This window comes from Glycine max, chromosome 8 (assembly GCF_000004515.6).
Source record: "Glycine max cultivar Williams 82 chromosome 8, Glycine_max_v4.0, whole genome shotgun sequence".
NCBI lineage: Eukaryota > Viridiplantae > Streptophyta > Magnoliopsida > Fabales > Fabaceae > Glycine > Glycine max.
Genome location: NC_038244.2, coordinates 34772409 through 34844497, shown reverse-complemented (window position 1 = coordinate 34844497; position 72089 = coordinate 34772409). Strand labels below are relative to the sequence as shown.

The 72089-nt window shown below is 33.9% G+C and overlaps 1 protein-coding gene and 1 pseudogene across 1 annotated transcript; one reads left to right on the top strand and one right to left on the bottom strand.

The window, feature by feature from the left end:
* The first annotated feature begins 44526 nt into the window (after positions 1-44526).
* Positions 44527-47093, top strand: LOC100814572 (zinc finger MYM-type protein 1-like; annotated as a pseudogene).
* Positions 47094-47242: 149 nt separating this feature from the next.
* On the bottom strand, positions 47243-50356 carry LOC113002328 (protein TORNADO 2-like). Its single transcript, XM_041018460.1, is given in 3 exon segments — positions 47243-47307; positions 49823-49912; positions 49915-50356. Coding segments are annotated over 3 exon segments (390 nt in total). The 5' UTR covers positions 50150-50356.
* Positions 50357-72089: the final 21733 nt, after the last annotated feature.

Genomic DNA, 72089 nt, shown 5'->3' with positions numbered 1-72089 from the left:
TCTTTCATTTAGTTCAAAAAATATTAATTGATAAGAATGTGACTCAAATTTAGTGATGTGATATAAAATTATTTGTTTAATCTATATCATAATTAATGTTAATCTCTTAATCGTTACACTTTCAGTTTAATAAAAGGAGTAAAATCACAAATTTTACAAAAATGGGAGATTAAATGACTCTATTTTAAAATAAGGGGACTAAAATTACGAATTTAAAAAATAAAAAGACTAAATATCTCTATTTTAAAATAAGGAGACCAAAATTACATTTAAACCTAAAAAATCATTTAATATATGATTTGGTAAATTTTACTGTAATCAACCTATTGTATAAAATAAAATTTCTATAAGCGAATTCTATACCATGTGCACATCCCTTATTAAAAATTACTTTCCTTTAAAAAAATTAAATTACATTGCATTTATAGTTTTTAAAATTGTCATAATTTTATATATTTAAGAAATCAAGGAAGTAAATCAATTAATATATTTTTATTTACGCATCATATTGTCATCTTTATTTTTTGTGTGTGAATATTATATTTTTTTGTTGTTGTTTGGCTCAAAGTAGTTATCGTCGAAAGTGATGATTAATCTTTGTTGAGAATCGCATATACATATAAGATGAATATTTTTCTTTCAACACGATTTATGTCATACCTAATAATTAACAAAAACTCAAATTCTGAATCACTTAATTAAAAAACATATCTGCCATCATTTATGTCAACTATTGTTGGTTATACTATTATGTTATTATACTACCAAAAGAAAATACTTTTGTCATGTTGTATGTCCCAAAATAAGGAAATCAACAACGTTAATAGGGTACGTCTTCGACTGTGCTGGTTCGGGATTATAGGAAGGTCTCTTGTTATTAGGATTCTTTTATGGCAGTGGATCTTATTCACAAACCTCTTGATAGGCTGCATCTTTATAGTAATGAGATTAGTCTGATCAAAGAGGCTTTTGGAGAATGATTGGAATTGCACGGTTGAGCACACTTTGCGAGAGACGAATCAATGATGCTTTGGCTAAGTGGGGAGTAAATTCGGATGGTCATATGGAGGCGTTTCAGGAAATTCCTTCATTTCTTAGTAATAATCTTTTAGCAGATGCAATGGGAACTATGTTCCTACGTGGGAGCTAGTGCGTTTTTTATTTTGTTAGTTTTCCTTTTCTGCTTTTTCTTTTGGTCTTTTTCTCATATGTAACAAAAAGAATAATCAATAATATTAATAAAACCCAGGTTATATTTGAAAAATTTAACTAAAAATTAACTGAAAACTGAAAACGTAATTTGTATGGAAAGCTGAAAAATTATCTCTTAATGAATCATAAGTGTTGGATAAAATTATATGTTAATATAAAATTATATAAAAGATAAAAATAATAAAATTTCATCTTAAATAAAAAAAATTAAAAATAAAATTTAATAATTATTACTAACAAAATGTCTAGTATGACTGTACTAAAAAAAAAAGATACCAAATTATAGATTAACATTCATCATTCATAATATTATCAAAATAAAAATTTCAAAAGAACAAATTAACAAATTAATTAGGTCTTTAAAAAAACATAATAGAAGAAATGATATCTTATTTATCATAACCTAATCATCTAAAGTATCAAGTTGTTTCTATAAATCATTTGGAAGGAGGTTGAAGATGTTGGAAACACACTGGTGGAATGTAATTCATAAAATTTGGTTGATTTATTCTTGGTGGAGATGATCCATTAAGAAAGGAAACTCTAATCACATAGCTACATGACGGATTGGAAGTGTGGTCTAAATGCAAGTGTGATTGGTACAAATGTTGAGACATTTACAACTTCAACATGAGGGGTAGTTTGTGGTGAAATTAGAACTGTATCTGGTTCAATGACTGGTGGCACTTTGAGAGCAAACAATTTTCTCCTATAGTGAATGAATGAAATTAATATAAATTAACAGATAACAACATTTTAAATAAACATTAGATAATATATTGTTGTGTGAGTAATTGTTGCTTGTACGTTTGTAATTCAAGAAAGTGTTGCTAACTATTTTGTTATTAAGTTATATATGTTGGAGGACATAAGTGTCATTATGTAACTTCTCAAAATAACCATTAGGTTTGAAACTAGAAAAATAAACATTTGTTTTTAAAATTTTTTATTGACAATTCAGTTCAAAACATTATTGGCTGATATAGAACATCTCCTACACACGTTGCTTTGTCATGTCGACCTTCATATTCATATGTCATGTATGTACTCAACGTAAATGAAAATAAAAATAAGTTAACGATTGGACTAAATTGTCGATACATTTATATATCTGTAAACTAAATTGTTTATTTTCATAATATAAGAGCAAAATTATCTTCAAGTAGAAACTACAAACACAAAATTAGTCATTTACCCCAAAAATCCTTTCGAAACCTCTCATGTCGAAACTTGTCCTAATATTTTGTAATGACTAAATTACACATACAAACTTTGATTATAATTTTTAGTATATTAATTTTTGATATTTTTATATTTAAAATTTATTTGTACTTCAGTCAAAGTTTTCTAAAATTATTTATTGAAATGATTCATACAACCTTTCTTCTTAGTGTGAGAAACTATTTAGTTAAAAATAAATGTGACAACATATTTATCATCAATAATGTAAAAATATTAAATAATTATGAATTATTAAATACATTTAAATCAAATAAATTTTGGGTATAAAAAAATCAAATTAATTTTATTTATTGAAAAAGATAATTCAATTCAGATTAATTCAAAATAGGCTAATTGCAACTTTTTACCCCCAAATTTTAATTTTTGACAAATTTTACTACCAATAAATTAATTTACCCTTTATCATTTAACAAAAATTCCGCTCAACTTTTTTATTTTTGACAAATTTTATCCTCAATTTTTATATGCTTATTAATAAATAAATGACGAAAGACAATTTTCAAGGGAATAAAGTGTGCTAAATTAATTTGTTAAAGATAAAATTCTTTAAAATTAAAAAGTTAAGAATAAAAAATGTAATTAAACCCTTAAAATAACCAATTGACTGTTGGATATAACTCATAAAATAATCATTTAATATATGTCCTAATTAACTTTGACGCGTTAAAAATTAATTAAATAAAACATACAATAAAGTACTAGTATAAAACAGTCAACTTTTTTATTCAGAAAAATGCTTTGAAAATTCTCAAAACACGTTATAAAAATAGTGCATATTGAGGATACACATCGACTCACGCCTCGTCCCATTCTTCAACTCCAGAAGAAATTCTTAGGAAATCATGTATGAGAAATATTAGCAACATATATTTTAATATTTTATTTTAAATGATTATAAATTATAATTTTGATCTTACATTTTATTTAATATGTTCACTCATTATTTTGTAGATTTTAATAGATATTAATCAGATAATGAAATAGAAAAAATATGTTAAAGAATCTATTATTTGCGCTCTTCATTATATAGTGATAGTTCCAAACAGCAGTGATATTAAAAGAGGTTCGTGGCTGAGATTGAGGGGAAGAGGTTAGGATTTTAATTAATTTATAATTTTTTAATGAATTTTTTAATCATAATTATTTGTTAATAACTAAAATCCTGATTTTTCAAAATCAAGGACTAAATATCTCAATTAAATTTAAAGAAACTGAAAATCGTAAATTTATAAAATTAGGGAAACCAAAATTATATTTTAACCTTTAATAAATCTAAACTAAATTTTGTTTTGTAAGTGAAAAAAATTCAATCAAATTCATTTCTGAATAGTTTGCATTGTAAAGTAATTAACGTATAATTTTTTTTTGTTTTCTTAATAATCTTATATGCATATAACTTGTTATTTGAAAGTTTAATACGTACAAAATTTGAGTATTAATTGAAATTAATTAAATTGATGCAAAATGAAAAATAGACATTGTTATAAAAATGAAAGAACATAAAATCATTTCTATTATATTATTGACTTATTGTTTAAACACTTGACATTATTATTACTAGTGGAGAGAGACACTCAGTGTCTCTTTACTTATTTTAACTAAAAATAAAAGAAAAAACTTTGAAGTTAAAAAAAAAAAAAACTAACAACATAAGAGGTTGGTAATTATTAGAAGAGAAGTAATAAAAATTTAAGAAATTAAAAAAATGATCTAGTGAAATATGTACATCAAATGGAAGTATTTTCTTTATTATTAACATAAATTATTATTATCTATTAGAGACAATGCTAGTCGATCGATGAGATAGAATAATTATGGATGATAAAGTTCTCTCGAGTATTAAATGTAGATCCATACCCGCAACTCAAACTTGAGATAATTGATTTAACTAAAATAATTTCAAGGTAATTGATCTACATGTCTGATATATAGTTATTATTTTTGTAGTTTTAATATTCTAAAAATAATAATTGTATTCAATATTTCATTTTAATTTATGGTTTATGTTTCCTCAGTTCATAGGTTTAATTTTTAATTATTTTTCTTTTCATATTAAAATTTCGTTTTCATTTCATATTTCATTAATTACTTGCGCTCTTAAGTTGTTTTTTTCTTCTTTTAAAATCTACTTCTCCCCCTAAATATTAGTGTTATATATTTTTAATTATTTATTTAAATTAATTATATATATTTGTCTGAATTTTAATTTTTCTTTTATTTATATTCTCACTCAAAAAAAATACTTGTATTTTACATAGAATCCTCGTTAGTTGTGTGTATTCTTAATAATTAATTAATTGCTAAAGAATTGATTATGACTCGCATTAACTAAGCAGTTGACCCTTGAAAGTAAGTTATTTCAACTCCATGTTCATCCATATTAAAATCTTACAAGTAAACTAACCCTACTTAATGTCTCTTCGTTTGTTTGCCATTGTTACAAATCTATGCCACAACATGTGAAATAAAGTATGAGAGTGAGAGATAACCAAACACCGCGTGTTGTTGTAGTTGCGAGTCCAACAAGGCCATGCTACTAGGACAGTTTTCCAACTATCACAAATCAGTTCACACTTTTCCTGCATGTGTGTGTGTATATATATATATATATATATATATATATATATATATATATATATATATATATATATATATAATCTTTTAAAGAAGGTGCTTAAAAAAAAAGAGAAAAGAATATCAACTTAGGAATAAGTCTCTTACTCATAAGTGTTGCTTTATTCATATAATCACATAATTTAGAGGCCGAACCTCTAAAGACCCAATTTACTAGTTACTTGTGTCATGCCTATGCCTTGTGGGATTAATGGAAGAAAAATCTTACATACTTGACTTCCCACGTAAATAATAGATACATAAGTTTCTAGTGTGTGACAGAAACATCGATAGTGTTTGACATATCATCCTCGATAGGCACATAGATGTATATGGTTACTCTTCTTTGTGTCTATAGCTCGTTAGATATCATAGCTTATAATGGAAAGTTGCTACTCTCTTGCCAATTTCAACTGTTTAAGTTTTGCTTAAATATCTTTTTTAGTTGTAATTTAGGTTTTTTTTTTACTTTTTTTTTTATAATTTTTTTAGTTTTTTAAATTATGTCAGTTTTATTTTTTGTTCTTATAGTACTTTAGATAATATTTTTTCCATTGTTTAAGACATTATCTAAAGTGTTGTAATGATTAAAAACAAAACAAACATAATTTGTAAAAATTAAAAATAAAAAATAATTTTACAAGAACGAAAAATAAAGAAAAAAGTTAAATTGCAAAGATTAAAAAAATATTTAAACCTTTAAGTTTTATAGGATTTTGCATGGTTGTACTTGAATTACTACTACTAGTACAAAAAAAAGGAATAGATTGTGTACTTGTACAAGGGTAGACAAGTAACTTCCTTATTTCTTCTCCTCAAGGGCATTCTCCCTTCACTACCTAGTACTCAACAATCCAAAGGGTGAGATACCTACAAAAGACACTCCAACGTTTGAGAAATGTCTCGGCCGAAAGCAATAAAGAAGAGTACTAAATGAGCACGAACAATGTCTTACCTCAATATTCTCATAACTATTTATACATACCTTAGCGGACCTTAGACTAATGGGCCTTTGTGCAGAGTTACCTCTTTAGGTAATACACCTTTAATCATCATTCACTACTAAAAAATGGATTTTTTATGATGTGTATTTAAAGACGGTTGTCAAAAAACCATCGTCGTTTGGCTAGCGGTGACAATTTTGTAAATACTGTTAACATTTGAAAGACGGTTTTTGCAAAATCATCTTTGAAACCTCAAAACGACGATGATTTTCAAGAAAACCGTTGTAATTGAACGTTAGTACCAAGATGGTTTTGTAAAACTGTCTTTGGATGGTACTTATCATTATCGCATGTTCTTACCGACCGGGCAACATAAGGCCAAATGACATAAACTCCTTATCCTCTCTTTCTCTCTCTCTCTCTCTCCCTCTTCGTCTTTCTTCCACACACATCACACAAACACATCTCGTAGTCTCGCTTGGTGTTAATGGCTCTCAGATCTAACAGTCAAAGCAATCTCTAAAAAAAAACTCAACACCAAAAAAGAAAATGAGCAAAAATCTATACTGAGAGGTGCATCGAACTCCTCAAAGCTGTTAAGAAGAAGGTCATTGCGTTGATTCTCACACTTCTTCATCTCTAGAAACAATGTGAATTCCTCCTCCTTCTCCTTCATCATGGAAGCCCTCAAACCCCTAAATTGTTGCTCCCTCTGCTTTAAAGCAGCGTGCATTTGTGATTCCTAAGCCTTGAAAATTTGATTCATTTCCAAAACCCAAACCATGTGAACCCTAAATTCCTCAAAACCCCAAACCAAAAAACCTAATCGAGTTTTTTCTCGTTCACATCATAGCAGAGCCAATAATTGAGTTTGTTTCCTACACAGTGAACTCTCCAAGAAGAGCCATAGAGAGAAGAAGGCACTGAATCTCTCGCGAAGTTAAAATCTTAGCGTGGAATACAGAGTGTGTTTTAGAAAACACAAAATCACATGGGGAAGGTGGGAGTGAGAGGCATGTGGGAGAAAAGGGATCGGAAAATGGGAAGAGTGGGAGATGCGATTCGACGATGGCGAGTGAGAGAGAGTTAATTGGCGGCACATGACGGTGGGGGCGTGGTTCGCGACATTGAGGTAGAGGTTGTTGAGGTCAATGTCGCAGTAGTCGTTGAGAATGAAGCAACGAGAGAAGTTGCGATGGAAAACATTTTGGTGAACAATAAGTAACCCTAACAGAGACCATATTTGTTATAATATCTCTATTTCTGTGTGTTTTAGTGTTTTGGTTTGATTGAGAATTTGTTTGTGGAAATTGGAATTGAAGGGTTTGGCTTTTTAGGGTTCTTATATGGTGCGAAAAGGGAGGAACATGGTTCTGATACAAAACAAAAAAAGCATTGGGTTGGGCATATGGTAGAGTAGGAAAAAGTTAAAGGTAAAGATGTAAAACATGTTGTTCTCGTATGTTTTTTTGTATCCTATCTCATTCAAGGTGTTATTTGGATTCAAGTTCCTCCTGGTGCAGTTGAACCCTTGTTCTTTCCCATAATTCGTGGCAAACTTCAGAGTCATGCTAGCCTAAACACCAATGGACCTTTTGTTTTCAATGTAAATTCTTTTGGTGTCGTTGGGGATGGTGTCTCTGATGATACGAAAGCATTTAACTTGGCCTAGGATGCAACATGTCATGCCGAATTCTTATTGTTCCAAATGTTCATGTCTTTATGATACACTCTACTATATTCATAGGGCCTTGTATTTCTAACTGATGTGCCATCATTTTCTTCTATTTTCTAAACCCTTTTTGCACCATTTTAATTACTGATTGGTCTTAATTGTCAATTAATTAGGCAGTTTTATTATTTGGGCTCATTTAGCTAATTTGATGTTTTTAATCTAATTTCAGGAATTAATGAAACATTGGGCTTAATCCGGATTTTGGTTGTGGACTTGAAGAGGGCAAATAAAGCAGCGCTTACCTTAATTAATTTTTAATTAGGAAATTTCGCAATTTTATTTTATGTGGATCAATGTTTATTTCGTTTTGGGCCAGAGTATTGTAATAGGGCCCAGTGACTTTGAGTGACTCTTTTTAAATAGTAGCCTTGGGATTCGTGAAGGCAATTCTGTTATGCCATTCATTATTCAGAGCTTTGTTTAGGTTTTACGTTTTTCTGCTTGGATGCTACTGTTCACGTAATGCAATTTTCCATTTCCTGCTTCTAATTACAATTTCGTTCTTGTTTCTTCTTCTACTTTCATTTACGTTTCTGTTTTCATTTTCGTTTCTGTCTCATTTACGTTTTTGTTTATTTACGTTTCTGCTTCATGTTTCATTTAGTTTTTCTGTTTGAATCTATGGAAGGCTAAATATTCTGGTGTTGTTTCCTTTTGAGGACGAAGCCCAACTCTCTTTGAGGTTTCGTTTATAATGTGGTTCTCTGACAGTTTTTCCTTCACCAGTTAACCCAAATTCGTGAACATTAATCAGTGCACGCTTCGTGTTCGATTAATTGTCTCTGAGCCTAACTTGCGTTCATGCTTAATGGACGAAGGGCTAACTGGTGTATGTGGTGCCTAATCACGTATTGACAACCCTAAGTTGATTTTCGCTTAGTAAATTGAAATAGGATTGGATTAAGTGGTTAATTGTTAGGGACAAATTCTCCATAACCCAGGATAAGAGAATGACTTCTGAATCAGAGGAAACAACCCATTTTTAATATTATTAGTTTCGTATTCTAGTTTACTTGTTCTGCTCCTTAAATCACAAATCAAACAACCCCCCCAGTCGTTACTGTTACTGCAAGTATATTATGAACGTTTGATTTATCATTGCTCGTTGGGAAACGACCTAGGATCACTTCCTAGTTACTGCATTTTCATGTTTATTTGATTCGGGTACGACCTCGATCACTAACCTTACTTTTAAGGTAATGTTGCTAGCTACTATGTGCCATTGCAGTAAATAATATTATGTATGTATGTATGTATGCATGCATGTAAGTTGATTTGTTCTTGTTTTCTTGTTGGACTTACTGAAAGGTTAATGGTACTATTTGGTCCCTGGATGGACCAAATTCATGGTCATTGAGTAGCAGAAAAAACAATGGCTGACATTCTATAGAATAAATGAAATGTTGATGTAGGGAAGTGGTCTTATTGATGGAAGATGAGACAAATGATGGAATCACTATTGAAACTCACACAGAGTAAACATTTTCTTATGTCTCTTACTTTTTTATGCCACTCCACCAATTACTTATATTTAGATTTAACAGGGAACTAATGGGCCAAAACAGCTTGGACCATGTGATCGTCCAGTGGTAAGTCACATGTATATTGAATTGATCTAATCACTTATATATCTTAGACAATGATTTCTTTGTTTTGGTCTACTTGTGAAAATTTCATTTCTAAATGATTTGTCACAGTTTGTCTATGTGCATGCTTATACTTGTATGCTCACCCCTTTATGAACATGAGTGAAAATGAAGGTTGACATATCCTTCAAAAGAACTTCCCCTTTGAAAAACCAGTTTTTATAGTATTCTTTTGATGGTATTTTTTTGAGTGTTAGACCTGTGTTTCAGCATTCCAATTCTGGTTCCTATCACATTTTAGACTTGGTTACATTGCTTGATGTTTCAACATTAAGGCTCGCTTGCCATTTTTACCATTGTTGGCCCTAAGGAAGGAGACACTGTAGACAGAGCAAAATACAACCAAGTATGTCTATTAGCTCTATTAAAACAATAGAAATTTGATTTTTCTTATGCAGTAATCCATGCTTATCTATCACCGATAAATGGTCATGTTAATGTTGACTTATATCAACCTATTTCTTATCTTAATTGTTTTTGTTACATGATTGTTTGTTGAAGGCTTCATTTTTTTTTCTCTAACAGAGTGAAATTATTTATGTGTAGGGAATTAAGTTCTTTGAGTCAGAGGTAGCTTATTGATTCTTCTTTTGTCAAGATTATCTTCAGAGTCAAAATTGTTCGTCAATTTAATTTGGAAATCCAGTTGGTCTGCAAGCTCATTTGGGAAATTCTTAAAGCTTTTTTATTGTTTGTTGAAAACAGATAAAAGGTGACTCGCCAGAAAAGGTAGAGTAGATAGGAATGAGAAATTTGATCAAGGCCAATTTCATTTGGAAGTCCAATTTAACTTAGGTGCATGACAATAAAAAGGAAACTTGTAGAAGTTGAATTGATTTTTATTTTCTTTCTTGGGGGAGTTCATGCATAAATAAGTGTATTAGATAGCTGATGACTTTTGAAGACATGTTCCACTAGGCTAATAGTAGGAAGAAAACTTAAAAGGATGACATACTGGATTGAGCTTTGAACTTAGAACATTAAGTTGCATGACTAATTGCAACAATCTTTTGAATTAGCAGAAGATTGTCTCCATTGCATGGATTGTGCTTGCAACATGCTATAGTGTATATAATTACTGTTGGTTTGTACTTTGTATTGAAAGAACAAGTGTTTTTAGTTTTACTACTGTGTGTCCTGTGAATATAATTTGTTTTCTATTTTGCTTGGAGGCAATAATTACTGGCAACTTCCTCGAGGTGCTTTAAATGATGTGCTAATAGGTGGAGTTAGTGAAAGTACATTTCAAATTGACCCAAGTGAGGGTGAAAATGGTGGACCAACTGGGATTTTTAAAGGTATGAGTCAAATTCTTGCAAATGCATGTGATTGCACTTTGGGGTAATTTGTAGCCTCCGTTTTATTGCTCTAAATAATACAAATGTGTGTCTAGTTTAGGTGTTGTTTCTACAACAAACAATGGTGGCTTTACAAGTATTAGAAGTAAGGTAATATGAAATTATTTATATCAACTTTTCAATGAGGCCAGACAAATGGCAATGACAATTAATATTGTTTGAACCAACTCTAACATAATCTTTATTTTTCTAAATCTTGAAAATGACCTCAATACTTAGTTCATTCTGTTTAATAAAAAAAAAATCCTATTCCTATGTCTTTATTCCTAAATCTCTTTTAAATTTTGATGGATGGGCATAAACATTGACTTGCAATGGTGGTTCAATTATAGCTTTAGATAACTGTTCTCATACTACCTTCTAATGTGGTTTTAAATTGTAAATCGCCCTTTAGCTATTTTTTTAGCAATTCAATAGTTCAATGCTTGTTAAATGTATATAATAAAGAATCATTTTTTTTAAGCAAGAAAAACATTTATTTATTAGGTTAGTAAGAAATGAATACATTTTTTTCCTTTGAAAAAAACATTTAACTAAAAGTATGAAATGGAGGAATAGAACATATCAACATTTAAAATATTTTGCATTCATTATTTTTTCAAGAACTATTTTTTTTCCGGTTAGTTGAATTATTAAAGTTAAATTGTATGACTGTAATTATTTCTTAGTTTCAGGTGTTTCTACCTGCCTATAATTAAATGATATTTTTAATTTTTTTAAAGAAATACATTCTAAGACAATTATTTGAAAAACCGTCTTAGAACGTCTACATTCTAAGATGATTTTTGAGAAAACCGTCTTAGAATCTTGAGTTTTATTTTTTAAAAAAAAGGCTTTTTCAGATAATTTTTCAAAAATCGTCTTAGAAAGTCTATATTCTAAGACGATTTTTGGGAAAACCTTCTTATAATTGTCAATTTTTTTTTTAAAATACATTTGAAGATGGTTCTCTAGAAAACCGTTTTAGAATATCTACTTTCTAAGACGGTTTTTCCTAGAAACCGTCTTAGAAACACTTTTTTATTTATTTATAGAAAACAATTTTTAAGATAGTTCTTGACAAAATTATCTTAGAAATTGGACCTCCTACGGTGATTTGAGAATCATCGTGGAAAGTCTTAACTTTCCATGACAACAACTTCAAAAATGGTTGAAAATCGTTGTAAAAATTCTCTCAAAACCGTCGTAAAAACATTTTTTTAGTAGTGATTGGGAGTTTTAAGATACTCCCTAAAGATTTTACTTATTAGGATTGACTAGTGATTAACATGAAAAACAAGTAATATTTGAATATTTGGCCTAGTCAAATACCTGAATATTTGTTAAGGGAACATCCAAAGATGCAAGAAAATTGAGGACTCAAGTACTCGGCTTGGCCGAATGCTCGCGTACCTTTCTTGAATGAGCATCTTGGCATGCTTGGAGTTTGAGTGTACTTTGGTAACTGATATGACCGAATACTTGAGTACCTCTTCTGAAGGGACATCTAGGTATTTAGATGTTGTTGACACTTAGGTGTTCAATTAGGCCGAAAATCCGAGTACCCCTTGTAAAGGGATCTCTAGGTATTCTTGATGGTATTTCAACATCTTAAAGGTAATGAGGGATATATTTGGATATTCGATTAGCCCAAATACCAATCGAATACCCATTCCACATAGATTGGAATGCTTCAATTGGAATTATAAGCCATTTGTAAGAGACCAAGCATTGAAAAACTAAATTAAAGCACATGCCAAACTGCTTTATCTTATTGCCCTTTTTATCATAATAACTCTACTTGCGAAGTTATATTCAATTGGCACATATATTCACCTATTTCTAAAATAACGAACACTGGTTTCTTATATCTTGTCATCCCTTAATTATATGCAGCATGATCATTAATCACTCACATATTTTCAAACTACTCTGCCTTTGCTCTATTAATTATGTTATCAGAACATCAAATATTTAATATAATTCATGATATTGTTTGAGCATACTGTAAAGTGTAAATGCATCAGATCTATACTAACGGTTTAATCTTTATTAAACAAATGCTATATTAATGGAAACGTTTCTAATTCTAACTTTTTTTTGGTTAATATAATAATAATATTTATAGTAAAATTAAGTAGCTTTTAATCAATAAGTTATTGATATAAATGATACTAAATTCGATTTCTTGAAAAAAGTTTTAATTTAAGTTTTGTGAATAGAAAAAATATAACGTATAAAAGAGACTTATTAAAAATGATTAATCAGTTTTTCGATGAATATTAATCATTAAAAGATGATAAATTTTATATATTAATATTATGATGAAAAAAGTAACTTCTAAAAACCTTTATCTAAAAAAGTAAAAGATTTTTCTATTATTCTCTTCCGCAAAACTTCAGCTTTAAGTTTTACCATAAACATCAACACGCAATCATATCTCTTTATGTCATTCCATATCTCGTAAGCGAATGACCAATATATATATATATATATATATATATATATATATATATATATATATATATATATATAGCTAGCACAGTATGGGTATGGCTTATAATTAAGAGAAAGGCTGCTTAGAACTGGAGCTCATTAAAAGTTAAATCTTTCAAAGAAATATTCCTTCAATATTGTGGCTGTGGCCCAAAATACAGAACCTGCAATTAAACGAAATGCATAACATTATGTGCCATCTAAGTGACATATGCTTAGAATAATCTCAACTCGCATTATTTCTTCTTCTTTTCCTACCAAGTATGCGTTGGCAGCCTTGTAGGAACACATTATTGCGAAAGTAGTGGGAGGATCGATATTTAATTTGTATATCTCACTATCCACCTTCTACACTTTGCCTAGTATTATTAGGATCATTATCCAACCTTTTTTCTCATAAAAGTGTTCCCCAACTTTACACAACTTATTTACCACCCTCACCAAACTCTCGAGTCTAAACTCTCCTTTTTTTTGTCCTTTCTCGTTTAGAAAGAAAAATACTTTGAAAGTATGACATGGAATTGCATTTCTCTATCATGGTGTGCTCGTCAAATATACACCCTTCGTTAAAAGATAGAGCCATAATTTTTTTTTCCTTAGTCATAAGAGAAGGTGGGTCCTACTAATGAATCCAAGTTGCTTAAGCCATGATGTCATTGATTTACTAACTCTTAAAATAGGAAGATGCTGATGATGGTGGATAAAGCAAAAGAAAGCCTCTTTCATGCCCACACCATTATCCTACTTCATCATCCTTGTGTGGGTCCTTAGTTTGTGTTTTCTAGCTATGATTGGTGCTTCTTGTTTCAGGTTGCCAACAACACCTACTTTACTATATATATAAATTACTTTCAAAACTGCGTATATATTTGAAAATCCTCGGTGTAGTCATTTTCCATGACACGTTTGTGACATTATTCACGGTTCTATATCATCCTTTCGTTACAAAATTTCTGTGAACTTCTCCACTGATTAATTAAAAGCAATTAAGAAGAACCAAATTAATATTCTATATCCCTGATGCTTATTGTAAACATCAATACGATGCGGACGTTTGATTGAGTGTTTGATAGTTCATTATGATATCCCGCCATATATTATTCTATAGTTAGGCTGTATTTTGTTCCTTCATTAATTTAATTCGATTCAAAATTGGGCTACTGTACCGTTAGACATATTATTGAATTAGTTAATTAATGGTTATGAATTATTTGGGGAATGTTTCTTTAGTCTTTGAAATTAAAAATATTTTTTTGTCTTCACACAATAAATTGACATTTATAATGATTTTTAATATTTTGAGACGATTTTTTAGTATTATGTGAGTTTTAAAATACAAATTTAAGTGGCTAAAAAATAAAACTAATTTATAAAAATTAAAAATTGACACAAAGTATCAATTTATTATACTAGAGACTAAAAAGAGTAATTTGTCAATATTCAAGAATAATTTTTTTAAAAAAATTTAGGGACTAAAAAAAGCACACATCCCAAATTCAGAGATTAAAACATTTATTAAATCTTATTTAAAACTAGTTTTGATATTAAAGACCATTTTTTATACTTATTTTAAAATTTGTTGAAACTAATTTGGAAAGAAAATGAATTGGTTTTTTTAAATTAAGTCATAATGCTGGTTCATTTTGAATTCGTATTTTAAACTATTACAAAGTGTTAAAAAATCATCACAAAGTGCTAAAAACTAACATAAAGTGTAAATTTATTATATTAGGAACTAAAAAAATAATTTGTCAAAATTCAAGGACTAAAAAAAGAATTTTAAATTTTAGGGACAAAAAAATACCCCTTAAGTTCATGAACTAAAAAAATAATTAAATAATTGTTTATTGCCCAAATGTGAAGTAACATTTCACTATTTAGAGTAAACTATAACTATTCTTTTCTCTTGTATTTGTTTTAGCATGCATCTTTTTTTTTTAATGTTAAAATATACATTTTAGTCCATTTAATTTAATAGAGTAAATCACACTCTTTTCTCTTAAAAGATATGAGTATTACATTGCTCTCTTCTCTTATATTAAAATATACAATTTAATCTATTTAACTTGACATAGTTAAAAATATTTTTTAAGTGATTTTAAAACATATTTATCAATTAAAGTATATACTAAAATATTTTTAATATACGAAATTACCCTTCACTTATTCCATGTCCTAAAATTGCTTTTGCCTATGCATCAATGTTGCTTCTCTTAGTAAGTCAAATAATTTAGTAACATATATTTTTGTATAAAATGAAAAAATATATTAATTAATTTTTTGGACAAAAAATATTCAATATAAAATTTTATATTTTTTTATGGAAAATATAAAATAGGTGAAAAGTATGATGCATTTTCATATATTAAAGGAGAAAATTGTATATTTAAAAATAAAAAAGAGAAAAGTATAATATTTAAATCATTCACAGTAGGAGAGTAAAGAGTATTTTAATCATAAAATAATTTTTTTTAAAAAAAAATTAGAGTAAAGTGTTTTTTTTATTAGCTAAAGAAAGAAAATGCAATATACGGTATACAAGGGACACCCATCCTAATTACATAAACTATTAGTAAAAACACAAATGTTTATATGTGTCCTTTTGACACACTCCTAATTACTTCCCTACATACACATTACCCCTGACAGAATGATTAATACTATCCTTTTTCCACATTCCTAATTACTTCCATGTATATACACTACCCCAAAACAGAATAACAATACTAGTTTTTTCAAATACATTGGTGAACCAAAATAATAACCAACTTAGGATACTTTCTATCAACATATACATGTCTCAACTGATAACTTTCTTGTCCAGACCTGTTATGTTGTTAAAGTTGTTTTTGACATAAGTGAGATAACCAAGGTTTTAAATATCAATCGCGATCACATTGCGGTTTTATCGTGGTAAATCATGGACAAAAGCGATTGATTCGGTCCCAATTGCAATTGCATTGTAGTCACAGACAACTAAAAAACCTTGATATTGCGGTCCAAATCATGGTTGTAGATTATTTTTTAACATAACAAAGGTTTCATAAAAAATGAAGCTCCCCTACATTTTAGCTTTTAACCAAGACCAAGATGTGAATTTAATTTTATCCATGACCTTTTCCATATTAATTGTCTCATTGTTGAAGATGACCTTGTTCTTGTGATTCCATATTGACCACATTGTGTAAAAATATACAGGTACTGATCTAAACATGCAAATCAATTTAAATGACATTCAGATCAAACAGCGGAAACTAAATATTACGAGCGTACCTCCAGCCATTGCAGATCGAACGTGAAGCGACGCATTCACCAACCCGAAGACTGTTTTATTCTTCCATATCCTTACTCACTCTGTATAGATGACGTATTTTCTGAATAGAGAAGTGACTTTGGTGATCCAAAACTGAGAGCACCTCATCCTATTTATAGAGTCCGTCCATCACAGAGCTCAACCAATTTGTTATCAGAACGTGGACTTAAGGATAGATACGTGATTTGTTACTGAAGGTGGTTGCAAAGATAAGTGTTGAATGTGGAAGGAAAATGGACCAGATTCAGAAAACAAAATTTCCAAAAAATTTCCAAAAAATTGCAACGGGGAAATAATCAAAACAGAACGTGGAACATGGAGAAAAACATAATGCTTAAACGTGGGTCATTCCATCATTCTCTCACTTGGTCCATTTAACTCAACATCAACCGTAACAAGAAACATAATATATGAGTCATGGCGATAGGTCCTCTGATGATGAATAATATCTTCCATGTACCACAATATATCAAGTCTCTCAGCACTAGCTCTCAACTTAATGAATAAAACATATGCTTATTCTAGATCTAAACCAAATGATTTTTTTTTCTCAAAATAAATAAATATGTGCACAAAACCATATGAGAAAATATCTAACTGAATAAGAGTTTCATTGAAAATAAAAAATGTACGTACAATGAAATTACATCATGGAACCAAGTCCCATTCGTACTATATGATCCTTAAAATTCTTTGGTGGCATGCCTTTAGTTAAAGGATCAACAATCATCAACTCAGTACTGACGTGTTCAATGACCACTTTCTTCTCTTTAACACGTTCTCTTATGGCTAAGTACTTGATGTCAATGTGCTTACTTCGACTTCCACTTTTGTTGTTTTTAGTCATAAACACCGCAACAGAGTTTTCATACTACAACTTTGATGGCCTAGAAATAGAGTCCACAACTCTAAGGCCATACATGAAACTCTTCAACCATACACCATGCGAGGTAGCCTCAAAACAGGAAACAAACTCAGCCTCTATAGTGGAAGTAGCAGTTAAGGTTTGCTTGGCACTTCTCCATGATACAGCTCCACCGGCTACCATAAAAATATAACCAAATGTTGATCTTCGTGAATCAGCGCAACCAGCAAAGTCTGAGTCGAAGTAGCCAATCACTTTCAGACAATCAGTTCGTCTGTACATGAGCATGTAATTCTTTGTTCCTTGACGATACCTCATCACTTTCTTTGCAACTTTCCAGTGGTCAATACCTGGATTACTTTGATATCTTCTCAAGACTCCAACAGCGAACACAATATCAGGTCTAGTGCAAACCTGAGCATACATAAGGCTTCCAACTGCTGAAGCATATGAAATATTTTTCATGTGTTCCCGCTTAAAATCATTTTTGGGGCACTGACTCAAAGCGAGTTTGTCACCCTTCACAATGGGAGCTACACTTGGTGAGCAATCTTTCATGTTAAATCTCTCTAAAACTTTGTTGATATAGGTTTCTTGAGACAAGCCTAAAATGCCTCGAGATCTTTCTCTATGGATCTTTATGCATATGACATAAGATGCCTCTCCCATATCTTTCATATCAAAGTTCTTTGATAGAAATTGTTTCATCTCATATAGCATGCTCTTATCATTAGTCGCAAGCAGAATATCATCTACGTATAATACAAGGAAACAAATCTTACTCCCACTGACCTTCTGGTATATACAGTGATCCATGACATTCTCTTCAAAGCTGAATGAAGAAATAACCTCATGAAATTTTAAATACCACTGGCAGGAGGCTTGTTTCAATCCATAGATGGACTTATTAAGCTTGCAGACTAAGTGCTCACCAACACTAGATAAGAATCCTTCAGGTTGTTTCATGTAAACCTCTTCTTCTAGATCATCATTCAGGAACGTCATTTTCACATCCATTTGATGCAACTCAAGATCAAAATGAGCTAGTAATGCCAAAATTACTCGAAGAGAGTATTTCTTAGATACAGGGGAAAAGGTCTTTATGTAATCGATTCCTTCTCTTTGAGTGAACCCTTTAGTAACAAGTCTTGCCTTATGTCTCTCAATGTTGCCTTCTGAGTCTTTCTTTGAGTTGAAGACCCATCTACATCTGATGGCTTTTACACCAACAGGTAACTCAACGAGATCCCAAACTTGGTGCCATAGAATCCATCTCTTCCCTCATAGCATTATACCACAAATTTGATTCCTTAGAACTCATGGCTTGTGAAAACGTCTCAGGATCATTTTCGGCTCCAATGTTGTAGTCTAATTCTTGTAGGTAAACTACATAATCACTAGGAATTGTTGTCTTTTTTACTCTAGTAGATCTTCTTAATGTTGCTTGGTCATCCTGCTAAGAAACTTGTTCAACCGGTTCTTCACCAGTTTGTTCAACATTATCATGTTGTTCCACACAAACAACTTGATCTACATGATCACTTTCAACAGCTTGTGGAACTTTAATCACTGGTTATCTAACACCCATTTTGACTTGAGGGGTGGGAATGACTACCAATCTATTACTTGTCCCAAAAGGTTCAGCTTCATAGTGATCCCTTTCAGAAGAAATGTCCTGAAATTGATCACTCCCACTAATCAAGTCATTTTCAAGAAACTTTGCATTCCTTGATTCCACAATCCTAGTGTTGTGGGATGGACAATAGAACCTATACCCTTTAGACTTTTCAGCATATCCAATGAAATACCCAGTAATAGTCCTAGGGTCTAGTTTCTTCTCTTGTGGATTATAAATTCTTACTTCAAATGGACATCCCCAAACGCGTATATGTCGCAAACTTGGTTTCCAACCCTTGAATAACTCAAAAGGTGTCTTTGAGACAGCCTTTGTTGGAACTCGATTTAATATATACGCAGCTGTCTTAAGTGCATCAATCCACAAAAATTGAGGAAGCTTTACATTACTTCTCATGCTTCTCACCATGTCTAATAAGATTCAATTTCTTCGTTCTGCCACACCATTCTGATTTGGAGAACCAGGCATAATGTACTAGGCAACAATCCCATGTTTTTGAAGAAATTTTGCAAATGGACCTGGTGCTTGTCCATCCTCTGTGTTTCTACCACAGTACTCCCCACCTCTATCTGATCTCACGATCTTAATATGTTTTCCAAATTGTTTCTCAACTTCAGTCTTAAAAACTTTAAAGGCATCTAAAGCTTCATTCTTAGAATGAAGTAAGTAGAGATACATATATCGTGAATGATCGTCTATATAGGTCATGAAGTATTTTTGGCTATTTGCATCCATGTCTGGACAACATATGTATGTATGTATGATTTCTAATAAATTAGAACTCCTCTTTGCACCCTTTTTAGATTTGTTAGTTTGCTTACCCTTAATGCAATCTACACAAGTCTCAAAATCAGCGAAATCCAAAGCACTAAGTACTCCTTCATTCACTAATCGCTTAATTCTCTCAATAAAGATATGTCATAATCTTCGGTGCCACAACATCAAGGATTCTTCATTCATAATACATCATTTTAACCCAACAGAAATGTGCATAGAATTATAAGTAGCATTGCTTTTCAATTCAATCGAATAAAAACCATCAATCAATTGACCACAACCAATAATTTCAGATTTATTCAGTAAATTAAAACCAAAGTCTGTAAAATTAAAATAGAATCCCAAGGGTGCAAGTTTAGAAATAGAAATTAAGTTTTTACAAAAACTAGGAACATTAAAAACTTTCTCCAAATGTAATTTAAAGCCACTACTTAAAACTGAGACGCACGTTCCAATGGCCTCTACATGCGAGCTCATCCTACTCCCTGAGTAGATGCACTGCTCACTTCCCACTAACTTCCTTAGGCTTTCCATACCCTGCAAGATATTAGAAACATGGATTGTAGAACCAGAGTCAATCCACCATGTATTAGGATTCACATTAATCATATTAGATTCATAACAAATGAAAGTAAATGGTGTACCTTTCTTCTCAAACCAACTTTTAAATTTAGGGCAGTCCTTCTTTATGTGTCCTTTCTTTTTACAGAAGAAACACTTTGACTCTTTTTTAATTGCTGGTTGAATCGGAATCTTTCCTTTATTGGTGCCTACAGACTTCTTCCTATCCTTTCCAAAAGCAGAAGTAGTCAAATTTACCTTCTCACCCTCTTCCATTACCAATCTCTCCTCTTCTTGAACACACATGGTCATCAATTCATTAATAGATCATTTATCCTTCTGTGTGTTATAGGAGATTAAAGGGTGCATATTGTTAAGGTAGGGTTCATAAAATGAAATGTACCAGGAAAGATTCAAACATGGTAACTTCCAGGGTTTTTAATTGAGCCACTATGTCCCTTAAGCGCATGATATGTTCACGCACACCTCTCGTTCCAGTAAGCTTAATGGAAGAGAATTGCATAATGAGTGTGCTAGCAAGCGACTTCTCAGAGGTTGTAAACTATTCATCAATAGCTTTCAACAGATCTCTGAACTTATCATGCTGGTCAACTGAACCCCGGATACTAGCAGATATGTTGGTTTTTATGAACATAACGGAGAGATGATTAGATCTCTCCCACTTTTCATAAAGGTCAACAACATCAGGTTTGCTAGTTTCAGTAATAGTCGGTGGCTCATCCTTCCTTATAGCATAGTCAATATCCATCCAGGCCAAATGAAGGAGAATTCTTTCCTTCTAAACCTTATAATGATCACCTTTCAATATGGGAAGGTCACAATAAATATTCATAGATTGTGAAACTGCAAACAAACACACATGCTCATTAAGCAAATTTGAGACTAAACAAATGCCATGTTTTGTCAATGCAAATCATGTCTCAATATATGAATCTAGTGACACAAAACTTGCTTGTGGGCTAAAGTCCTACTCAATTAGATTCATCATGCAACTTTATGATAAAACTATTAAATCATGCTCTTTTCCTTAATTCCTGTGGGTAAATTAAGAAATATAATCTAATATTTTATCCTAATTAATCATACAAATACAATAAAATTCCTGTGGGTAGATTTCATCACATTACATATGATTAATCACAATTAATATTTCTAACGTGATTATAAATTTAGCATATAGTTTCACTCAATTAAAGATGTTGTGGCCACTCTCTAATTTAATAAAATTATATTAATCACTTAAAAATAATCTTTGTATAACATACTTAATAATGCAAATGTGCTCAATATTAAATCATAAAAATTACATGTATAACAATCATAGCTATTCAAAATAATATTGTATGTATATCCATTCAACATGTAATAAACTTTAAAGGATCAAATCCAATGCATACCAGTATTTAACATAATATTGCATGTTCAGCACAGCTTAGAGACACACAATTTTTTTTTTAAAATAAGTTGAACATAAATGATTTATCATTCAGCGATTATATATATATATATATATATATATATATATATATATATATATATATATGAACTACACATAATAAACAAGTAAAACGCAATAGCTTAGTGGCAAAGGATGTTATTACGTGCTTCAGGGCAAGGTTCAAGACCCGCCTAAGGCGTTTTCATTTATGCGTTCCTTTTATTCATTAAAAAATGAAAACATGTTATTAAAAGGCTACTAATGAGATTCAAACCCGAAACAATGAGGTAATATTAATCGCATCAACCACTAGATCAAGTTACTTGCTTTGTTTAGTATTCTCCGAAAATAATATCTATTAACAATTTCATATCAGTAAACAAAACACGTGAATGTTCGTCTTCAACCTCCAACCGGGTCATAAAGATCTGATTAATACCTGCGAACTCAATTTCGAAAACCCACACCATTATATGCATTTTAGACACCCAAAAACACCTTTTAAATCACATAAAAATTAGAAAAGTCATATCATTCCTAATTTTGATGTTATTTTGAATTAAGGAGGCTTAAAACATAACACCCATATACTCAAAAAATAAACTCCGTAAACGCACAATAGGAACGACCCAACAAGCAAGGCAAAGGTACAAACAAGCTCTGATATCAAATGTAAAAATATATAGGTACTGATCTAAACATGCAAATCAATTTAAATGGCATATTCAGATCAAACAACGGAAACTAAATATTACGAGCATACCTCCAGCCATTGCAGATCGAACGGCAAGCGGCGCATACACGAACCCGAAGACAATTGTTATTCCAAACCCTCACTCACTCTGAATAGATGGTGTATTTTCTGAATAGAGAAGTGGGTTTGATGATCCAAAACTGAGAGCACCCCATCCTATTTATAGAGTATGTCCATCACAGAGCTCAACCAATTTGTTATCAGAATGTGGGCTTGAGGATAGGTATGCGATTTGTTACTGAAGGTGGTTGCAAAGATAAGGGTTGAATGTGGAAGGAAAATATACCAGATTCAGAAAAAAAAAATTCCTAAAAAATTGCAACAGGGAAATAACCAAAACAGAACGTGGAACGCGGAGAAAAACATAATGCTTGAACGTGGGCCATTCCATCATTCTCCCACTTGGTCCATTTAACTTAACATCAACCGTAACAAGAAACATAATATATGAGTCATGGTGATAGGTCCTCTGATGATGAGTAATATCTTCCATGTACCACGCATTGTTGCCACACTGACATTCATGCTTTTCTTACTTTATTCCCTTTGATTTTCCAACCATGTTTCCAAAAATGTTATTTACTTTCCCGGGGCAAGGCTATTTGGATACCAGACCAAGAGTAACACAAATTCCAGACCCCATAAGTGAACTTGCATGAAAATAAGATATGTGTAACAATCTCTTGTGTTGTTTGACAAAATGAACACAAGGCTACGTTGTTGCCAATAACATTCCGTTTTTTTTCATGCAAATTTTGCTTTGTTTGAATTCTATCCAAAAGACATTTCACATGAACCTAACAAACTTTTGATGGTACAGGCCACAGGTATATGAATAGATATTTTCCTCATTGTTTCCATAATTGTGCAATAGTTCATACACTTTTCTGATATGTATTCTTCTTTGTTTCCTCCTCCCCATATCCATGTGTCTGGCTCCCCCTTTTTGGAAGTAATGATTAATCTTTTCCATCAAAGAAGGCATAATAATTTTTTCCTAACAGAACCATGTTCTCTTCCATTTCATATCCAAAATCCAATCCTCCCTTATCCACTTACCCATCTTTGATACTCTGTAGTTTTGTTGAGAGGAATTTCTATACAATCTACTGAACGTATTCCAGAAAGCTCTATGTTCTGTCCATTTATGCTACCAAAATTTTATTTTAGCTTCCTCTCCAAGCTTTCTTTGCATATTGTTTTGGAACCATGATTATGCTTCATTTGCACCCCAAGTCTTTTGTAAATCCCACAATTAAATTGATCCTGATATTGTTTGAGTTGTTGTTGGTTGCATATTGTCTACCTCATATTTTTCTTCCAACACCTTCACTCATAATGGTTCTCATTCCTTCACAATCTCCACATCCATTTTGCTACCAAAATTTCTGTATTTCTAATTCTTAACCTTCCTTTGCCTCTCGATGAACAAACAATCTCCCTCCTAACCCAAGCCATCCTTATCTCGTACTCCTTAGCTGCTTACAAAAAGGTTTTTTTGTATTCTTTTTATTTTCCCTAGAACAACTTGAGGGCATTTGAGAAAAGAAAGGTAGTATAGAGGAATTTATGATGGTACTTGTTGAGAAAAAGTCCCTCAAGAAGTTAGAGTTTTAATGATGACAAACCATCAAGAAGAAAACCTTAAACATTCTGAACTTAACTATTAATGGTTGTTTTGAGTGTTCTTAAATAGACAAGACTAAATTTACAAGCATGGAGAATGTGTGAAATACATGCCTACAAGGGAAGCTTTTCAGACATAGATTCCACATAATCAAAAGCAAAACTAACAGAAGTAGAGCTATTTAGAAGCTAGAAAGGCAGTCATGTTTTTTGAATCAAAGTGTAGCTATAAGAAGTTATGTATGATCATGAGCATGGCGTTGGGGATAGCTTTAGTTAAAGGATAGATATCAAAAGCTACACTTGACTAAGGGATCATAAGAAGTTGCACTATAGACGTGGTTTGTGAAGACAAACATGTCTACACCGCCAGAAGCACACGCCAGGTTGAAGACATGCATTAGTATTTGGAGGCACTTGTTTTGAATCTGGGAGTTCTTCACAATGCTTGAATATTTTCAAAAGAAGGAACTAAAGTAGAGAAAAAATTTATAGTCAAGGAATAAGCAACCGGTAGAGTGAAGATTGAAGCACATTAGACTGTAGTTACAATCACATCTATAGAAGACATGTTGCAGACCAATCTTTAGAAGACTTTCCATGGTTCAAATTCAAAAACCATAAGGAATCACTAAGATCAACAACTAGTGCTCAACATATACATTTCAAATTTGAAACATGCAAGTTGTCATAATAGTGGAAAAGAGTAAAGATTAAGAAGACAACTCAAGAAGAGTTGTAGAAGACATGGAAAATGAATCTCGTGTAGAATGACTAGCTATAGGAACATGGATAACTCATGCAACAATTTGAAGTTTGAGTTCAACCTCCAACAACCATTGGGATTTTCTATATTACTAGACAATCAGTATTTTTCATTATATAATTACTGTATATTCGAGTTGGGTTGGGTCCAGAAGTCCAAAACCGTTACCCAATCCAACCTACAAAAATGTAATTGTGTTGGGGCGGGTTTGCGGGTTAGGTGCAACCTGCTTACACCCTTAGTCTTTTTCCTAGTTTTACCCCTAAATAAAACCCTTTCTTCACCGCTTCTGTCATCAAATCACTCAACCCTTTAGCCACCACTAAAAACAAAAAAAAAAAAGAGCCAGCAAATCACCATGTCTTAGTTCCCTTCGTAATTTGAACTCATCAGTTGGGCTTCCATTTACTAGCACATACATTGATGCAAACTCAAAGCCTGTTTTGATCCAGTAAATCCATTTCCCATAAAACCCAGCCTATGTAACTTGTAATAAAGAAACTCCCATCTAACTGAATTATGCGCCTTTTATAAACCTGCCTTAAAAATCAAACAGTGCATTTTCCCCCACTTTTGCCTCATCAACAACTACATTTGTAAATAAATTTCTATCCAACATATTCCTACCTCCAAGGAACACAAATTGGTTCTCATATGTGATACAATGCAACATTGTTTTGATCCTTTTTGAAAGCAACTTCATAATAATTTTATATAAGAATCCCACAAGTGAAAGTGACTTGTATTCCTAATGCCTTGAGGATTGTCCTTTTTTATCAATGCAATCAGTGATAAAATTTGCTCCCCTAGGCATTTGATAATTGCTTCTCACACCATTTTTTAAGCAATTATCTTAGTTTTTCTAGGATTTTTAGGAATAAAGTGTTGCTTTTGTGAATAAACTTGTATAAAATCATTTCAAAAAATAAAAAGATAGGTTTTTTTTATGTTTTTGTGTTAAATTTTGATGCTACGAGGGAAATTTAGAATTAAAAGGATTGATGAGTTGTAGAGTCAAGCTCGCCACAACGAGATGATCCATCGTCATTGCAAAAGAAGATCAATTATCAAGTGAAATGATGTGAAGATTTGCCACATCGAAGTTGCACATTGCCACAATGAATTTGAATGTCAAAGGCCAAGAGTTAAGCAAGAACTCCCCATAGCGAGAGTGGATTAGAGGCATAAAGATTCAAGTGAAGTGTACCTTGCGAAAGATGAACATTCACCGTAGCGAGAAGTGTCCCTGCTACAATGAAAGTCTAACGTGACAAATAAAATATATGATTCGGCTCTCATTAAAAGAGCTTATAACATAAATTTCAGAACATTTCTTCATTTTTAGGATTCAGAATATAGATTTTGCAAAAAAAAATTATCTCTCTCTCACTATTTCTTTTCTCTCTTCATCTTCCTTTGTAATCTTCATTTTTGCATGTTGTTTTGGATCAATCATGATCCATAGGAGCTAAATTCGTGGTTGCTGATTATATGATGTAATAATAAGTATGCGATTCTTCATTTCTGATTATTTTCTTAGTTATGTGATTCTACTCAATTTCATTGCTTAGATGCATGCTTAGACTTGATTAACCTAGATTTTAGGGATTTCATTGTGTAGAAACAAGTTTAATCCTAAATTTGAATTGAAATTGTGTAAGAACTTGATTTTAGGAATAAAATCTGTTGTGTCTTCTCGATGGTTAATCCTCCCATCTTGTCCCTCTCATCTAAGAAGTTTATTTCCTTTTCTAGTTGACCACACCTTACCAACAAATCGGAGTAAAGTGTAACATGTTTACATCTATCAAAGGAGGAAAATGAATGTTTTAACACAAGAAGAGATAGTTATGTAATACTTATATCTTTTTTTCCACACAAGTAATACTTATATCTTTCAATATATCGATGATAGTGTAAAAGATATTTTGGTAACAATATTTTTTTAATGGACGTTTACAAAGCTCTAATTAAAATTTAAAAAACAGAATTAAATATTATATACTTGAATTAATCATGAAGGAGAATATAATTTACTCTATATTTTAATTATTGTAAAAAATAATTGAAATACAATAATGGTGGTAATGATCAAATAAACATATTACAGTGTGTTTTTTGTGTCTGACTTAAATATCTAACTCCTTTTTTTTATAATTTATATATTAATAATTTGACTTTTTAATTTATTAGATAAAATTTATATTCACAAAGATGAATATTAATAATACACTCTCTAACATACTACTCCTAACACATATTTTATTATTGGTTGAAATTTATTGAACATTATAAAATCATGAGCGAGAATAATTAAATATGATATTGGATCTTAATCTTTTGTAATTTGCAAGAAATTTAAACCAATAAGAAAGAATTTGTTAAAAAGGTATGTGAAAAAATATGTTGCATTTATCATTCACGAAAGAAGCTTATTAACTTATTTTCTTCTCTTTAGTTTATGTGATTATTTTCCGGTTGTGCAAACGAACTCTAGGGTGAAATCATTTTATTCCTTCAAAACTAGTAGAAAGTTATGACAGATATTTTTGGTGAAATTGAGATGAGGAAACTACTGGTTTCCCGGAATGATATACAGGCTAGTACAAATCCTCCACAGCATAGAATAATTTATTTATATGCAATCAAACAACTACTGAAAAGAACTTTGGAATGGATAAAGAAAGAAAATCTAGAGTATAGAGCTGAATCTGGATAGGTGGACCTGGGAATTTCATACTCAACTAGATAAGAAGCTAAGTAGCTATCATGCATTTCCTTGGGCCAAGAACTGCTTTGGTGGGACTCGTGAGACACATTATATTGGCCCCAAAAAATAAAATGACACAAGAAAATTTGGGCACGGAATTGAAACTATACATGGGCAGGTTAGTGTTGCTTTCACAACTTTTTCTTCACAATATATTCAATAATTATTAATATAATGTAAATCATAAGTATAAAAAACTGTCCACGACTGCGATTTCAACCATAATATAAAGGTTTTTGGACTGTCCGTTTGTGATCACAATACAACTACGTGACTGCATTAGTTACATTTATAAGCAATTTCTATAGAAGCCATAAAATTGCGATCATAACTGTAATTTAAAATATTAAAAGTACTTAATTTAAGATAAAAAAGGTTTCTATTATCACGTACCTTTCCTGAGAAAAGAACAACAAATGTCATGGAGAGGGTTTTTTATACTAATAGAAAAATGTTGAATTTTTTTTTCTTTGTAATCATATTATGTGAAATATTTTTTACTTTGATTTTTAACTAAAAATTGTTTTAAAATGTACTTTTTTAAAGATGATTTTATGTAGAACCGGGTAAAAAATATTTTGTGCAGTAGTTTCATCCCAAAGAGGAGTGAGAACATACCATATCATATATCTCATACAAGTGCCAAAGTAATCAATTACATGTGATTTGTAAGGTTAAAAGGCTTCTTGGCCTCCAGGTATTTACTCTGTGCCCCACGCTCACACTGTGTTGCGGAATTGATCGCAACTGACAATAATACTCATTTGCAGTTTGCATTGAAGAAAATATTTGTTTGTGTTCTGCAAGTTGATAGATCTGCTCATGAATAATAATCAATTTTCTGCATATGGATTAGAGTTTAAATCAACCAATTATAAGGATGAATATTTCAACTGCTTGGCAAATTTACTATTACGAACCTTTGAGTTGCTAGTGACAACAGTTTTGGAAGAAGATATAAACAATCTGATCGAATCGTCTTCTAGCAATTTGTTCTAATTGGGTTCAATAAAAATATTTAATTGTTAATAGTCGCCAACAGAATAAATTAGAACTGGTTTTTTGAGTTATTGTACTTGTTAAAAATGTTGATGTTGACCTTCGAGGATATGTACGAAAAGTGTAAAACAAATTGAATACAAAACCAAGCGAAATGTAACATTAAACAAGTTGATAAGGCTTAAAATAATCAAACTTCCAGAAAATCTCACTGTCTCTGCCTCGGTCTCTTACTCCATTTTCTTATATTATGCAAAATGAATGCAAGGCTTGGTGGTATATAAATGTTAACAAAAAATACCGGGTAGGCAGGATTTTTTGTTTGAATGAAAAACTTAGGTTTAATTGCATTTTTTACTTTTAATATTTTAATTTTTGGTAAGTTTTACCCAATAAATTAATGACACATTTTATTCCATATTTTTTAAGAAACTTGCAAATTTTATATTTTGCCATTTGTCTGTTAATAAAGACATAAGCTAGAGGTAAAATTAGCCAAAAAGGTTAAAAAAAAGGAATAAAATTTGTCAAAAAGTGAAAAAATTGAGTGTAAAATTTGCAAAAAAATAAAAAATTAGGAGTAAAATAACAAAAGGTAAAATTCACAATTTTTTTAAAATAGGAGATAAAATATGTCAAATTAATTTACTAAATATAGAATTTGTTAATAATTAAAACGTGTATTTAAGCCAAAGCTATTTTGAATACTGTTAAACATCTCAGGCCGTTTTAATTTTTTAAGTCAATTTTATTAGGTTTTATCTAACAAACCCCAACTAAAGATAGGGTTAAATAATCTTATCCAGTAAAATTAGAACAATTGTATTAAAAGTTGGGTCCACTTATTTAGATTTTTTGTACACAAAATTTTGAGTAATTATATATTTCTCCCGTCATCTTTTACCCCTAATTTTAAGTTCTCTCCATTTTTCAGATTTAGGATTTTTTTTGTTTCTACACCTCTCTAACAAGAAAACGATGAGATGTAAGGAGCGTTTAATTTTAGAAAATATGTTCTGTTTACATTTTTTAAGAAAGTTTTTATTTTGAAATTTTCAACAACGTGTTTCCCTTGTCATTTTATTTATGTTTTCTAACTTCTTGTTTTCAACACAATTCCATTAAAATGGGTTTCTTTTCTCTTTCGTTGGTATCATCAGATCTCAGATTCACAGTTTCCTTCTCTTCCATTTCAATTATACTTGATTTCTTATTTTGTCCAATGGGAAGATGTTATCATGGGTTTTGTTAAAATAAGTTTTCAGTGAATCTCAATCGAATAAATATATTAGTAAAATTACTAGGCATAATTGATCGAAATTTGTACATGCTGCGAGATTGGAGAGAATATTGGCTGGTGATTGCAGTCAGGGGAAGTGCTTCTCCCCATTGACAACAGAGAACTCAGAGAAGTCAATTAGTATATACGATGGGATGTAATAATAATAAAAATAATGGAAGGAATATATAATTAGTCAAAGTTTTGTGTATAATTTTCTTAAAAAAAGTGGGTCGTGGTCCAACTCTTAATTTAGTTGTTCTAATTTTATTGAACCACCTAAAATAGGGATATTTATAAGCTCAGCTATTATATCCAGCAATTCTAGGGATATTTATAATCTCAGCTATTGTATCCTGCAATTCCACTCTTACATCTTGTACCTATTTTGAAATATAAATTTACATTTTAGAATGAATTTTTTAAAATATAACAAGAGATAGTCGATACAATAATATGAGTGCAGAATATAAATGTAAATGCCTTTAATCTCATATTTACTTTGGGTCAGTTAGATCACCTCGAACTTAGATTCTCTAAAGCCACCCACAACAGCATATCAACCCTTCAAAATTAAATATATAATTATATTTTTATACTCCTATTTTGATAACCATTAGATTTAAATCCAATGGCCTTGATCACTGTTGTAGAGGCAGCATGGCTGCACAGGATCCATACACAACACCCCATTTTATTATTTAATTACATTTTTTTTATCTCCAACAAATTAATTTAACTTATTTTATCTTCATTTTTTAAAACTTGTGGATTTTATTTTCTATTATTTTACTTCTAAAATAATTTCACTTTTAATCCCTAACTTTTTTTTTGATAAATTTTACACCAAACTTTTATTTTTTTTGATAAATTTTAGCTCCATTTTTTATATTTTTTATTTTGATAAATTTTACCCTAATTTTTGTGTTTATTAATAGAAAAATGATTGGAATAAAATTTGTAAGCCTCTTTAAAATTAAAGATAAAATTTACCAAAAATTAAAAAAAATTGAGGATAAAATATACAATTAAGCTTTTATTATACTGCTAGTCAAGTTTTACAAAGCACATGGTTATGATCAACTATAGTTAAACTCTTAAAGAGTATTATGGAAAATTATTGTGTACCAACCTCTGGCTAATGTGTGTATTCATCATCCGGTTCTGCCACTCGATCTATTTCCCTACTTGAAAGCGTAAACCATTAAAACAAGCCATTGATGATATACGACAAACTGTCGCATTATATAGGAAAAATCTAAATACAAATCCTAATACATTTAATTTCATTTAGTATGTATTTATTTTAAAGAAAATTATAAAACAGTTTCAAATGAATTTCTGTCCCGCAGGTTGCTTCCTTGGTTGTTTGTTCTGTTCAAAATCAAAATGAATGATTAATATTTCCATTAATTAATTTTTATTGTTTTAAATTATCACATAATAATCCTTAATTTTGACCTCTACATATGTAAATTAAATTATCCCCCCCCCCCCCCCCCCCCAAAAAAAAAAAAAAAATTACCTCACACTAATTACTATGATGTTGTTGTATTGAATATTTTCACATGTAACTGATAATTTTTTTTTAACATGTAATCACTAACCTCGTTTATTGTATTTCCAAGGTGCATGCATCCAAATGTGGTGTATTTCCAGAACTGGAGTCAGAGCGAGTTATTTGTTACCTTACTCTAAATTAAATGCAGGCATCATTCGAAATTTGACACTCACACACTCTGATTCTATCCTGAAAATTCTAATAAATAATAATTAGCCGGGTACCAGGAATTTAATATGATAATTTGCTTTCATAAAAAACGCAGGGACTACACAAAATAATATATGACTAGTTATAGATACAGCTATAGTGCCAATCACAATTGCTTGGTATATTTATGGAAATAGAGGGACACAGATGATGACATTGCCAATCCAAGTTGCTTATAATTTGACAATTGACAACGCACGAGTCAATTTATAGTTCAGTGATTAGTCTACCATTTTCTCCATCCAATGTTGCATTTGGATTTGGACTACTCTATAGTATAAGGATAACCCAGTTTGAGAAATAGTGTTTCAAACTGTTTTAATTATCCGAATCACGAATCAACCGAAGAAAAATATCGTTGGTCAAATAGATTAACGCAGACGCAATATTGCCCTATAACATTTTTGCCCCGAAATTATTGCCTATAGTTTGAACAAGGTGCAATTACAAATACAAAAATGTCACATATATACTTGACTTTTTTTTTACCATGCATATATGGTATTGTATGAAGTAATTTCATTGGAAGCGATAATTAATCTTTGTCATACACACAAAATAGATATTCTTCTTTTAATACCATTTATTTCATATCTAATAAACAATTAAAATTTAAATTCTGAATCACTTAACGATATAAATCATTGTAGATACTTGACTCTTTCAATGTCATACGCAATATAAGATTTTCCTTCACCTCCAACTTTACCTTGATACAAATGTTAATGAAACTAAAAATATCATACGCTTTTCTTAGTATTTCTAATAAAAGTTGGAACTAGATTAGAAGGGGGTCTTATCGAGGCCAGAAAGAATATCTTACACAATGGACGTAGAAGCTTTTGTCTGTTCCAAAAATAAGAGATGGAATGTATACGAAATTAGAAAAAGTAGCATATTCACTTCATTAGTTGATGGCATTAGGTCACAGCCCCAATTATTCTAACCTAACGTAGCGTAAGAGAAGAAGGAAAGTATGGGATATGTCTACTAGTCAACTCTCAGAATGAATGATTTATTTTTGTTGCTTTGTTTAGATACTTGTCAAGTTCACACGGGCCACAACAGTGAGATTCCAATTATGATCTACCTTTAGTTTTGTCACCACACCACACGTCCTAGAAAATTGCATTTCTTTCATGTGATTCATGGGTGAAGTGCAACAGTATGGACTCAACCCACCCACAATTTTTTTATGCGTAACCCTTAAAGCAGAGACTTACCACCAAAACATAAAATTTTTTTTTCCGATAAAGCAAAACCTTTTTTGTTTTGTTTTAATGTGTTGGAGTTTAATAATGCCCCATATTAATTCATTTTGGACTCTTGAAATGTCTATTATTCAATGACTATGGGAGTGGTAGCAATCCTAATTCCTATTGCGGGAGAATCAAAATTTTGCACAATCATGATAAGCTGACACATTTAGAGCATGTTTGCATAATCAGAAGGACTACTACTTTTATGATTTTTTTTTTAGTTTCTTTACTAAAAAAATCTATATTTTTTTATATAAAAGCTCTCAAAAACACTTTTACCTTATATTCAAATATGTCCTACATGTTAATTATTTAGAAAAAACTTCCAAAAGATTTTATTTTTGGGTGTCATTACTTACAATTTTCTAAATAAATATTTGCAAATAATGCATATACACTCGTGAAAAGGTCTTTTACACTCTAATTTAATAACAAATTATTATATGTAATAAATCTATTAATTTTTATAATAATTATCTTTAAAAGCATAATAAAGATGATTAGATGATTATTTTCAATTACTTGTCATCGTAAAAAAGTTATACCGTCAATTTATATAAATTAAACTCAAAAGATTTTAAGGATGAGTTTTAATTTATATTATTTTTCATAAAAAATTCCTTATTAAAATTTTCGGTTATACTTTTAAAGAAATACCAAACTCAAATTTATGGATGAGAGAAATATACATCTAGCTTGTGCTTAGAATAGAGAAATGTACACAAGGTAATAATTTTAGCATAGATATCTAGTAAAGAAAATAACACAGTGGCATGGGTTTTCATGGGCGAACAGCATAGTTCCTAAAGGGTGCGTCTTGGGTCAATATCAATAAAGTATTATATAATTCTATTCTTATCCTTCCTTTTTACTTTTTTTTCCCTCTCTTCACATCTCTTTATGTTTGAAAGTAATTACCAAAACTATTTTATGTTTCACAAACTAATTTTCAAAATATAAAAAAAGTGAAAATAGAATTCCCCTTAACTGTTTGGCGTAAGGTGCCTCACTTCATTGAATTGGATATCTTACATCCACATGCCCACTAAAATGGACAGTACTAACTGATTAGGTGGGCCGATTTATCAGTTGTTAAGTTGGTTGGGCTTGGACAAAAAACTTAATGGACCTACTGCCAGCTTGATCAGTGGGATTAGTTTCCTGCACTTCCCATTTTAGTTTCTGCTCTACCCATTAGATTTCAATGGACAAAAGTACCCCTTTCACCAGGAACCTTCATTCTGAAATGGTAATTTCAAAATAGTGTCCTACTCTAGAATAGCTATTCCGGAATAGGTTTTCAAGCTCTGGAATGTAAAACTCACTTTCTAGAAAGAGATAAGTACTCCAAAAATATTCTGAAATGTAATTTTACTTTAAAAAATAGCTATTCTGGAATAGGGTGATACCCCTTGTTCCCTTTGCCTAATAGACCTATCATCCATGCCACACCACCCCCAACCTATCCTTCGTCAAAACCCCACAGCCCCCAAGAGAAAACCGCAACAACGTTGTTTCACTCCTCGCTTGTTCTCAACCCCATTGCTTCTTCATCCCACTTGCACCACTCTTCTTCCACGTGCTTCTCGAAGAAAGTCCACAACTCAAGCCGTGGGAGAAAATCAAGGTTATTGAAGAAGAAGGGCTTCTTCAAGGGGATGGTCACCACAATGGACTTCTTCGTCGGTGCTACTTTCTCGTGTTCGTTGTTGGGTGAGGTGTAGTGGTTTTAGTGGCGAGAAGACGTCGACATTAGAAACAAGGAGACAATGCTTTGACTCAAACTCATTAATGACAATTTTGTCCATGCAATTAAAATGGAAGTGCGGGAAGCAAATGTCTTAATCAATTTTGTATGACTTGTGGGTTCAATTAACTAGCTAGTCTCTAATAAATTGGAGAAATATAAAATTGGTTGGATGATTAAGAAAAAAAAAAAGAGAGAAAAAGATTACAAGTTCAAGCCCTTGTATTAATAAAAAATTATTAATTAACATTTATCGATAAAAAAATCTTTAATAAATTGGTGAATCGGGACCAAACCTGTTAGAATCCATAAGAGAACCAAATAGATATGCCCCAAAATTGATTCTGTTGTTGCTTAAAGTTCAACAACTGGTCTCTAAATTGTTGAACTGACATTGAAACTACTAAAACGAGTATGAACCGAACTGGTTTATGTCATAACCGATTCTGCCTTGTTCATAAAGACAATAAATATTGCACAAGGCTATCCGAATTCCGAAGAGATGAGCCTACACGTTGAATGGACAGAAGCCTCAATCACCACGCCACTTGCATCATTGCTCATTATGCTTATGCAAACTGTAGAATATATCACATTACATAGTTTGAATATAATTAATGGTTACTTTATTGTGACTAAAACATTGATATTATCAGAATAAAAAAAATTGATACTACATTATTAAAAAAATGTTAAAATAAATATATAATAAATATCTTAATAAAGAAATAATATTAAGTTTATTAATCAAAACGTATGTAAAAAAACAGAAAAAAGGAATATTTAATGATAATGCAAAGTTTTTTTTCCACAATCATCTAACCTAATTAATTACAAACTATTATGCATAATAAATTTTATTGACTTTGACAATAATAACTCTAAGTTAAGTCACAACAAAGCTATTATTTTAATTGATTAACCATGCATTATCTTTTTACACGGACAAGTCCTCATTACTATTAATAAAAACCACTTCCATCAAAAGTAACTTCCTCGTGCTTCAAATCTCAACTTAGGTCTAAGAATGTAACTAACACTCCTCTTCATTAAACCATGGACGGAACCAAAAATTTAGTTTGAGGGGAGTCCAGAAAAAAAATTAATATAGAAAATTTAAACTTTTATATGCATATAGATGGTTAAATGGCATAAATCTAACTACTCATTCTATGTTTTTTTTTTTCTCAGTCTATAGTGAGGGCAATTTTTATTTTTATTTTTTGCAGATAGGCTTGTCGTTCATGGTGTTACCACCAATGACTTAGTTTGATGGGATTATCTTCCATCTTTTGTTCAGGAAGAGTTTTTCATGAATAAATATGACCTTTCTTGTTTTAGGTTCACATGATTGTACATGAGTTTTTATTGTTTGTCTTCCATGATTTTTATTTTCTCTTTGATATTTAATATAGTAGAGTATGCTAGTTTGGAAATGTTTTCCTCAATTTACCGTAGCATAACTCTAGATTTTGATATAAAAAGTTTAATAAATTATACAGATTTAATACTTTTTATAAATAATAAATAAAAAATATATAACTATGTCGAGTACCAAAATAATACTAGATTTTATATAAAAAAAGAAATAGATACATTTTTTCTTCATAATTATAAGAAACTTGGATTCATTTTCAAATATATTAATCATACACTTTTTTATACTCTTATTGTGATGATTATTAATAAGAAACTCAATCATTTTCCATGCACATGCAAGTGACACGTTCATGGTCTATTATCAATTTAAGTTAATCTTATAGGTGAAAAAATATTCTTAATTACAAGAAATGTTATTAAATATAATCATTACTTAAGCTATTCATTTATATGAACATTTCTAAAAAATATTCTTTTTTGAAGAAAAATAAATTTAAACTTATGACATTATTAATTTAAATTAAATAAACTATTTTTATTGTTGGTATAATTAAATATTTATATATATATATATATATATATATATATATATATATATATGATCAGGTATATTATGTGAGAAAATAAAAAGGTAGAAGTTTTGGATAATTATATATGGACTCAATATTATAAATATTTCATTATAACACCTATAATCTTTTGTATCTTTCTTTTTTTCATCATATTACAACTACCTACACTTTTTTGTATCAACTAACATGATAATTTTTTTCATGCATATCACTTTCCAATATTTGTTTTCATAAATTTTAGGAAAGCTATAAAATTATTTTAATAGTAATTTATATACACTTTAAAAAAAAAATGGGGGCCATGCGTTAGAAATTATGGCACTTAGAATCAAAAACCAAGAGGAGGGAGACGGGTTGAATTGGTTCTAAATTATGTTTGGATCCAAATGAAATTTTTTCACAAATAATTTCCAAGAAATTTATGCAAGAAGCAATACAAAAGTTGAGAAAAAGATGCACACACCAATTTATAGTGGTTCAATTTCTAGAAAATCTACACCCAATTGATCCAAGTAACCCACTAGGATCTTTTCACTATAACCTTTTTGAGTTACAAACAAACTCACAAGAAAAATGCACACCACAAATGGCTAAATTCTTGAAAATCTATCAAGAACTAAATCCTACATGTAGAAAACCCTCTACATGCAAACCATTGAGAAATCTACTTAATGAAAAACAAAAATAGAATTGCAATTAAGAAAATATTTCACCTGAGTGTGAAAGATTGAAATACTTCCTATGTAGTCTCAATTACCCTTCATGATCCCATGTAAAGATCCATTGAGCCCAATGTGAAATGATGTTTTCAATTAAGGATCAAAGTGATGATGACACTTAGAGGTTTAAGAACTCTCTCAACAAAAAACATAGTGAAAAATATGAGAGAAAAGGTGTCACAGGCGAAGTCCTTTTGAAAAACTCATTTTTATAGCCTAAAAAAATAAAATAGTCGATTATGCCACAAATATAGTCAATTAAATTTTTCTTCACATCACCTAGATTTGCTGAAGAACAAATAATTGATTATATTATTATTTAATAACCGATTTGCAAAAGAGAAAAACTTCTTCAAAACCAGATAATTGATTAGACACTTAAGATAGTCGATTATTTGCAAGCTATTCTCAATTCTAAGAAAATAGATGCTCAATCTAGTATACTATATTAGCATAAAGTCAATTATCCTGATACAAAATTGAAACTTAGTGATTTTAAAAGCTAAGTTACAAAAGTTGCAATTCTTTAAGGCTTACTATTATGGATCCATTGCTAACCATTTTGAGTATGTTGATCTACATAACCTAGTATAGGATGCATGTATGCATGACTTCACACACAAAATCAAACATTTTAAGCATTAACAACCATCCTAATCAAGACTAGTGTTTCTTAATATACCTAATCATTAGGTATGGCAAACAACCTCGTACCTACGAGTAATTGCCTGCCCCCGCCCTGAGTTAACCGAGTTTTATTTTTGGGGACAAGGACGAGGATGGTTAACCTTTTTTTCATGTACCCATACTCATTACTTGCCCACCTTAAGTCACAGATATATAAAATTACTTATGTAGCCTTACTTATGGTTACACAAGTAAAGAGAATAAAGATTGCCTAAAGATAGAAACTTGTTCAGTGTTCACTTATCAATCATCAGTCACTCTTACTCTGTCAGTATCGCTGTTCACAGTTCACACTCATTGCTCACTTGTGAATAGCAACGACTCTGTTCCTGGTTGTCGTCGTTCATGGTTGCCCCAATGCCATCATCTTCATTCATGACTTCAAGATCATCTCTGCTATCATCTCCATTCACCTTTTCCCTTTTCATTCAAGGTATTCCCTGATTTCCGTCCCTTTTCTCTTTCTGTTTCATTTTCTGAAATTTCTTCAAGTTAAGTTTATGAAATTCCATTAAAGAGGTCAAAAGGGCACTGATCCAAAACAAAAAAAAATGCATATTGACACCAAATTAATCATAAAAACAAGAGTATAGGAAATGACAATGGAATAGAAGCCTTTGATAATTGGCATAGGCTATTATCATACGTTGGTGAAGCTGTCATTTTGATAATTGGTTACGGTCATGCTTTAATGAAGCTGGTGTTGTACAAGGAAATAACATTACAGGGGAATAAAAAGGATATGCATATTAAGAAACATGCAAAGGAAAAGTTGAGTAATTTGTGTAAGGTTGGGATTTGGGAATAAAAGGCGTGGTATAGATAGTCATATATATAGGTGTGATAATGACTGTCGAATTGATCCAAAAACAAATAAAATTAGGGAATTCTGCAGTACAAGATTAACCTAGATCGACTTAGTGATACAATTCATTTTGGTTCCTACTTCAATTCACTTATAAACAACAGGGAGAATTTCAACGAATAGTTTGTAGACGAATGTAAAGGAATGCGAAAACAGAAAAACAGAGATGAAGAATCAGAACAACACAAAACAAAACAAAATACGAATCAAGTTTAATAGCATCAATCCAATTCACCAAACCAATGCAAATCTAATTATCACAGTTACTACGAATGATGTTCAGAGTGTGAAAGTTCAATCAAATGAATTAGAGATAGTTCAATCGAATCAATCCATAAATTGTTTGAGATTGCAAATTAGGTTGGAAAATCATCCAAACAATCTGTGATTAAATTTCAAAAATAGGAAATGAATTCATAACCTAATCTATTTTCAATCCTAAGCATAATTATAATCATGAAAATCAAAAATAGGATTGAAGAAAAAGATGAACATTCATAAAAATTATAAATACTAAACCTGAACTCAAATTCAACCTTGCTTGGAGTGGATTCTCCAATTGATTAAGTGTTTAGCTTTTCGTGATCATCACCAATGGAAAAGCCACAAAATTTTTGCAAGAGAAAGAAAGAATAAAAGTGAAAAGAGGAAGAAGAATGAAGAACATTTGAGAGAAAAGAGAGAAAAAAGTTTTGTCCTAAAACTTGCACAACAAGTAACTAAATCTGTTTTTACAAAATGAAGTAACTAACTAACTAACTAACTTCCACTAATATGTAGAGTGACTACTCAAAAGGAAGGGATGAGCCTTGATTAGGCCCATCTAATATACCTAATTAAACTAATTATACAAAACAAAGTCCAAACTCGCAACCCAATTATTCAAGTGCAGAGGTTCTGACTTCCAAGCCAAATTTGACCCTCGAAATGGCAGAAATGACCCAAGATTATTTCTAACAAAATTGAAGGTATTTTTCTTAGCTTTCTTGAGACTACTCACAAGCTCCATTTGGAGTTTTATAGTGTCCTATAGGTCTTGCAGAAGGCAGATAGGTCAAGTAAGCACATAAATCCAAAAATAAGCCACAATTATCAATTAAGCTCAATCATTTACCTAAGACCAAAACTAAATTAAAGTGAGAAAATAAGGGTCAAAGAGATGTCAGTCGAGCTAAGAAGAATAGAAAAATACTAAACTACAAGTGCTCAATCAATAGGGAACCTTTTGAGCTTGGTTAGTAATTATTTATGTGGTCATCATGATATAAATAGGTTCTAACCAATTGTTGGAATCATACTTGGTGACTTTTGGTTCTTTTTCTCATTGTGTAAATAGGTTCTAACAAAAAAAATTACACTAACATTATGTCAAATCACTAACATTATTATATCTCGGGTTACCATGATTTATCAATAGATATTGTTCATTGTAATATAAAATGAAATTTAATAACATTGCTAATGAGCATGTGTAGGAAGTGTTTAGTATACTTTCCTTGATAGTTGAATTGTTTAAAATGAAAACCAGTTTCGGTTCTTTTTTTATATAAATAAAACCAATTAATTGAATTATAATGACTTGTACTTACCTTGAATTATTATGCTACAGAAAAATGAATATTGAAGAACAAACTCCACCATCTACACAAGAACCAACTCCATGAGGACCACCGATGAATGAATCTACCGGGGCAGATCAAGGTCCTATGAATGACCCTATGCAAACACCCACTCTAGACACGACTGATATTAGCGATTCATCAACACACAGAGGAAATGGAAGGGTGAAAAGTGTTGTGTGGCAACATATTGAAAAAGTTCAATTTGAAGGAAAGGATAAGGCTCAATGTAATTATTGCAAGAAGTTACTTGTAGAAGAATCAAAGAATGGAACAAGCACTTGCACCACCATATGAACCATTGTATGGTACAAAATTACAAATGAGAGGGAGGAAGGGGCAAACACTTCCCAAAGTTTTCGCAAGGTAAAAAGGAATTGGCATGTGGAAGTTTTAATCAAGAAGAGGCAATCAGGTACCTTGCATGTGCAATTATCAAGCATGAATATCCACTTTCAATAGTGGATCCTGTTGGGTTTAGGAGACTTTGGACTGCACTTCAACCATAGTTTCAAATTCCTTCACGAAACATCTTGAAGAAATAGATATTCAATGTCTATCAAGGTGAAAAAGAAATGGTTATGAAGTTGTTAGATATTAATGAAGGAATACTGGAAATTAGTTCAGATATGTGGACAACAAGCAATAAAAAAAGGTTATATGGCTGTCATAGCTCATTTTGTTGATAGCTCTTAGACCCTACAAAGTTTCATTTTGAGGTACAATCAATTTTAAGTTTATAACATTCCATATTGTGTTACTTGTTGATCTTTTCCTATAATAATATCATTAAATGTTGGTTTCCTTATCATGTATTAGGTTCATTTATGTTCCTACACCTCACACAACTGAGAGACTTTGTATAGCTTTAATTGATTGTTTGCTTGATTGGAATATTGACACCAAATTGTCCACAATTACCCTAGGCAATTGTAGCCCAAATGATAGCATGATTAATAAGATTAAGGATAAGTTGTAGCTATCCAGTTTAATCAAGGAAGGTTCTCTGCGTCATATGTGTTGTTGTGCTACCTAAATTTGATAATAAAAAAGGGGTTAGGTGTTTTGAAAGAAGGGGTGGAAAAATTCGTGAGAGTGTAGCATATTGGATTGCAACACCTAAGAGGGTGGAAAAGTTTGAGGAGACTTCTAAACAATTGAGAATTCCTTGCAAAAAAAGTTGTGTTTAGATTGTCCAACAAGGTGAAATTTCACTTCCAAGATGCTTGACATTGCTATAATTTATAAGGATGTCTCTTTTCGGTTAAAGCAACATGATCCTCAATACTCTTGTTTGCCAATTGATTTACATTGGGAATTTGCAAAGGATGCTTGTGGGAGGTTGAAATTGTTTAATGATATTACATAAATCATTTCAGGCACCAAATACCCAACTGCTAACCTTTATTTTCCTAAGATTTGTGAGATCCAGATTACTATAAATGAATGGATTAACTCCTTGAATCAAGTAATTCAAGATATGACACAAAGTATGTTAAGCAAATTTGATAGTTATTGGAGTGTCATTCATGATACAATTGGAGTTGCTACAATTTAAGATCCAAGATACAAAATGAATTTGGTTGAAAATTATTTTGACATAATGTATGATCTTGAATGCTATGGCCAAGTTACTAGGATTCAACAATTGTGCTATGATTTGGTTTCTGAATATCAATTAAGAAAGAATGAAGGATTTGCTAGTAGCTCTCCATCAAATGTGGGTAAGTTTAGTTTTGATAACATGACTGATTTTCAAATGTACATGGCAAGAAAGAAAAGGAGTAAACCTTCATCTATGAAAACAGAGTTAGATCATTTCTTAGAGGATAATTTGTCGATTACATTAGATTTTGAGATCTTAGCATGGTGGAAACAAAATGAGGGCAAAGTATCCAACTCTACAAGCAATTACAAGAGATGTATTAGGGGGTGTTTGGTTTGCCTATTTTCTATTTTCATTTTCACTGAAAACAGAAAATGATGATGAAAATGTGTTTGGTTGGATTTTTTAAAACATTTTCAGTGAAAATGAAAACAGAAAACAACCAGAAAATGAAAATAATAAAATTTTGTTTTTAGTGTTTTCAATTGAAAACAAGAATCTCATTTTGGGTAAAATGAAAATGAGATGACAATGAATGTAATTTTAAACAAATTTAAAAATACAAAAAAGACAAGAAGTCAATATATCATAAATTTTCAATTTTTTTTATTTCCTAAAAACAGAAAACAAGAAGTCAAATCAAACATATTTTCAGAATTCTAATATTTTGAAAATGAAAACAATTTTAAAAAAATGAAAACAGAAAATGAAAATGCAAACCTAACACACCCTTAGCTATTTCGATCACTACTGTAGCTTCTAAATTTGCATTTAGTACCGGTGGTAAGATATTAAGTCATGATGGTAGTAAACTTCATTTTACTACTTTAGAGGCTTTGATGTGTGGTAAAAGTTGGTTATGGAGCATACAAAATATAGGTAACTTTCGTAATTCTTTACTTATCTTTTAATCCTTTTTTAGTTTTTAATTCATTAATTGTCACTTATAATACTATATTTCATATTTGTAGGTTTAGGCTCTAAGGAAATTCAAGAAATAGCTACTTTAGTGATTGAAATTGAATCCGATGATGAAGGTACCATTTATTTCAGATTTATCATTTTTCAATTTCATTGTTCATTTCTAAATTTCCATTTTTCTTAATATAGGTGAATTGTTGGTTAATGACATTACTCAACAATTGGATAATTAATGGATGCTACTCTTTGGTAAATTTACTTTTCATTATTGTTCTTTGGTCTTTGTATTTACATTGGTTACTTCCCAAATACTGCTTGCACTAATTACTGAATGTATTTGGTTTAGAAAATGTATTTACATTTCAACTGCTGAATGTATTTGATTTACAAAACCTTGCACTAAATAATACTCTATTTTCATTTTGCCAGAACTAGGAAGAAATTGTGGACCAAGAACAAGTTATCAGCTACTTGAAATTGTTGAATGTTATCATTTTGTGATCAACTGAGCTCCTCTGTCTTGGCACTCCTAAAGGCAAAGCACCCTACTAAATACACCGCAATTAAAGCAATTAGAGTAACGATCAATATCGCATTGGCCCTTCTCCAGGGTTGCCAACAAACCAACTTTACAAGAGTCACAGTCAGTGGCGGTTCTACCATGCGGCCAGCAGGGGCATATGCCCGGGCTCAGCTAGGCATTTTTTTTGGTTACAAGCCCAATATTTTTTTATTAGTCTTAAAAAACAAATAAAATTTAAAAAAAAAGAAAGAGGAAAAAGGAAAAAGGAAACGGAAAGTTTCCGTCTCTCCGAATCCAGCAGTGGGCAGTTCCTCCAACTCCCTCCGTCGCCGCCGCCTCCCTCCTCCTCTCCTCTGTGTCTTCTCTTCCCTCCATCGCCGACTCCTTCTATTTCCTCCTCTCCGCGCCGTCGTCGCCGTCTTCTCTTCCATAATCCCATAGCAGCCGCAGGTAAGGTAAGTTAGGAAAAATAAAAGTGATTAAGATGGAAAGTGTTTTTGTTTGTTGTGATACTTCCGTGTTCTTTAATTTTTCTTCCATTTTTCAAGTGTGAACAGTGAACTCATAGAGTCATAGTGGACACTTTTTCTTTTTCTTCCCCACTAAGAGCACGTTTATTGAAGAAGAAAAAGTCATATTTTATTCCCTTTTTTTTTTGCTTTTCTAATATGGAAAAAAGCTTAGAGGAAAAGACTTTTGATTGCTTAAGTTAATAATTTCTTTTTGGTCTTTTGTGTTGCACTACATACATGGTTGCAAAAGAGTTTTCTAATATATCAATTGCAAACACTAAAATTTTTTTTGCTACAATTTTGTAACTATTTTATCTTTATTTCAGATATGAGGAGATTTTTGGTTGATAGAGAAAATATTGAGAATGTGAATGTTGTGCAACCGGAAGCTGAATTAGAACCACCACTTAATAATGTGGTTAATGAGTTTAATCCAAATGAGATTGTGCGTGATCCAGGTCGTAGGAAACAAATTAATGAGTATGCTCCGGATATTCAAGACCAAGTGAGGAGGGCATATATATTGAAGGGTCCAATGCAACCAGATTTGTCAAACTTTCCTCGTACTCAATTTGGAAGTGTTAAAAGAGCATTTAGTAAATCATGGTATAAGAATTATACATGGTTAGAATACAGTGAGATAAAGGATGCAGCTTATTGTTTTTATTGTTTTCTATTTAAGCAACCCGGGAGGGCCGAGCACTTTGGTTTTGAAGTCTTCACTAAAAACGGATATAGAGATTGGAAGCATGCATCTCAAGGCTTGAAAGGTCATGTTGGTAGTCATAATAGTTTGCACAACTCATGTGTCAAGCACTACAATGATTATAATAATCAAAGACAAAGTGTGACAAGTAAGTTTGCTAAAGCAACCAAGGAATCAGAAGAATTGTATAAGATTCGTTTGACTTGTTCTTTAGATTGTTCAAGATATCTCATAGCACAAGGCATGGCTTTCCGTGGCCATGATGAATCCTCTACTTCGCTAAATAAGGGCAATTTTAGAGAGATGGTAGATTGGGTAAAATCTCAGAATGAACAAGTGAGGGATGCTTTTGACCGTGGTGGAAAAAATTGCAAAATGACTTGCGGTGACATTCAAAAGGAGCTTGCAACGTGTTGTGCACATGAAGTTACCAAGGTGATTATGGAAGAGCTTGGTGATAGACAATTCTCCGTGATTATTGACGAGTCACGTGATATATCCGTCAAAGAGCAAATGGCGGTGATGTTGAGGTTAGTAGTTGTATTTTCCAATTTCCAATTTTCATTACCTATTACTCTCTATGCCGCCAAGTAAACTGGTTGAATTTGTTTTAGGTTTTTGAATGACAAAGGGAATGTTGTGGAACGATTTATTGCTCTACATCATGTCACAGATACTTCATCTAAGTCATTAAAGGATGCTCTTTATGGTATTCTTAATAAGTACACATTATCTATTTCAAGGATACGAGGGCAAGGATATGATGGAGCTTCAAATATGAGAGGTGAATTTAATGGTTTGCAAAGAAAAATTCTAGATGAAAATCCTTATGCTTTCTATGTCCATTGTTATGCTCACCGTTTGCAATTGGTTGTTGTGTCTGTTACTAGTAGTTGCTCATCTATTCATGATTTCTTTGAGTACATCACCTTGATTGTGAATACAACAAGTGCATCTTGTAAGAGGAGGGATGCTTTGACAGAGGCACAACACAAAGATATTTTAAATAAACTTGAGAGTGGTGAGATATCTAGAGGAAGGGGCTTACACCAATCATCTAGTCTCACTAGACCTGGGGATACTAGATGGGGTTCACATCATACTACATTGCTTCGTTTGGATCAAATGTGGTCCTCCGTGTTAAAGGTGCTTAGTATGGTTGATGAAGATGGACGTGGACCATCTCAAGCAGCAGGTTTGATAGAAAAAATGGAGAGCTTTAAATTTGCTTTTATTTTGAGGTTAATGTTAAAGTTGTTTGGTATCACAAACGAGCTTTCAAATGTATTGCAAAGAAAAGATCTTAATATTGTGAATGCCATGGAATTAGTTGATGTTGTCAAAGCTCGGTTGGGCACAATGAGAGAGAGTGGCTGGAATAATTTTTTTGCCGATGTCCAAGGATTTTGTGTAGCTAAAAGTATTCCGGTACCAAATATGGATGACGAAATACCGGTTCGGGGTCGTTCAAGAGCAGAAGGGAGGACTATCACTAATCTTCATCATTACCGTGCAAAGATTTTTTATGTTGCTATTGATAAAATATGTGTGGAGATGGATCATCGCTTTAGTGAAGGAAGTAACATTATACTTGATTGCTTCTCATGTCTTGACCCCAAGAACTCTTTCTCCAAGTTTGATGTTGATAAGCTTGCTCGTCTTGCTGATATTTATCATGCAGACTTTTCTGATGATGACCGAGGAACAATTAGGGATCAACTTGAAACTTATGTGCTTCAAGTGAGAAGAAATGCTTCTTTTTCCACTTGTGAAGATGTTCAAAGTTTGGCTATGAAGATGGTTCAAACTGAGAAACATTTGGTATTTCCATTGGTTTATAAACTTATTGAGCTAGCTTTGATATTGCGGTGTCGACAGCATCCGTTGAAAGAGCTTTTTCAGCAATGAAGATTATCAAGTCTAAATTGCGCAATAAGATCAACGATGTGTGGTTCAATGACTTGATGGTATGTTACACCGAGCGGGAGATATTCAAGTCGCTTGATGATATTGATATTATTCGAACATTTACCGCAAAGAAGTCTCGGAAAGGACACTTGCCTCGTAATTTTATTTAACCCGCTATTGTAAGATTATGTTTATCTCTTTTATTTTAAACTATATTTTTGTTGACAAAATGACGAGTCTCTTTTATTTTGATTGATTACTATTTACATATTATATACAATGTGAATTTGCTATCTTTAAATTTTTGCCCAGACTTTATAATTTTTCTGGCTCCGCCACTGGTCACAGTTGTAGCAAAGTTGTGCTTGGTCGTTGCTCCATTTCATGCAATCCATGTCTTCTGCTGTGTTGATAGGGCTAATCCAATACGTTGGGTTCACAAATGTGTAACCACATTTTGTTGGTGGCTTGCAGCATCCTGACTGCATCAGAAGAAAAAATAAAAAGGAATTAAGACAAAAGGAATAAAAGAAAATGATTAACTAAGTTTTTAGTCTCTAATTTTTTTTTTAAAATTTGATTTTTAATTCCTAAACAAAAGATTGACTGATCAAGGTTCTTTAACCTTTTTCTATTAAGATTTTTATTTCCTAAATTTTTGTTTGACCATTCGAGGTCTCTAAAGTTTTAGAAAAAAAATTTAATTTTTAATCTCTAAACAAAAGTTTTGAAGAAAAAAAAAAATTTTAATCTCTAAACAAAAGTTTGAAGCCGTTATTTTTATTTATTTAATTAATAAGATTTTAGAAATTAAAAATCAAATTATTATAAAAGTTTATAGATTAAAAATCTTTATGAAAAAATTGAGGGACCTTAATTAGTCAAATTTATTAGAGATTAAAAGTCAAATTTCAAAAAAGTTAAAAAAACATTCATCTGTCAAATTTTTGTTTAACGATTAAAAATTGAATTTTAAATAAGTTTAGAAACTTAATTAACCAGGAACGATTAGATGAATAACATGTTATGGGTCCTAGAAATTGAAAGGATGATTAACACGTGGTAGAGGAATCCCGGTTTATTAGTTCTTTAAACTTTTGGTTCTCGTATCTCATCTTTCTTTTGATAAGAAGGCAGGATTTCTCAAATGATGGTTACTTGTGCAATAATTTGCTTAGTGACAAAATTGTGTTTAAAGGGAATATAAAATCTTCAAAGCTATGAAAGGATAATAGGTACGAACTTCAAAAATATTTAGTTGCATGCTTTCTAGATTCTAGAGAACTTGAAATAGGTGTATGAAAATAAAAATTGTAAAAGGACAAAGGAAATGTTTGTTATGTTTATAGAAGTTATCAATATGATTTACTTACCAGGATTCTGTTCTCGCGCGTGAAACAGAGACCAGAATCATCAATTTAGTTTACTACAAAATAAACATGACTATTTTTTTTTTTTTACAGAACTTCTTTTAAATTGTCTACATCATAGATCATACATTAATTGTTTTAGGTGTGTTTTGAATATCAGTTTCACTAAACGCGTTGAAAAAAACTTCTTTCTCGTATTGTTTTAGTTTTTATGTCTTAGAATAAGGGCCCGTTTGGATGCAGCCCTCTTTTTTTTCCATGTTTTTCCATGAGTTTAACACTTAATCAAATACACATTTCCTTATACAAAATTCCTCTTTTTTTTTTTTTTTAAAGAATATACAAAATTCCACTAAGTGCAAATGCATTAATTAGTTAGATAGAAATTATTTAAGAAAACCAAATCCTCAAAAGAATTATTAATATTTTAAACAAATTTAACAGTAGATTTGACAAAAGAAAAAGTATTAACAAATTTAAAATTACTAACTAAATTATTAATATTTTTAATTCTTATAATATGATTAAAAGAGTCCTATCATAATATAGGGTCAATTTATTTAAGCTTAAAAAGAATTTAATAAAATAAGATTCCTTTTACTTTTTACTTGTGTTTGTCTAATTTTTTTAAGTTTTTCTAAGAAACAATTCTTATCTACTTCTTATAAAATCACTTTTTATAAAAGTTATTTTATTTTGCGAATAACTTTTTTTAAAAGTTTAAACAAATTTTTCATAATCTATGTTATGGTGGTTTTCTTGCGATTTGCAAGGTCTTCAATCCAATGTTCTAATTCTTAACTATTCACTTCTCTTTTTTTAGAAATTTATTTGTCTTCTTATAAGATTTTTTTTAAAAAAATTTGTAGATGTATTAATTATTATTTTTACATATTTTTATTTAATTATTCTCTCTTTAAATATTAATAAAAAATAATTAAATATATAGAGATAGAAAATAATAATTTTAAAATAATAGTACAAATAATTGATAGATTCAATATAATTAACTATTTTTTATAACCGACATAGATTAATAAAAAAAAATATTATAATTAAAAAGAAACGAACTATATATAATTGAGCCCACACAGTCACATTTCTGCATAATTGATTGTAACGAAGAAGGCGTAAGCCTAATTTAAAACCTTGCGGACAATATACACTGAATCACTTAATACTCAACACCAAAAAAATAACATATTATCCTCTTCATTCTTATATATAAGATCAAATTACTTAATTTTTTAAATTAAAAAAATATTTAATTTAATTAATAATAATAAATTAATCTTAAATTTTTATATATATTTTTTAAATTATCATTGTCATTAATACTTCTTTCTCTTCTAATAGTTTATCAATATATTTTTTTCTTTTTAATAAAAAAATAATTTTAATCTAAAAATAATTAATTCAAAAAATATTATAAATTGAATCTTATAAAAAATAAACAAACTTAAATCTTATAAATAAAAACCGATGGAGTATAAATTAAAAACAATGATAAAGTGGGAAACCAACCAAATTGAGCGGAGTTTAAATTTTTTAATTAATTACTTGAATGGGGTTAGGTGTGCATTAAGGAAGTCCTAAGCTGTTCGGTAGCGTTGATCCAAGTCAGCACAAATATTATTCGAAGAGCTAAGACAACTTCTAATGCCATCCCACTTGTGGGAGCTTCTCACCCTTCAACGAAGCCAAATTGAGAAGTCGCGAGCATGGCAATGAGGTACAATACCAGTAGCGTGGGGATTCTCCAAAATGCCCCTACAAACCCTGCCAGAGCCACCACAAGGATCAGAACCCCCAAGATTATGGCTGGCCATAGTAGAACTTTGACACAGGAATCGCCTGGCTCCGTTGTTAGCCTGATTCTGACATCGATGATTGGGATTGAGAGGAGCACCGCAACGAAGTTAATGGTGCCTATGAAGTTGTTGGTCAGTGCCATTTTGGTGAGATTGTGTTTAAATGACTTTGTTTTTTTATTTTTACCCTTACGAATTGAACACAATATCAAGTAATTTACATCATTCACATATAAGTTCAACCAACTGAACTAGAATCTATTGGTGTTCATATGACTTTGTTTAATTAAGAGGAATGGTATTTGGTTCTTGAAAATGAGTGAATATTGAAATGGAGTGGGGCTTGGACAATGAGGAGATAAAGGTTAATTTGATGCCCAATATAGAGGTGTCATGTTTACTAATTAATTAACCCCACATGAATTTGTTCCTTGCCTTGGATGAGAGAAAGTGATGCAATCCAAGCCATGGACGCTTGGTTCGGATCGTTCCGAATGTAAGTTCAAGAATCATCATTGTTGACCTTCCAAGAACTTAAGAACAGAGAAACAAAAAATATGGATAAGATGAAGAAGATGAACAGAACGACGCCACGATCCACGGAGAATCGATAAGTCAGAGGGGAATTCGTCACAAAGGAATAGATTCCTTGATAAGAATCAATTTGGTTTTCAGTAAAAAAAAACCAAAGAAGAGGCTAAGCTTTCTCTAAGCACAAGCTTAATTGCAATTATATCAAAAGTTTTTCTCAATTAAGAGTTTTTGGGTATTTATATAACTAGATTTAAGAAGATAACTAAGCCTCTAATAAGACCTATTTGCATCAAGCTCAAGTCCATTACACAAATAAAAAAAATTAGGAATTTCCTTAAATTCACGCTGAAGGTGTGCGCTAAGCCTGACAGCTCGCGCTAAGCCCAATTTTTCCTCGGGTTGGAATTGGGTTAAGCCAGACAACTCGCGTTAAGCCCAGGCGTGCTGTTCAACAATCTTCAATGTGCTCCAATTCAGTTCCTTGTGATTTTCTCCTTCCTTGCCTTTGATGAGTAGTTCATCCTTGATCCTTTTGGCCATCTCTTCTAGTAAAAGCTTGGCTCTAAACCTTGTCATTGGCCCTTTTAACTCATGAATTGTTTCTAGGTCCTTATGCTCTTTGGATAATCGTTTATCATCCCCTCCTTCTTGAAAAGAATCCATCCTCAGATGTGCATCCAAAACATCTACATCACAAGAAGAAAGATCAACAACATTGAAAGTAGAACTCACCCCATACTCACTTGGTAAGTCAATATTGTAGGCATTGATCCTTCCTTAGATGTACCCAAACCCAATCTCCGGGTTCAAATACCATGGACTTTCTCCTTTGTTTGCTTGACATGCATATTGCTTCATATTCTTCTCAATTTGATTTATCACCCTTTCATGAAGATCCTTAACAAAAGTGGCTCTATAAAGCCCATCCTTACTCAAAATAGAAGAATCATTAGGTAAGGGAATTAAATCAAGAGGAGATAAATGATTAAAATCATAAATAACCTCAAAAGGAGAAAAAGAAGTGGTAGAGTTGGTTATCCTATTATAGGCAAATTCAACATAAGGTAACCACTCTTCCCAAGTTTTCAAATTACCTTTGATGAAACACCTTAGGAGTTGTGAGAGTGTTCGATTCACTACCTTGATTTGCCCATCAGTTTAAGGATGACAAGTGGTGGAGAAAAGAAGCTTGGTTCCAAGTTTTCTCCATACATTTTCCAAAAATGACTCAAAAACTTGGAATCCCTATCCGATACAATGCTCCTAGGCAATCCATGAAGACGCACTACCTCTTTGAAGAAAAGATCCATCACATGACAAGCATCGTCCACCTTGTGACATGGAATGAAGTATGCCATCTTGGAAAACTATCAACAACCACAAAAATTGAATCCTTGCCCCTCTTGGACCTTGGAAGACCAAGCACAAAATCCATGGAAATGTTGGTCCAAGGGGAGGTAGGAATTGGCAATGGAGTATACAAACCATGATGCATGATTTTGGACTTTGCCTTATGACACACAATGCAATTAGAACAAAAAAAAATTTTCATGCAAAATGTTCAAAGTCTTTTCAACTCCAAAATGTCCCATTAACCCCCCTTTATGAACTTCATAAATCACGAGTTCACGCAAAAAACTTTGAGGCAAACACAATCTATTATTTTTAAACAAGTATCCTTCATGCCAAAAGAAACCTTGATGAGACCTCTTTTCACACCACTCAAAAAATTTAGAGAAGTCATGGTCTTGAGAATAAAAATATTTTATGTGATCAAATCCAAACATGTTTGTTTCAAGCATGGAGATTAGAGCATATCTCCTTGAAAGTACATCGGCCTCAACATTAGCCTTGCCTTGCTTGTGTTTAATCACATAAGGAAATTGTTCCAAGAACTTTACCCATTTGGCATGCCTCTTATTAAGCTTTCCTTGGCTTTTCAAATGTTTGAGTGACTCATGGTCACTATGAACCACAAACTCCTTAGGAAGGAGGTAGTGTTGCCAAGTTTGGAAAGCTCTAATGAGTGCATAGAGTTCCTTATCGTAGGTGGAATAGTTCAAGACGACACCCTTAAGTTTTTCACTAAAATAAGCAATTGGGTGACCTTTTTGTAACAATACAGCACCTATGCCAACATTGGATGCATCACATTCAAGTTCAAAAGATTTTGAAAAATTTGGTAAAGCAAGAATGGGTGCATTTGTCAACTTTTCCTTCAATGCATTGAAGGCTTTCTCTTGCTCACTTTCCCACTTAAATTCCACATTTTTCTTAACAATGTCATTCAATGGAGATGCTATGGTGCTAAAATCTTTGACAAATCTCCTATAGAAACTAGCCAACCCATGGAAACTCCTCACATCACTCACATTTTTGGGTATGAGCCAATCTCTAATAGCTTTATTTTTCTCATCATTGCACTTGGACTCCCTTAGCACTCACAACAAATCCTAGAAACACTACTTGATTAGTGCAAAATGTGCATTTATCCCTATTAGCAAACAACTTTTCATGTCTAAGCACTTCCAAGACACTCCTAACATGATATAAGTGGTCATCCATTGTTAAGCTATGAATCAAGATATCATCAAAGTAAACAACCACAAATTTGCCAATAAAGTGCCTTAAAACATGGTTCATGAGTCGCATGAAAGTGCTTGGTGCATTGGTTAAGCCAAAAGGCATTACCAACCACTCATAAAGTCCAAACATAGTTTTGAAAGTGGTTTTCCATTCATCACCTTCTCTCATTCTAATTTGATGGTAAACACTTTTCAAATCTATTTGGGAGAAAACACAAGAACCATGAAGTTCATCCAACATATAATCAAGTCTAGGGATAAGATGTCTATACCTCATGGTGATGTTATTGATGGGTCTACAATCCGTGCACATCCTCCACGTGCCATCTTTCTTAGGGACTAGGATGACCGACATTACACATGGGCTCAAGCTTTCTTTCACCCATCCTCTTTGCATCAACCCTTCAACTTGCTTTTGGATCTCCTTTATCTCTTCCGGATTACTCCTATAAGTAGCCCTATTAGGAAGTGAAGCTCCCGGAACAAGATCTATTTGATGCTTAATTCCTCTTAAAAGAGGCAAGCCATGGGGAATGTCTTGTGGGAAGATATCCTCAAACTCCTTTGAGAGTGTATCAAAACCTTGAGGCAACTCAAGGGCACTAGAAGACAAACACTAGTAATTTGGAATGAGTAAATACATTGGTTGTCTAGCTAGCATCACTCATTTTACCTCCTTAGGTTTGATGAAAAAACTCTCTTTTATCACTAATTTTTTTTAACTATTTGTTTATCTTTTCTTTTGTTCTTTCTTGTCACTTTCTTTTTGCCTTCTTTTTCTTTTTGGCTTTTCTCTCTCAAAGGACTTTTTTCCTTCTTTGATTTTCTTTTCTCTCTCTTTTCAATCTCATTTTTATTTGATCCTCACAAACTTCACTTGGAGACAAAGGTGAGAGAACTACCTTTTTACCTTTATGCGAGAAAGAATATCGATTGGTGACCCCATTGTGGACAACATCTCTATCATATTGCCAAGGTCTCCCAAGCAACACATGTGCGACTTCCATGGGAACCATATTACAAAGCACTTCATCAACATACTTTCCAATGGAGAATGTAAGTAACATTTGCTTATCCACAACCAACTCACCATTGTCACTTAACCATTGCAACTTATAAGGCTTAGGATGAGGGGTGATTTTTAAACCAAGCTTCTCCGTTAATCTAGTGCTTGCAACATTAGTACAACTTCCATCATCAATGATTAGAGAACAAACATTTCCATTCACCAAACATCTAGAATGAAAAATGTTTTCCCTTTGTGTATCATCTTTATCTTTGCACAAGCTTCCCATGAGTCTCCTTACATTAAAAGATCTTCCTCTTCTGGTGGAAGAAAACCATCATCCTCCACTTCACTAGAGGAACTATGAGAACTCTTAGATGACTCACTATCCACCTCTCCATTCTCCAACATAATCATGGTCCTTTTGTTAGGACATTGGGATGCAATATGACCCTTTTCCAAACAATTAAAGCATTTAATGGAACTAGTTATATTGGGAAGGGGTTGAGTAGGAGAAGTAGGATTACATCTTGAAGACTTCCTTTCAAGATGCTGTGAAGAAGAACCCTCCTTCTTAGAAGTGTCTTTATCCTTCCAATTTGAAAGGGTAGTCTTCTTGTAGGTTTGTTTCCTCTTCAATTGTTGCTCCACTTTCATAGTCCTATGTATAAGTTCATCCATGTTGTTGTAGCTTTGAAGCTCTACAACATCTTGAATGTCCCTATTCAAACCATTAAAAAATCTAGCCATTGTAGCTTGATTAGTCTGTTCAATGTTTGGTCTTATCAAAGAAATCTCCATCTCCTTGTAATAATCATCAACGCTTTTACTTCCTTGATAGAGCCTTTGTAATTTATTATGCATTTCCCTTATATAGTGAGGTGGGACAAATATCTCCCTTATGATTCTTTTCATTACCATCCAAGTGTCCACTCTATGTCTTCTCAATCTTTCTCTATCCACTTGGATTTGATTCCACCACACCAATGCATATCCTTCAAATTCTAAGCTAGCCAATTGCATTTTCTTTTCTTCACTAAAATTGTTGCAATTGAAAATTTGGTCCACTTTTATCTCCTAATCAATAGGTAAGCCTCCAAATCATAAGTACCTAGGAACTTGGGAATTTTTACCTTCACATCATCCATTTCATCCCTATTCCTCCTATGTCTATGCCTTCTACCTTCTTCATAGCCATCATCACTTCCTTGAGAAGAATAAGGTGACCTACGATGCCTCCTCTCCTCTCTATGTCTTCCATTCTCCCACTCAACTCTTGAGTGCTTCTTCTTATCTCATCAAATCTCTCTCCCATCCTTCTCTCAACATTTCTTTGCAACTTATCCATTTGCTTAGCCAATGAAGCCATTAGCTTAGCGGATCTAGGGGAAGGTGGATCACTTTCGAAAACCATTGCTACAAGAAAAAGGTTATTAAAAATAAATATTGGACATTACCACTCACAAAGTGTTTACACTCTTCAACACTCATGTTTCACATTTATAAGACTTTTTCTATAATGTCCATTCTTATCTTTTTCCACTCTCTAACTCTTCTTCAGTCCTTGAGATCAACCAAAGATTTCAATTCAAGGAGTATCCAAAGTGAAAGATGAAACAAATCCAAACTTGACTTAAGAGGTCAAAGAAGAAAAAAAAAACTCTAAGACAAAACCTTGGAAGTTTAGAAGACAAGCAGTAAAAGCTCAAAAAGAAAGGATAACTCAAAAGGAATGCCAAAGTAAAACAAATAGGAAGATATATGAATTAAAAAAAAATCTTCTCTAACGTTGTAATTTTTTTTTGCTAAGTATTGTCATACCCTAATTTCGTCCGGGGACCATCTGTTTGTTGGGATGCGACCCTCGTTTGACCACTTCGAGGTACTTGGCGCCCATCGTTAGGCAATCCGTGAAGTTTCATGACATGCCGGAAGTCAAAAGAAAGCATTGTTGCACAATTCGTGAAGTTTCGTGACATGCCAGAAGTCAAAAGAAAGCATTGTTGCACAATCCGTGAAGTTCCGTGACATTCTGGAAGTCAAAAAAAGGGATGATTACGTAATCCGCAAGGTTCCGTAACATTACGGAAAGAAAACAAGTATTGTTACGAAATTCGTAAAGTTCCGTAACGTTACAAAAAAAGAATCAGCAAAAAAAGGCAAAGGGTGTATTTAGTAAAAAGGGGGGTACAAATAACAACCAGGCCCACTTGGGCCTTCCAGGAAGTTCGCCAGAAGGCGGTGCCTTATGGAGGAAGCAAGCTAGCTCGCCTGGGCGAGCTGGGTGGCAAGCTCCTCCCTCATTTTAGAATAAATAGCGGGAGGAGGGAAGAACAAAAATGTTCAACCCTCCTAGTATATGAGAATCACTTAAAGTTAGTGAGAAAAATTGTTTTCGTGAAGGAAATCCTAGCCGAGGCGCTTCCGTAACGCTTCCGAGACGTTTCTGTGGGTGATTTCGCGAAGATTTTCTGCCGTTCTTCGTCGTTCTTCGTTTGTTCTTCGTCGTTCTTCGGTCTTCAACCGGTAAGTTCCCGAAATCGAACTTTTCAATTCATTCTTTGTACCCTTAGTGGTCCTCATTTGTTCGCGTGCTTTTATTTTTATTTCATTTACTTTTCGTACCCTCTTTTGACGTGCTTTAATCATTTATTTAGGTCATTTTCTCGCCTAATCAAAAAATAAAATAAATTTCCACCGATCATTCATATTGTAACATCTTTTAATTTCTGTTAAAATGAAATCCGACTGTTCGGTCATGCCGTAACCACGTTTAAAACCAAAAAGGAGGCAAAATAATAATATAATAATAAAAAAATACCTTTTAGTAAAATAATCAAAAAAATCAATCGGACGTTTTTCTTTGGGATTTTTCTTTCTTAACCGAATTGACTAATAACCAAAGTGAAACTAAGGCTAAAATCAATTCATAAGTCAAGCTTTTGTCATCACCTAAAAAAGCCATTTTTAAGGTCCAACGCCTTGAAATGGTCTTTTCCGCTTTTATTGGTTAAATGTAGATTTCTAAAGGCCTAAAATCAACATGTAGCTTTATTACCTCTTTAAAAAAAATAAAGAGATCATTAATGGTCCAATGCCTTAATGTTCTCTCTCTTTTCAAAAAGAATCGAAAGATTGTTTAATGGTCCAACGCCTTAAATGACCTTTCATTCAATAAAAACATATCTTGCAAAAAAGGATAAAAAAATAACTTAACCAGCGCTTAGTTCTCAAAGAACTACGTAGGTCTGATTTCCTTATCACAATTGAGGAATATGTAGGAGCAAAGGGAAACACCCTTGTCGACCACAAAAAGATAAAAATATAAAAAGGCATAAAAAGACATAAGAACGTAAAAATGGAAAATAACATAAATTGAAGTCATATTTGCACATTTGATTAAAGGTTGCCGTCTCTTGTGACGGACGTGTGAGGTACTAATACCTTCCCCATGCGTAAATAAAACTCCCGAACCTTACACTTAAAGTTCGTAGACCACGTCTTTTCCGGTTTTTCCGACGTTTTCCTCAAATAAACGTTGGTAGCGACTCCGCGCGTATTCCTTTCTTGGAAGACGCACCCGCGAGTCACGCGTCGCCCTCCCGCCGAAGGGTAGGTTGCGACAGTTGGCGACTCCACTAGGGACTATTTTTAGAGAGTTAGGCCATTTAATCTTGTGCAATGTTTTATCATGACTTTGTCCTTTGTTGGTTTCCCTTTATTTCTGTTGTGTTCTTGTATATAACTCTTGGATGCCTTTTAGTGTATTTTTTAATGTATGCATAAGATAAATATTTATTCATTTGATGCACACAAACACCAACACTATTTGCACACACGATGAGTTGAAAAAGGGCCCTATACCCGGGTTCGTGGGAACATAAGGAGTGGAGGTGAATCTGTGATCATGCTAGGTCTCCGACTTGCTTGATTACAGTGAACCCTCATCTAGAGTTTTTCTCTTTGATAACATATTGTTGCTAGTAGTCCCTACTGCTGCAATATGTTTTTCGAAGGGGATGATACCTCTAGAGACCATCAAGAGAGATATGACCACCTTGGGAATTATCACTAAAAAGCCCTTTTAGCTCCCTCCCATGTAGGTCCCTAAAATAGGGGCACGGAGCAAATACGCTGCGTGCCATTTTTCACACTGCCATGCATGTAGTCCTAAGTGTCATGTACCCCTTTGCTTATATTTGTTTGTGAATATTGTCGTACTATGTACATCCTCGTGTTGTGCCTTTCGCATATGCATCATGCATGGGTTCTGTCTTGATCCCCTCTCTTTGGCAAACCAACGGAGGGTCTGTGTCACCTTCTTAAATACATACGTCGGGCGTCGTGCTACCCCAAGATGTTGTATCTAAGAAGGAGACAATTTCTCGGGCTCCCGTATTCATAAATTACATCTGTGTCATATGCATTTCTTCATGCATTCATCCATGGTAGATGTCAGAGTTTTGATTCGCACTGACTTTTTTCACTTTAGTAAAACATGGGAACAAATCAAACTGGAAAAAGGTTTTATGAAGTCAAGATTAAGGGCCTAGATATCACCTGCATTAAGGAGTTGGGGCGGTTGATGGGACCTCTCCAAATGCAAGCCTTCCGCAAGGCGTACGGAAATATTTTAGATTTGACCATAGCGGAGATATCCACAGAAGCCGTTATATCACTCACCCAATACTATGACCAGCCTTTGAGATGCTTCACGTTTGGCGACTTCCAATTAGTACCGATTGTCGAAGAATTTGAGGAGATTCTAGGATGTCCTCTTGGGGGAAGGAAACCGTATCTTTTCTCCGGGTTTCTTCCCTGCTTGAGCAAGATTGTAGTTGTGGTCAGGGATTCGGCAAGAGAGTTGGATCGTGTAAAGCAAACTCGAAACGGCATAGTGGGCCTACCACGGAAGTACTTAGAAGGCAAGGCAAGGGATATGGCGAATCAAGAGGAGTGGGTCCCGTTTATGGACGTATTAGCATTGCTAATCTTTGGGGTTGTCCTCTTTCCAAACATGGATGGTTTGGTAGACCTAGCCGCGATTGATGCTTTCCTTGCATATCACCATAGCAAAGAGAGCCCGGTGGTAGCCGTCTTGGCGAACTTATTTGATACATTTGACCAAAGGTGCGAGAAGAGTAGCACACGAATCATCTGTTGCTTGCCCGCTCTTTGTGTATGGTTGGTTTCGCACCTATTCCAACAAGACATAAGGCATCCATGTCCACTCCGAAGCCATCGCTCGTGTGTCAAAAAGAGAAGAGTAGATTGGGACCAACACTTGGCTGGGATAGGAGGCAGAACAATCAACTGGTTTCCTCGATGGAAGAAAGGAAAGGAGGGAGTTATCTTCTCATGTGGGGACTACCCAAACATCCCGTTAATAGGAACGAGGGGTTGCATTAACTACAATCTCGCACTTGCTATAAGACAGTTAGGGTACCCCATGAGGGGAGCACCGGCGGAAGAAAGCCTTTCTCCTTTCCTTGTGAGAGATTTTGGCACGCAAGGTTTCAAGGTTATACAAAGAGTCCATAAGGCGTGGGAAAGCTCGTTAAGGAAAGATAAAGAACTTAGGGGCATCTATAATGGCATTATCGGTGGTTATCATGAATGGCTGAAAGTTCGTACACGAGGGTTAGACTGGCTCTCCAAGTTGAAAATTATCAATGAGGAGAACTTTGAAGCTCCGGAAGAGGATGAAGAAGTCTGAGCTCTAAAAACCGAACTAGGAAAAGCAAGACTTGCCAAAGAAAAATTCAAGTTGGTCACCACAGACGTTCGGAAAGAGTGTGCCGGGTTACGAGAAGAAAATGCAGCTACCGCAAGAGCCCTTGAACAAGAAACCAAGAGGGCTTGCAAGGAAGAGCATGGCCGAGACAAATTTCGTGGAGCTTTGTGGGGCAGCAACAGTGAGCTCAAGCTTCGAAGGGAAGAGAGAGACCAATCACGAGCACATAGCATGGTCTTGAAAGAGGAGTTAGCTGCTTGCTCAAGGTCCAAAAGAAACTTGTCTCAGCGTTTATGCGAGACAGAGACCAACATGTTAGCCATCGTCAACAGGTACCAAGAAGAGCTAAATCTAGCCACGGCCCACGAGCATAAAGTGGCGGACGAGTATGCTCGAGTGTACGCGGAAAAGGAGGCTAGAGGAAGGGTGATCGACTCGTTACATCAAGAGGCAACAATGTGGATGGACCGATTTGCTCTTACCTTGAACGAGAGTCAAGAACTTCCCCGATTGCTAGCCAAGGCCAAAGCAATGGCGGACACCTATTCCGCCCCCGAGGAGATCCACGAACTTCTCAGCTATTGTCAGCATATGATAGACTTAATGGCCCATATAACTAGAAACCGCTAGGAAGTTTGTATTGTCACTTAGATCTTGACTAGTTATAAACTTTCTGAATAAAATGAGTTTATCCCGCGTTTTTACTCCAAAGATCAGTGCGAATCAAATCACTCCCCCATTTTATCTTTAGCATGCATTCATATCATGCATCGCATGAGCATCTCTTCATGGCATCATAATGAACATATCGTTCCTGCATTTGTCCGTTATCATATTCCAGCATCATATTTTGCATGAGTCATTCCATCATCATGCATGCGCGTTCAACATACTTTTTGTTCTACGAACTGCATACCTTTTATTTTCATGTTTGCTCATGCATGATCCTTGCATTTTCCTCTGTAAAACAAAAACAAAAAAAGGGAAGCGTGAAAATTCACACTACATTCTTAGTTGCATATGTTCGGTACCATGAGCCAACCATGTTGGGATCATAAACTCATTTCACTTAAAAACAAAATGATTGAATATGGTACCTAATGCATGGTTAACTAAGAAAAGATGTTTCTTCGGGCATCTCAATTTCATAATTACATTTTCCATGCATGGCATACGTATTCCCGAGTCTTTCATCTCTATGAAATGTTGTTGAAGTATTGGCGATCAAAATTGCCATTCCTTGGATTACGGGGTTGAACCAAGCTCATGCTTTTACGAAAAGGTTCATCAAGTCAAGTTGAAGTATGGAAGTAACCATCTTGCAAAAATTGGGACAAAAGATGGATCGAGTTACATCGCTGCTTCGTCTACTGCCAAACACATTTAGGACTGTTGATGTCCTTGTTACTTCCAGTTTCACCTTGACAAAGATGTCATGGACCATGTTGAAAATCTAAATTGATTCAACCCCATGTCATGCGTAAAAATTCGCAATACTTCAACTATGCATCATTCGCATACATCTATCCTTTTCATTGGTTGCATTGCTCATTGCGTTCTTTCCTTGAAAAAAAATTAACTTAATCATTATTATCAACCGAAAAAAAACATGATTTACGGCGCCCTTACCGAACCTGTGCTAGAGCTAGAGTAATGGGTGAAGTAGAGGAGGTGCAAGAGCAGATGAAGGCCGACATGGAGGCCATGAAAAAGAAAAGGGCCACAATGGTAGAGGCCATGATGAGCATGAAGAAGATAATGGAAGCCAATACGGTTGCAGTTGCCGCTACCAGTGCTGTTGCTAAGGTGAACCTGATGCCCCCATCTGATCTCAACCAAATGAATCATCCAACCTCAGATATGGTGGGCAAAGATTTGGGAAGTACGGACGACCCCATGATGTGAAAATTCAAAATAAGCACGCCTTCCCGCCATATGGCTCGCCTCCCAAGGAGGATGTCAATAACTCCGCTCCCATACTCATTGAAAGCCAACAACCTCAATATGATCATGCACATGTCTCTCGACCCATAGGGGAGACACATGGAATGCCTCACCACAATCTAGCCGACTTCGAGCCTTGCCTCGGATATGCCACTGAAGGGTAAGCAGTTGGTGGTATACTCCTGCAAAACACTTTGGAGGGCCCTCAGTATCACCCACAACCACACCCCTTGCATTCCACACCGGGTAAAAACCCTCATGCTATGGCAGAAATGGGAAAGTTGGATCATCTAAAGGAAAGGCTCAGGGCCATTGAAGGAGGCGAAGATTATGCCTTTGCTAACCTAGAAGAGTTGTTCCTAGTACCCAATATCATCACCCCTCCCAAGTTCAAGGTGTCGGACTTTGACAAGTACAAGGGGGCTACTTGCCCTAAGAACCATCTAAAGATGTGTTGTCGAAAGATGGGGGCATACGCAAAGATGAGAAACTGCTGATACATTTTTCCCCAGAAAGTCTTACTGGGACAACTGTCACCTGGTATACTAACTTAGGAACCTTCCTGAGTCCATTCTTGGAAGGACCTAATGGTTGCCTTCGTTAGGCAGTGTCAGTATAATTCTAATATGGCGCCGGATAGGATGCAACTACAAAAGATGTGCAAAAAGGGGGCACAAATCTTTCAAAGAATACGCCCAAAGATGGAGAGACTTGGCAACTCAAGTGGCACCTACAATGACAGAGAAAAAGATTATCACAATAATAGTAGACACATTACCAGTGTTTTACTATGAAAAATGGTGGGGTACGCACCTTCAAGCTTTGTGGATTTGGTCTTCGCCGGGGAAAAGGGTCGAAGTGGATCTGAAAAGAGGCAAATTTAATCATCCTACTTGGAAGAATGAGAAAACTGGGGCAAATGAAAAGGGTGAGGATGAGGGAGAAACCCATGCTGTGATTGCCATTCCTATACGACTAAGTTTCCCACCAACCCAACAATGTCATTACTTAGCCAATAACAACCCTTCTCCTTACCTACCACCCAGTTATCCACAAAGGCCATCCCTAAATCAACCACAAAACCCACCTTCCACACAACCAATGCTAAACACCACCTTTAGCACGAACCAAAACACCAACCAAGGAAGGAATTTTGCAGCAAAAAGCCTGTAGAATTCACCCCAATTCTGGTGTCCTATGCTAACTTGCTCCATTATCTACTTGATACTGCAATGGTAGCCATAACCCCTGCTAGGTTTCCTCAACCTCCATTTTTCCGAGGATACGAATCGAACGCAATGTGTGCTTATCATGGAGGAGCCCCGGGGCATTCCATTGAGCATTGCATGACCCTGAAGCGTAAGGTGCAAAGTCTAATTGATGCAGGCTGGCTGAAATTTAAGGAGAATCGCGTATGAGTCCTGACATTGACAAGCGACACCACACATGGGGTAATTTTGAAAGCAGTTGTTAGGTGTCTCTAATGACTCATAAGGATTTCCAAGTTTGTGCCATTATTGTAAACCACAGTTACAATGCTAAAATGGATGAATTTGACATCCTTGTCTCTCTCATCCTTTCACAAACACATCTTTGCTTATTCAACTTCCACCGGAATGTGAGTGTAAGCCATTGGTTTGTTTGCTCAAAGCGACCTGCGTTCCTGAGTGTTGACTTCCAAGACCGTTCAATCAGAGATTACTCGTCCTGCACGTTGGTGGGGTGCCGTAAACAACGAGTAAAGCAGAAAATTTCAAAAAGGAAAAAAGCATTTGATTGACTGTGTTTTCAAGTCATGACGAAAGACAACGATTGGTACCTCAGAGCCCTACACTGGGGCAATGAGGGGCACTGTGCATGAGCCTCAAGCGAACCTAGGGGCGGATCAAAAGTTCTCACCCATCTATAAACAAAAAAGGGGGGAATAAACCTTGGGATTTCAATGGATTGATTAAACATCAAACGGCTCCATTGCCGTCACTCCAAAATGGTTAAGTGACTAAATTAAACAGAACATACACTCTAAGGGAGTTCCCGGAGAGATTTGCAAAAGATAGGATAAGGTTGCATGAATTATCACCTCTTTCAAAAGGACAGTCAATCTGTGTTTTTCAAAAAAAAAATTAAATCAAAATCAAAATCACAAAATAGGGAAAGAATGTCATGAACATTGTACAACTTTCCATTACATTGCATTGTTTCATATGAAGTCCGCATTTACCAAATCTCATGACAAAGGTTGCATGCATCTCATCCCTAAAAGTCATGTTAACTGCATAGATTTCCTACATCTAATGTCCAATCTTTTGAATTTGGGATGACCGGCCCTCTCCATGAGTTGATCTCTTGCTTTCTCATAAGGGTGGACCCTTGGGTACTAGTACCTATCGCCTTTAGAGGACTATACATCCTCACCTTCTGAGGGCTACACGTCCTCGCCTTCAGAGGACTGCACGTCGTTGCCATTAGAGGACTACACGTCCTCGCCTTCAGAGGGCTGCACGCCCTCACCTTCTGAGGGCTACACGCCCTCACCTTCAGAGGACTACACGTCCTCACCTTCTAAGGGCTACACGCCCTCACCTTCAGAGGGCTACACGTCCTCACCTTCAGAGGACTACACGTCCTCGCCATCAGAGGGCTGCACGCCCTCACCTTCAGATGACCAAACATCCTCATCTTTAGAGGACCAAACATCCTCATCTTCAGAGGACTTCACGTCCTTACCTTCAGAGGGTTACACACCCTAATCTTCAGAGGACTATACATCCTCCCCTTGAGAGGGCTACATGTCCTCGCCTTCGGAGGGCTACACGCCCTCGCCTTTAGAGAACTTCACGTCCTTGCCATCAAAGGACTACACGTCCTCGCCTTCAAAGGACTTCACGTCCTCACCTTCAGAGGGTTACACACCCTCATCTTCAGAGGACTATACGTCCTCCCCTTGAGAGGGCTACACGTCCTCGCCTTCGGAGGGCTACGCGCCCTCGCCTTCAGAGGACTACATGTCCCCCTTTTCAGAGGGCTACACGCCCTCGCCTTTAGAGGGCGACATGTCCTCAACTTCAGAGGGCTGCACGCCTACGCCTTTAGAGGGCTACGCATCCCCACTTTCAGTGGGCTCTACATCCGCACCTTAAGAGAATTTAAGGTCATCTGCCCTTAATGCTTAACCGAGACTTGCCCTCCCGGTTAAGGGGCCAGTAGTTTCCTTTTATTAGTTCCTGGGCCACCCCCTGATATTGGAGGGTGCCAACTGTGCAAATACAACTAGAGAGGGAGGCTATCACGCAGCTACTATGCATACCGGGGCAAGATTTCACCCATGTTGCTGCAAAGAAACGAGTGCGGATCATGTGCACCAACATGACCACTCATACATAGATATGGATGACGTTGCTACTTAGCAACATTCCATCTAGCGACCGCAATACCGATCTCCCCCTGCGGAAGTATCAGTTGGTCTGTGTCATTTCGACATAGGTAAGTATGCATGTGGCTAAACTGATTTCTGATGCCATCCATTATTTGCAGGGATCGTGCCCACAAGACACCCAGTGGACTCGGAGAAGTCCAACAGGGCCCTGGGGTTTTCAGCTCTGGTTACGGGCCTCTGTCAGTCCTATAAGGGGCCCGTCCCCCAGCAAGGTCACGCCATCATGACATAAGTAAGTATGCACATCGCTCAATTGATTTCTGATGTCATCTATTGTTTGCAGGGATCGCGCCCGCAAGATACCCAGTGGACCCAAAGAAGTCCAACATGGTCCTAGGGTTTCTAGCTCTGATTACGGGCCTTTGTCAGTTCTACGGAGTGCCTGTCGCCCCCAGCAAGGTCATCAGGCCCCCTACTAATCGAGCTTTCATTAAGAAGTACTGCACCCCCAGGCAGGCGCAGGGCGAGACACCACAACAGCCTGGGGATGGCCAGCAACAGGCAACAAATGCACCGCCACCACCTCTAGAGTTCACCTCAGCTTATCCACAAAAAGGTTAGAGTATTGCCTACGACACATGGCCGACCAATAGGCGACCAAGTCCAAAGCCAAAGGTAAGCAAAGTACTAGGTCCGTGACCGACAAGTCATCATGCATCCAGCTCAAGACTTTAAAGAAGCGCTACTAGGAGGCAACCTAGTACCTTTTGAATCTATGCTTGTTATTTGATAACTTTTTGTAGTAGGACGCACCTAGTTGCTCATGATCCTAGGAATTTAAATAAAACAAGCACAAGCTCGAAAGGTAGTCATACCTCACAAAATATATGTATGTGTGTTTAGGTATGAAAATACCTTAGACATGCATGTATGTAGCAAAAAGATACCTCACAAAATATATATATATGTATGTTTAGGTAGCAAGATACCTTGGATATGCATGTATATACCAAAAATACCTCACAATATATATATATATATATATATATATATATATATGTATGTATGTATGTATGTATGTATGTTTAGGTAGCAAGATACCTTGGATATGCATAGCAAAAATACCTCACAAAAATATACACATGTTTAGGTAGCAAAATACCTCATGAAAAAAAAGAGAAATGAATAAAAATAAAAGGTTGTCTAGCTAGAAAACAACATGCTTGTGAAAAGAGATAACTTCCAACTTTTCTTTGAAAAAATTCACTGATCATAAATTTTTGAAAAAAATGTGTATACACTTGAAGGGTGAATGCTATGAAAATTTTCCCAAACACCCAAAATAGACTCGGATGAATGCACAAATTGATAAAAAAAAACATATTTTGGAAACACTGGGTTGACTAAAATAGAGCAAATGAATCCTGAGCCCTAGTATCACATGACCATAAAAACTTGATGCTTGAGTGTCCACATAGGTGCATGCATGACTAGTTTTGCATAAAATTTCCTAATCATCATTGTTGCATATGTATCATGGAAATAATGTGGGACATCCCTTTTATCCCTGGACCGCATGCCAAACCCACACCCTGACATATATCATGTCCAGCCGTTCTACAAGCCTTGACCCAAAATCCCAACTTACCATAAACCTTGACCCAGGGCGAGAATGTCAATCCTTGCCCTCAGAAGAAAACAAAAAGAGAAAATTCTCAATCAAAGATTGAGAGAAAGGAAAGAAAGAAAGGAAAGAAAATTCCCGATCAAGGATTGGAAGAAAACAGAAGAAATGTGCAGAAAGGTCTCTGGACCAGACAACATCTGAACAATACAGAATTGTCACCAAGTAAATAAAAAAAAAGAAAGGAAACCACGACCTACAGTGGTCCTCTCCCTTTGATTGCCAACCAAAATATTGTGCGTCGGTGACTTGTTCACCTCACACTAAACAAAAACAGAAAAGGAAAAGGCCAAAAACTCAAAGCCAAATTTCCCACCAAAAAGCACCATGCCCCAAAAAGAAGTCCTATTGATCTATGATCACGAATGTAATCTTTGATTTGATAGGAAATAATTTGCAAAACCAAGTCATGACATATCTATGGTTCGGAATTATGATGAAACACTTACCCGTCTGAGATTGATACACTCTGAGTGATTTTCTTATATTTTTGTTGGACCCAGTGTTTTCTCTAAATGGTCATTTAGAAACAAAATGCTAACATCCAAAATCTCATTTATGGTTATGAGAAGATTTCATCAGCATACTCTCCTTCCCCGGTAGACACATTGTTTTTCATCCAAAAAGCATATGTTGCTCTGATTAGTTGAAAATTTTGTCTCTTCACAAAAGCATGTTCGCATTTTAGTGAAGAAAACGCCGAGACTATTTTTAGTCTCACAAGTTATCCAGAACTACGTAGGTCTGAGTTCCTCATTGAGGATACATAGGAGCAAGAGCCTCGCTTTTGTCAGTCGCCCCACAATCTCTGTCATACTGACCCTGCGGTCATGTTACGTGCGGAGACAAATTATGGTCATTCCGCACACCTGTTCGCCATTCAGACACAGTCGTGTTTGATGGAACGAAGAGACTAACATCGTATTCTGCGCCTTTTGTCATCCAGAGGCGACGGGCCCGATGACATGCGGGAACCATTTGGTCCCGCACTTTTTACTTTTGTCATCCAGAGGCGGCGGGCCTGATGACATGCGGAGACAAATTATGGTCATTTCGCACACTTTTTCGACATTCACACACAGTCGTGTCTGATGGCACGCAGAGACTAACGTCGTCTTCTGCGCCTTTTGTCATCCAGAGGCGGCGGACCCGATGACATGCGGAGACAAATTATGGTCATTCCCCACACCTTTTCACCATCTAGAGGCGATCGTGTGCGGTGGCACACAGAGACAAATTATGGTCATTCTGCGCCTTGCCACCCAGGCTCGATCGATCCGAAGACACGCAGAGACAAATTATGGTCATTCTGCGCCTTGTGTCGACCAAGAGGAACGAATTCGACAGTATCAGGATGATGTGCCGGTACAGATCATTTTCAAAATTTTTGTAGGTTCTGCTGGCAGGAAGATTCACCGTTCGAATGGTGTTTCGCTCGAACGAAATTAGTGTCTTATCTTTACTTCCTTTTTATCTCCAATAAAAGACAAGTAAAGAGGGACAACTGTCATACCCTAATTTCGTCAGGGGACCATTTGTTTGTTGGGATGTGACCCTCGTTTGACCACTTCGAGGTACTTGGCGCCCATCGTTAGGCAATCCGTGAAGTTCTGTGACATGCCGGAAGTCAAAAGAAAGCATTGTTGCACAATCCGTGAAGTTCCGTGACATGCCGAAAGTCAAAAGAAAGCATTGTTGCACAATCCGTGAAGTTCCGTGACATGCCGGAAGTCAAAAGAAAGCATTGTTGCACAATCCATGAAGTTCCGTGACATTCCAGAAGTCAAAAAAGGGATGATTACATAATTCGCAAGGTTCCGTAACATTACAAAAAGAAAACAAGTATCGTTATGAAATTCATAAAGTTTCGTAACGTTACGAAAAAAGAATCAGCAAAAAAAGGCAAGGGGGTGTATTTAGTAAAAAAGGGGGGGTGCAAATAGCAACCCGGCCCTCTTGGGCCTTCCAGGAAGTTCTCCAGAAGGCGGTGCCTTCTGGAGGAAGCAACCTAGCTCGCCTGGGCGAGCTGGGTGGCAAGCTCCTCCCTCATTTTCCTATAAATAGGGGGAGGAAGGAAGAATAAAATGTTCAACCCTCCTGGTAGCTGAGAATCACTTAAAATTAGTGAGAAAAATTGTTTCCGTGAAGAAAATCCTAGCCGAGGCGCTTCCGTAATGCTTCCGAGACGTTTCCGTGGGTGATTTCGCGAAGATTTTCTGCCGTTCTTCGTCGTTCTTCGTTCGTTCTTCGTCGTTCTTCGGTGTTCAACCGGTAAGTTCCCAAAATCAAACTTTTCAATTCATTCTATGTACCCTTAGTGGTCCTCATTTGTTTCGGGTACTTTTATTTTTATTTCATTTACTTTCCGTACCCCGTTTTGACGTGCTTTAGTCATTTATTTAAGTCATTTTCTCGCCTAATAAAAAAATAAAATAAATTTCCACCGATCATTCGTATTGTAACATCTTTTAATTTCTGTTAAAATGAAATTCGACCGTTCGGTCATGCCGTAACCACGTTTAAAACAAAAAAAAGAGGCAAAATAATAATAGGATAATAAAAAAATACCTTTTAGTAAAATAATAAAAAAAATCAATCGGACGTTTTTCGTTGGGATTTTTCTTTCTTAACCGAATTGACTAATACCCAAAGTGAAACTAAGGCTAAAATCAATTCATAAGTCAAGCTTTTGTCATCACCTAAAAAAGCCATTTTTAAGGTCTAACGCCTTGAAATGGTCTTTTTCGCTTTTATTGGTTAAATGTAGATTTCTAAAGGCCTAAAATCAACATGTAGCTTTATTACCTCTTTCAAAAAATAAAGAGATCATTAATGGTCTAATGCCTTAATGTTCTCTCTCTTTTCAAAAAGAATCGAAAGATTGTTTAATGGTCCAACACCTTAAATGACCTTTCATTCAATAAAAACATATCTTGCAAAAAAGGATAAAAAATAACTTAACCAACGCTTAATTCTCAAAGAACTACGTAGGTCCGATTTCCTTATCACAATTGAGGAATATGTAGGAGCAAAGGGAAACACCCTTGTCGACCACAAAAAGATAAAAATATAAAAAGGCATAAAAAGACATAAGAACGTAAAAATGGAAAATAACATAAATTGAAGTCATATTTGCACATTTGATTAAAGGTTTCCGTCTCTTGTGACGGACGTGTGAGGTACTAATACCTTCCCCATGCGTAAATAAAACTCCCGAACCTTTCACTTAAAGTTCGTAGACCACGTCTTTTCCGGTTTTTCCGACGTTTTCCTCAAATAAACGTTGGTGGCGACTCCGCACGTATTCCTTTCGTGGAAGACGCACCCGCAAGTCACGCGTCGCTCTCCCGTCGAAGGGCAGGTTGCGACAAGTATAAACCACTACAATTATTCAAAACAAATGAAAGTATTAAAAAGCAACAATAAGTACACACTAGGAGAGAGGGCTATTAAATTTTGACTATAATTGTTTTCTAAAACTTTTTTACACTTGGTTCCTCAGATTTTTTGATATTTTCATTTTGACCCCAAAATATTTTTTCCTTTTGCACTTTGTCCTTTCATGTTTTTCTCTTTTAGGACCATAAAATTTTTATATTTGCTAAAATATCCAACACTCTCAAACAATTTTTTTTTTGGATCAAACTCACAATTTTGCAATAGTGCTATGAATGTCATGAAGAACACAAAGAACACGAAGAACATGAAGAACTATTGGACCAACGGCCTCAATAACTTAAGAAGGGATGAATTATTTTTCCACTAACAAGCTTTTAACCCCCTTCTAAATGATAGGCTCAGAATGCAGAAAAAGAAGCCACAATCAATTTAATAATGTTCTTTAAACATGCAAGAAAAAATTGATTGCAATAAAATAAATGAGATAAGGGAAGAGAAAAATGAAAACTCGATTTATACTGGTTCGGCCACTCCCAGTGCCTACGTCCAGTCCTCAAGCAACCCACTTGAGATTTTCCATTCTCTTTGTAAAATCCTTTTACAAAGTCTGAACCACACAGGGACAACCCATCCCTTGTGTTCAGGAATCCTTACAACTGAAGAGACCATCGGTCCCTTAATCAATCTCTTTGATTAAGAAGAAGAAGAAGAAGAATTTTATCTCTAAGAGAAGAATATTACAATTGAAGTTCATGGATGAACTCTTAATGGATTTGCAAGTGTTTGCCCAAGAGTTGTTGAGAGAGCATTTGACAATGAAGTTCTCTTGGAATATCTCTCTCTTGCTTTTTGATGTTAGACACACATATATATAGGCTCTTCATGCCTTTTCAAATTGGTTTGAAGAGATGTGTCTTTTCAAAAAGCTTTTTTTGAAATTCTTCACTGGTAATCGATTACACAGTTATATTTTGAAGGGTTATGACTTTTGAATTTAAATTTCAAGAGTTCCGTTGTTGGTAATCAATTACAAACATCTGGTAATCGATTACATGTTCAAAATTCAAATTCAAAACCCTTTTTAACAGCTATTTTCAAACTTGCCTTCTGGTAATCGATTACACTGTCTGGTAATCAATTACCAGAGCCTTGGATGACTTTGAAACCCTTTGGTTTGAGGCAAGACTTGATCTTGAAGAAATCTTGAAGCAAGGCTTTGTTTGTTGAAGCAATCTTGTATTAATCTTGAAGCATTGCTTATCCTTTGAAGCAACCTTGTTTGATTCTTCTTTGGCATCATCAAAATCATGTATACATACATTCACATTCTCCCCCTTTTTGATGATGACAATGAAGTGATTTCTTTTTGACATCATCAAAACATACATGATTCACATTCTCCCTCTTTTTGATGATGACACTCATTATCAAGCAAATTCTTTTTGACATCATCAAAACCTGCATGATTTACAAGAACAACCCAAACTCAGATTATGACCAAATCAACTTCAAATTCAACAAAAAGATAGGGAAATCAAAGGCACATGCAAGATTAAATAAAAAAATACAAACAAACAAGAAGCAAATGAAAATCAGTTTCTCATTTTTCTGAAAATCACAAAAACCAAAAAGATAGAACTGCACCAAATTGATGGATATAATTTCAAACTTCTCTTCGGATTCAAGCTATGATTACCATGTGATGCAATCCAAGCCATGGACACTTGGTTCGGATCGTTCTGGATGCAAATTCAAGAATCACATTATTGACCTTCCAAGAACTCAAGAACAGAAAAACAAAATATAGATAAGATGAAGAAG